Below are 72089 nucleotides of genomic sequence, written 5' to 3' on the forward strand. Positions count from 1 at the left end.
TGGCTCAGTGGGTTAAGCCTCTGCCTTCGGCTCAGGTCATGATCCCAGAGTCCTGGAATTGAGTCCTGCATCAGGCTCTCTGCTCAGCAGGGAGCCTGCTTCCCTCTCTCTCTTTCTCTGCCTGCCTCTACCTACTTGTGATCTCTCTCTGTCAAATAAATAAATAAAATATTAAAAAAAAAAAGTCTTAAAATCTTTAGTGAATAACTGTGTAATCTTGAGTGAAAAAAACTAGTTGCAGACCTTAGTTTCTAGGTCTGAAAAATGAAGTAAGTGGCTTTCTGCATGCCTCACAGGAAAGTTTGCAGTTAAATGAGAGAATACCTGTCAATTACTTTTGAACTTTTCTGGGGGAAATTGCTGCATATATTCAACTACAATGTAATTAATAAAAACCCATAGTATTAGTTTTCTTTTTTTCAGTAACTTCCTCAACTTTGAAATACTTTGTGATTGCTTGATTTGTAATTTCTTCACTGCCATTGTGAATATACATTTTGTTTGCCAGGAAGAGGAAGTGTAGGGTGGAAAATAATTTGTACTACAGTGGAGGGTAGCAGGTCAAAGACTGGCAGAGTTAAGAATTGTGAATCATCTCTTGTGTGTTCTCAACTACATAAAGGCAATCTGCCCAAGGGGGAGGGGACAAAAAATCTACAAACCACACACTCCATCCAATCATGTGAAGACAAATCAGCCTTCAGGCAAATCAAATGTCCTCATTTAAAGTTTACCTGGATTTGGCACTCTGCCCATCTTTTCCAAATCTCTTAACAATATACTTTCACAAACAATTAAAAACATGCCTACTGAAAAACATATCCTTTGCACTGTTATTTTTAAAAAACATGGAACTCTTTAGCCCAGGGAAGATCATCCCTGGGGAAAAGGAAAGTTCCTTTCTGGGTTTGCAACATGTAAATACGGGATCAGTGGGTGGGATTGAGGTGTGCTCTGCACATAAATAGGAGCACAAAGGGAGCCAGCACAGCAGGAGGCTTGGACAGCACAGAGGCGGCCGGCTCATACGGACAGGTGGGTGGGGAAACCAGGTAAGACTCCTGACAAGACTCTCCTACAGGGCACTCGCTCTGATGACCTCGTAAAGTTGCAGGAACCCAAGGAGAGAAAAGTTCAAAGTAGTTCCCAGGGACTTGGACCAGGAATAATGGACTTTCCATCCAAGGCTTACTGGGGCCTCTCTTTGGGCAGAGCTGGGAGAGGGCTGTTTCAAGGTAATGCTTTCTCCCTCTAGAAACAAGGGGTTTAGGGTCGGGTGAGCTCTAACAGCGGGCCCTGCGTCCTCTGCCACTGTGCACTGGTCACCATCTAATTCTCTGCTCTCACCCACGGCTGGAGCACAGACTCATGGGCTTGACCAACCTCAGCTCGGACTGCCCGCTGGGAACTGCATTTCACGATTATCACTGCACCTCAGGAAACACAGTTCTGTCTCTCCATCTGCCATGAAGATATTCTTGTTGCATTTGCAGTCTTGAAATTCACGGCATGGGCTCCAGGAGGAGAGATCTGGCTGCTTTCTGGAAGCATTTAGGAGCAGGGACACTGAAACCTTCTGCAGGTTCATTTCCTGCTAAAGATAAGAAGACAGACGTACGGTGACCAGAAAAAGGGCTAGTTCCATAGAGTGTGTGTGTGTGTGTGTGTGTGTGTACGCACACACACATACACGTGTGCATCCAAATTCTCTCTCTCCCAGTTAGCATTCTGTTGTGAGGTGGTTCAGGCAGGACCCTTGCAGAGCAGAGTCTACTTATTCTGCAGGGAGCAGAGAGCTCCCTGGTCAGGGAGCAGAGAGCTCTGCAATGAGAATCCAATAGAATGAATCTCAGAAAGTGAGGCCACAGCAGTGTGTTTATATAGCAGGAGCAACAATAGGCTTCAGTGAGTCATCCTGCCAGAAACTCAGGCATTAAGTGCATCTTCCAACCGCTGAGTTACAGGACTATGACAAGGGAGCATGCCGCAAGAACCCTCCATGAGCCGCACAGATCAAATGCTTCACCCCCACGAGTCACGGTTTTTTCCTAACATAAAGAGAGGCTATTGCTATATATAAAAGACAAAAGCAAATGTTTGTTGATAAATTCCAAGGAGTTATTTGCCAGTTAGAGGTTATAGGTCATAGGTTTCTGAATCAACTCATATTTTGAAAGTACAATTAGGCTCACATCAAAGTTCCTGGGATGTGTGTGTGTGTGTGTGTGTGTATGTTTCTCTTCTATATGAAAAAGAAGTCTTTGTACTAAGACGGCTGGGAATTGCTGACCTATAGTACACATTCTTATTCGAGTAGAAAATGAAGCAAGTGTACCTTTGCTTTTTGTTTAGGTCTTCTTTCGAGTAAGACATATTGTGGCCACATAGTATGATTTGGATAGATGATAATTGGTCAGGTAAAGCCAAGGCATCATCGGAATCTGGTAGCTTCAAACGCTTTTTATAAAAAAGAACAAACGCTCAGCAAAAATTCCCACTCAAACTATCAGAACGTGAGAAGCTTTCCCACCTTAAAAATACCAAGCACTGATAGTCCATCCTGCTTCCTTTGCAGTTTGCTGAGGCCTATACCCATGTTAGCGAGGTTTTTGTGAAAGGAGTTCAGTCTTTGTCTTTCCTGGAATCCCACCTCTAATCATGCATGTGATGGGTAACTGTAGTGATCTGCCAGTGCAACTCTCTTTACTAGTTAGCAACTCCCTCACTCACTCATCAACCTTAACGAACCGTTCTCTTTCCTGTTTATGGACATCTGCTTTGTAGTGGTGTAACTTTTCTGAAGAATTAACTGAAATACTGGAAGGGGGAAAAAATTTAACAAGGAGATACACAGGGGTTGGTTTCTCTACCTTATAAGCCCCGTAGAATATTTTTGTGCCCCAAAACCCATGCCCACCATCACCTACCGATACAGGCCCATGGAGAGAGTCAAAGAATTGTTTCAGTAGAATAAACCCGCGTGGACATATTTTTGTCACCTCAGAACTAATAAATGGAATTTGAGTGAAAGTTACACGAGGGAGAGTTAGTTGGGCCTAAGTTTTCAGTTATGTGACAGAGTTGGCAGCTTTGAGTTATATAAGGATTCTCTTTACTTAGATCTTATTCTTTAATGGCAACGGCCCCATTTTCACAGAAGGCTAAAGAAGTACGTATATTGAGGGTGATTGTTTCAGGATGGGGAAAACAGGAGCCAGTGCTGCAAAATAGCAAGATGCAGAGGACTTGGTTCTCTACCCATCTCAGGAGGCTTCCTCTCCCTGAATTTCAGACTCTTCATCTATAAAATGAGGCGTGGGGAGTGGGAATGGAGGAGGCAGCCCCAAGGTGCCTTCCAGTGGTAAAATTTTTAAAATCTAAAATTTAAATGTAAATTCCCTTAAATGTAAAAGTGTATACATCTATTTTCCTAAAATACATCTATATACCTATTTCTATAGTGTAGGTTTCTGTGGAGAGCTCCCTCACTATATTTATATCTACGTGGGTCTGTATCTGTTGATGGATCCAAAAGTAGATAGATACTCACACTAGCATTCTTAGGAAAGGTCTGTGGAAGGGAGTGTTTCACACCAGCTGCATGTTTTCCATCTCAGCTAAATGTCAGTTCCTTTGTATCCCAGGGTCATGATACAGTCTAAAGACTGAGAAGGCTCCTAATTCCCTTTTGTTTCACTGATATTTTCCTTGTTGTCCATATCAGATTTGCCATGGAGAAGATCTCGGTGTCAGCATTCCTGCTCCTTGTCGCCCTCTCTTACACTCTGGCCAAAGACATCACAGCCAAATCAGGAGCTAAGAAAGACACCAAGGACTCTGGACCCAAACTGCCCCAGACCCTCTCCAGAGGTAGGAGTCCGCTTCCAGTCAGCTTTCAGTGCCCTTTCATTGAGAACCTGAGGCTTGGGTGCCGAAAAATATTTTTGAACTAAATTTATCAAAGTTGATCATTGTTTTGACTTTCTTTAGAGGGTTTTGCATCTGATTGGTATTCAGTATATATTTATTCCAGACTTTACCACTGCTTTTCAACAGCTTTAGTCAGAAATTATAATAGTTTTAAATACACCCATTCGTTTTGCTCTAGGTTGGGGTGATCAGCTCATCTGGACTCAGACTTACGAAGAAGCTTTGTACAAATCCAAGACAAGGTAAAGATACAGGTTACAGAGTTCTCTCCGAGCTCACAAGAGCACCCTCTAGTGGCACGTTGCTATACAAGAAATCCTGCTCATTAAAAATGACCCAATCTCTCTTTGGTCTCTTACAGCAACAAACCCATAATGATTATTCATCACTTGGATGAATGCCCACACAGTCAAGGTAATTTACTATTCTAAATATAATTTCCTTTGTCGGCTTTTAGCTATAGGGACAAGGCTCACGTCACTCATCTTTTTATCCTTAGCGCCTGGCACAGTTAAATAAGACAGTATTTATATGTAAGAAAAATGTATTTTAAAGTAACTTCAAATATTTCCATACTTTGTGCTAACCAGTGGTGCACATTTTGAAGGGGGGAAAAAAGCAAACTCTAGGATTCATCCTGACTTCTTGCTTTCTCTTGTAACCCATATCTACTATGCTAGCAAACACCTCCCAAATATACTGCTTTACCTCCCAAATATACCCAGAAGCCAGCCCCAGCTTGAAGGATGTGCAAACTGTGTGTTCACACAAGGCGGGGGGCCTGGAAGGTTTTTGTGCTGGATTTAAATCTCTGGTTGTTGCTGTCTTAATACTTGTAGAATTTTTTAATAAGGGGCTCCATAATTGTGGGGTTTTTTTTTTTAAGATTTTATTTATTTATTTGACAGAGATCACAAGTAGGCAGAAAGGCGGGCAGAGAGAGAGAGAGAGAGGGAAGCTGACTTCCTGCTAAGCAGAAAGCCCCATGTAGGGCTTGATCCCAGGACCCTGGGAACATGACCTGAGCTGAAAGCAGAGGGTTTAACCCACTGAGCCACCCAGGTGCCCCATAATTGTGTTTTGTCCTGGGATCCGTGTATCGTGTAGGTCCAGCCCCGGATCCAGCCACTTCTTACTGACTCCTTTCTACTGCCCTGATCCAAGCCAAGATTCCATCTGGTCTAGAATACTGTATCAGCCACCTAACTAATCAGCCCACACTCAGCTCTCCACACTGAAGCCAGACTGAGGTGGTTAAACATAAATCAGACCCTTTCGCTCATGTGTTCAAGTGGCTTCTTATCACAAGTAAACGAAATCTGAATTCCTGATCATGGCCTGCAAGGCTGGACATAACCTGGCCCCTGGCTATCTTTGCTTTCCTTCCTATGCTGCCTTTGTGTTTTCTCTACTCCCTCTAGCCTGGCCTTTGTGCAGTTTCCTCCAAGCTCATTCCTGCCTCCTGGCCACTGCTCCTGCGGCCTCCTCTGCCCAGCACAACAGACCCCCAAAATCTTCTAATGGATCATTCTCTCCTTTGATGTCATTCTCTCCTTTGATGTCACCTCCTCCGAGAGCTCTGCCTGAAACAGTCTAGAGCTCTTAAACCTCTTGCCTTGCTTTATTTTTCTTCGAAATACATATCTCCAACTGAAGTTATTAGATATGTATTTGTTTATTTATTTTTGGTCTGTTTCCCACAGAAGCATTTGAGCTTTAGGAAGACAACAAATTATTTTCTTTTTTCTTCTTCTTTTTTTTTTTTTCCATAAAACAGTTTGTACCACATGACGAGCAATAAATATAGGTTGGGGGGAAAAAATGGATGAATGAATGAATGGATGAAAGAATGAATGAGTGAATGGCAAGCATCAAAGGTAGTGAATGGACTAGATATTACTTCACTAATTGATTGCTAAAAAGGCAAAGTTGGATATTATATTGAAAATACAGTTCAGCTTAAGATATAACAGAGAGCAACAGTTTCAACCAGCGACGAGATGGATATTTACTGATTCTTTGGTCTATTCTAGCTTTAAAGAAAGTGTTTGCTGAAAATAAAGAAATCCAGAAGTTGGCAGAGCAGTTTGTCCTCCTCAATCTAGTTGTAAGTTCAGTTTTCGTCATCACAGACATTTCTCCGCGGCTCATTATGTGAAATGGATGACTCAGGTTTCCTATGCATGTTAGTCATACTGCACTGACTGGGGGCTGTTCCGGAGAGCTCATTTCACAGATGACAGAGAAAAAAGAGATATTTTACTCATCATCTATCTTGTCTGGCTGTGCTTTTATTCAGTAATTAACAATTCCAGGCTGTCTGAAAAATATGCTCTTGTGGTCAGGATTTTCTCTGTTGCTGTAAAAATGCAAGGTCTCTTTGCAGATCTCTTCCTGTGCTCTCTTCCCTGCAGTCCTGATGCTCTGCCCCCCCCCCCCTTCTTAGTCCTCTGCTCTTCTCTCCTGGGGAGTGACAGGTCCCCTGCTGTCTAAAGCACCAGCTTTAGCCTCACTCATTCCCACCTTACTTTGCCATCAACACCCTTGCTGTTGGCCAAGCTTTCAGTCCGCAAGGTCTTTCTATTCACAAGCAAACGGTTCCACCTTCCTTCCAAAGGGAAACTAGTAACAATCAACAACTCACAAAACCACTCTCTCTAACCCTAGGTCCTCTCCTGCCCTTCCTCCCCCCTTCCACCCACTACTTTCACTCTCCCTCTCTCTCTCTCTCCCCCCCTCCCTCTTCGCAAGCTGACAAACTTGGCTTCTTCAAAGAACATTCACAGCAGTCGTTCTTCCTCACCTTCCACAGGCTTCTCCTCCTCTTTCTACCTTTTAATATTAGTGACTTGGTGAATCTCTGCCCGCTTCTCTTCCTAATATTTTATATTCTTTTTAATGTTTTATATTCTTTGTGGACAACTTCATCTACATCTGCCTTTAATCAATGCCCACGCACTGGTAATTGCCAAATCTTACCCAAACAGGCAACAAGTTCCAACTTGTGTGTGCAGTTGTGGTCCACATTTTGCATTATTAGCTTAAACTCAATGTGCTCAGTGCTGGATTTATCAGCTTGGTGCGGGATTTTCCAACAGCTCTTCTTTCATTAGTCCGTGTTTCACTGAAAGTTTCATTCGAGATTCCACTCTTACTCCCCCGCAGCAGTCAAGAAACCCTGTCGTTCTAACTTCTAAATATTTTTGCTGTAGGCCACTTCCCTATAAAGTGAGGACCACTGTTTAGTGTAAGAATTTCTCCCTCTGCCTAGGTCACTACAGTATTACTAAATGGCTCCCTGCCTACAAAATAAATCCTAGCTAATCCCACATAGCCTTCAGGGTAATGACTCTAAAAACCAAACTGGGATCATGGTACTTCTAAATCCCTCCAGGGGTTCTGATCTATTTATGAACACAGGCAAAAACTGGCATGGTGTGCAAGACCTCTCACGAGCCAACCCCAAAAGGAGCTTTCTAGCATCTTCTCTCACCACTGCCTCCTGTGTCCTCTGTATTTGAATCCCCCCAAAACACACAGTCCTACCAGAAAGTGCTGTGCCTCTCCTCTACCTTTGGACAAACTCTTCCCATTGCCTGGAGTAACCTTGTGTTCCATGTACCTGACTCCTACTCATTTATCTATTTTTAATTTTATTTATTTATTTGTTAGAGTGAGAGAGAGCACTGTCAGGCAGAGTGGCAGGCAGAGGCAGAGGGAGAGGCAGGCTCCCTGTGGAGCGAGGAGCCCAATGCAGGACTCAATCCCAGGACACTGGGATCATGACCTGAGCCAAAGGCAGCCGCTCAACCAACTGAGCCACCCAGATGTCCCGTCCTATTTATTTTTTTTAAGACTTCTCCCTCCCTAAGTCTTAGTCCAATTTATATAAAGGGTTAAATGCCCTGCTTTGGTCACCCATCGCACCTGCATGGCCTCCATAATACCACACCAAGTGGATCCTCGGTATTCATTTTCCTACCTGTGTCTCTCAGCTGACCCATGTTCCTTAAAGATGAGTGCCACAGACAAGCGTGTTTGTTTCTGTAATTTTCCAAAACTGACCTGTTTTTTTCACTACTCTATTTCCCCCATCTCTCTCATCCAAGATGTCTTCCCCACATAACTGGAACTCCCTCTTTATTCTCCCTTCTTGAATTTTTTTGCTCATGTTCCTTCAGCTCTCTACCTCAGGTGCCGCACTGCGTTTGGCTCTATCTTATTTATTATTTCATGTGTGTAACTCACCTCCTCATCTGTATTATCAACTCTCTGGGGAAGAGAGATGCCTTACAGTATTTCAAGATGTCTCCCCCAGTAGAAGACATATTTCTGTTTGACAGTACCTGAAGAACAGACAAGCTAAAACTGTCTTTTTTTAAAATCTTAGTATGAAACAACTGACAAACACCTTTCTCCGGATGGCCAGTATGTCCCCAGGATCATGTTTATTGGTAAGTAAAAATGACAATGAGATCAAGCACACTGATAATTGCCCAAGCACTTTGCTAACTCTTCCTCGGAGTCCCCCTCCCTCATCTGCCACTCCATCACGGCCAATGTCACTGCCCCACCGTAGCAAGGGGTGTAACATTCCCTTATGTGTCTCAACATTTCTTCATTACAAAGTTCAAGCTTCTACCTATTTCTTCCTTTGTTTCTCATCTGCACATGTAAACTTATCTTGTCCCATCACAAGTACATCGAAGAGGGAAGCACCCTGCTAACTTTTAAATGTATTGCCTGTTTTCCTGAGAACCTCAGGCCGGTAAATTCTTATTTTTCATCAGGCGAACTTCCAATTGGTATGCTGGATTTTTCTTTCTGACATTTTTTGGTAATTATTTCTGGGCAAGGTAGGAATATGGCTGCCAGGAAAGAAATCAGAGGAGCCATGCTCCTTCCAGCCGCTGGTACTTTTCACATCCTGTTCCCTCTGCTGGAAAGCTTTTCCTGCTTCCCCCATGCACCTTGTCATCACAGTTGCTCGCTGACCTGGCACAACTAACACCATGTGCCCATGTGGCACCATGTTCCTCTCAGCAGTCATTCTTCCCTCAGTTATAATTTTGCATTTATGGGGTCATGGTATTTGTTTGTTTGTTTAAGATTTTATTTATTTATTTGTCAGAGAGTGAGATCATGCAGAAGCAGGCAGAGTTGCAGGCAGAGGCAGAGAGAGAAGCAGGCTCCCCACTGAGCAAGGAGCCTGATGTGGGACTCGATTCCAGGACCCTAGGATCATGACCTTAGCTAAAGGCAATGGCTTAACCCACTGAGCCACTCGGGCATCCCGGGGGTGATTGTTCAGTATCTATTTTCCCCTGTAGGACTATAGCTCTTTGTGGCTGGGGTTGCGTGATTTTCTTCTGACCATGCATAAATAAATCCATCACACAGCAGAACTCACACTGATCAAGTGGTTCGGGGCTGGGGCTGGAATCCAGCCAAGTCCACACTAAATGCACAGGACAGGGGAGAGGAACACGTGAAGGAGTGAAAAGCAGGAGGGCTGAACTCAAGCTAATTTTATACACTCAGTTACGTGAGGATTTAGAAAATTGAGAACGTTTAAATTGGGACTTTATGGGTCATCTTGTGACACTTTGCGCTAGAGTTCTTTTTATAGCATTTATTCCTGTCTAAGGGCATTGTAACCCACATTCCATGCCTTCCAAAAGAACCAACTAGAGCTCAGGAGCGCGGACACCGGCTCCAGATTAGAATCACCTGGAAGATTTTAGAAAAACAAGCTGCTGGGCCACACCTCAAACCAATTAAATCAGAATCCTGCTGGGAATGGGAGGCAGGAGGTATTTCTTAAAGCTCTTCAGGTGGTTCAGGGGGGCAGCTTTGTGAGTCTAGGGTTGGGTGTTTCAAAAGCTTTTCTTATGTTAATTTATCGCAAAGAGTAGACCGTGTGTTTGTATCCTCTGCACTAGCAGAAGTATAATAGGTTTTAAGTCTTTGTTGAACAAATAAATGTCTGCTTCTTGTCATTAACATCAGTGGGGCCCATTTCAACATTCTGAAATGACAGATCATCCGCTTAAGTACCAGGGCCAGACTGTGCACACAGCCAACTGGGTCTCACGTGCCTCCACCATCTGATTTTCAGGACATGCTCTTTGGGCCTTTTCAAACCTCTCTGACAAGAGAAGGTTTCTAGGTCTGCATAGATCCTAGTACCTCCCTTATCGATATGCCTTATTTTAAAAATGCCTTCTTTTCCCATAAGTGGATAACTTCAAAATAAATATAAAACATGGAAAAATGGATTTAAAACACTAAGGACTATCATAGGTATGCATAAAGGAAGACTCCTAAATCTTTGTTTTTTAAATACAGCTAGATCACAAAAAAGTAAAAAACAGAGAGGGGCCCTATGTGCTTATTTGAACTTTGCTGCCATTAATGGTTTGCATTCTTTTATTCATTAAAAACAACCTTTTATTTCGAGAACTAGCATTGGAAGTCGGTTTCTAATTAGCTAGGTTGCTCCTGGTAACAGGCTGTGATTACAACATAAGCATTTCAAAAGTTCAAAATGCCTTAGTATAGAATGCCAGGGTTTTCACCAAAGCACCCAACATCCCCCTGCCAGTATGTCTTCTTCTGTTTTCAGGTTGCTATAGATAGGATAGCAGGGTTCATAACCTTGGCTACAAATAGCATTGTGCAGCTGTCGGGGGCTCTGGGCCCTGCTTTGGGGACTGGCAGCCACAGTCTGGGTTGCCAAGTAGATGGACTAGACCTTCATGAGGGGGATCACACGCTGTGTTCCTTTCATTGGCCATGGACAAGTACGTGGGCTTCCTCGCGCAACAGAGCTTCCTTGGAAACGTTGATTCCATTCCCATTTGCTTTTTCATTGTAGACCCATCCCTGACAGTTAGAGCTGACATCACTGGAAGATACTCAAATCGTCTCTACGCTTATGAGCCTTCAGATACAGCGCTATGTAAGTGTCGCCTCCCGTGAACGTGTCTTGCTGTTGCACTTACAGTCCACGATGAGGAGGAAGGAAGCTGGGCTCAGACATGCAGAGAATCAGTGTGACCCCAACTAGCCTTGTGCCCTCAGGCAAATCATTTTCACTTTGGTCTCATTTATTTAAGTGAATAATTTGTGAAAGAGTCTTTTGATTGGGTATCTTTTTCTCTGGGAGGATTCTATAACCATATTACCTGCTTCTCAAGGTTTCTTTTTCTCTGGGAGGATTCTATAACCGTATTACCTGATTCTCAAGGTTTCCTCAGGCACCCTGTCGTAAAGAGTCCTACGACAGAATAAAGTGCAATACAGTAACTGTCCTATTACACGAGTAATAGGAATCTTCAGGCCTTCAGTATTTTTTCCAAATAATGAAAGTAAAATGATATGGTCCATTTGGTGATGCTGAGTTTAAATTCAATTTTAAAGATCAGTAGGAAAGATGGTTCCCAGGAGCTGGCAAGATACTCACTATCCCCAGAGTTGCCAAAAAATGGAAAGGAAAAAAAGTTAAACTCAGAGCAGACAGAGCACCTCAATAGGAGACTGTACCTGTTGTGGTTAATAATGAGTCCTTCTGGGAAGACAATTGGGTTTGTCCTAAGAACCAATTCAGCTCAGTGACTAGGGGGCCTGGAACTGTACTGCCCAATATGTGAGCCATGAGCTCCATGTAGCTCTTTAACATCATGTTAATTAAAATTTAAAATTCAATTCAGCAGGCACACTAACCACTGTTTGTTCTCAATGCACAGGCACTGAATATTTTTGTTCATCACAAAAATACCTGTTGAGTGGCACGACCTCCAACAGTGTGCTGGGGAAGCCTAGAGGCTGCATCTGGGCAGCAGCAAAGATGCTCATGGTCCATTAGAAATGCCTCTGGTGGGTGCGGGGAGGACCAGGGAAGCACATTCCAAGTACTAGCCCTTCTCGAGATAATGGCCAGTCTTATAGAAATAAGACTTTGAGCTCTTTAAAAGCACATATCTGGCACGGGTAATATCACAGTGCTTTGGTAGAAAAGACGTGTGAGAAATATTGGGAGAAAACTGGATTGTAGTAAAAGCCATGTCACATACTTTCAGAAAAAAATGTTTAACAAAATTACCAACAATACACCCTATCATGAAATAGCGCCCCATTCAATAATTCAAGTTTAGGGGTTTACTAGAGCTATCGGTATAATTCTGGCGATATCTTGACCTTGGCAACTTTTTCCCTGTTAGTGCTCGACAACATGAAGAAAGCTCTCAAGCTGCTGAAGACTGAATTGTAGAGAAAAAACATCTGCAAGCTTTTCCCTCTGTGTCCGGCCCTGAGACTTGGATCAAGAGGAGATCCTAGAAGACTTTGGAGAATGCAGGCACACTGATGGACATGCTGATTAGATTATGGTTATTGTTACAACAGATATTTTTTAAAAATCTGGTCTCAAGTACACCTGTATGAAAATAATATTGCATACTAGCATAGTAAGCCATGCTTTTTAAAAAAAAAAAAAATTAAATCCTTTTGAGGTATTCAGACTGTTGTTGTCACCCCTAACTTAGTCCTTCGGAGAAAAGCTATTCAGTTCATTCACCCAACAGGACTTTTGTACACATGAAATGTTCAAAGAGGAGACAAAACAGACTTAACTGGAAGTAATGAAGACCAAAGTCAAAGTAATCACTTCACTATAGAGTTTCTCAGTGGGTGACGAGAAGTAGGCATGAGCTTAGTCAACAGAAGTATCAAAACAGAAGATGTGTTAGTGCAAAAGAATGTGTAGAAATGCACCCCAAGATCAGGTACCTCCTTGGAGACAGCCCTTCCTACCCTGACTGGAAACTCCTAGGTATACACTTCACTTCAAGAATTAATTTTAATTAGATTTTGTACAACTGAACCCTCTCAGGGTAAGTCTTTACAGATAGCTTTCTCTATCAGAGCCCTAATTTAGTGAAAAGGTCATTCAAAGAACATCTGTACCCATGAACGTAGCCTAAAGAAATCCTAAGAATTCATCTTACAGTACATTTGGTCTCTCAAGATTTTAGAGCACTGTCCTAGGATAAATTTAGCTGAGTTGTTCCCCTCTTCACCAAAATGTGACTAGCTGGAAGAAGAGCAAAGGGTAATGACATCATGTCTACAGAGCAGAGGTCAGAGGTCTTACCTTTGAAGTTGAGAGAGGTAGTGGCATCGAATAGGGGAGCAGCTTTTGCTACTTTCAACTCTTGATTCTGAATGACAAAAATTAGAACTGTGTGTTAATTTCTTCACTACATATTTAATATCACATTCATTGTTACATGGAATTGCTTTTTTACCCAGCCCTGCTGACTTCTTTGGTCCACAAATGGCTGTGGTGGGCTGCACGATGCTTTGAGTATTGAGGTATTGAATAGCTACTTCTTGTCTTGACAAACTTTTCTTTGGCATCATTATCTTTTCCAGGGCAGAATATACATTTTAAATTCTTTTCTCTTTCACAGTACTATCAAAAATCTATGTACTAACTAATAGTTCTGTGCACATATGGCTGATGTAATGACATACAAATCCTCAGTAAAAATATCGGCAGAGGGATTGGGCTCTCTTCTTACAAGTGGGTACATATGTTTAGAAAAAGTTAAATATCCTATTCAGAAAGTTCTCAGAGTTAATGAAGGGGAAAAAAGCATTTTCACTTATATACATTTTTTTAAAGATTTTATTTATTTATTTGACACACAGAGAGACAGAGATCACAAGTAGGCAGAGAGGCAGGCAGAGAAATAGGAGGAAGCACGCTCCCTGCTGAGCAGAGAGCCTGATGTGGGGCTCGATCAGAGGACCCTGTGATCATGACTTGAGCCAAAGGCAGAGAGGCTTAACCCACTGAGCCACCGAAGTGTCCCAATATATACAAATATTTTGAATGACAGATTCTAAGATGTTCAGGTTTCCTCTATAGTACAGCAAAATAAAAATTTAAAAATTGGCTTTTTTATTGGGCTGATAATAAGATTAAGTCCTTAAAATTTGTTGAATGACAAAATGTTATTTTAACAACATATATAATTTTTAAGATATAAATACATCTCTGGGAAGTCAAATGTTAAGGTCTCAAGGAAGATGAATCTCCCTTAGAAAAGTGTTAAACAGAGTCATGGTCTCCTCTACTTCTGAGAATTTGTCCTAATGCAAATCAGGAAATCATTCACGAGAAACAAAGTTCTGTGAAGATGTCAATGGCAACATTATTTAAACATACTTAAAAGAAATGGCAACTATCAAATATAGTGGTTACATAGTGTTTTCACACAAAGCGCAGTCTGTTCTCATCTATAAACATAAACATTGTGAAGAAACAAAGAGTAAGTGAGCCAGAATGTAGGTATTTCTGTGCTGTAACTGTAGCTCCGGGAACTGTGTGCACACACCGGTCAGAATGAGAAATGAAGGTGCAAAGGGAGGAAATTCTGCTTGAAGCTTGCGGAGTTATTAGCAAAGCCCGTTTGTTCTTGTCATCTCACAATCTTTCCTTTGTATTCAAATAAACTGAAGGGAAAGCATACCTTGACTATTTCTCCAACCACACAGAACTCGAAGAAAGCTGTAGGTCTAGAGAGCATTATTCCAAACCACTGAAGAAAAATGTTGGTAACACATTGGGAATACAAAATGGTACAGCCACTGTGGAAAACAATATGACGGTTGCTCAAGAACTTTAGCAACGAATAACCATACAATCCAGGAATTCCACTTCTGAGCATGTACCCAAAACCCCTGAAAGCAGGAAAGCTCTATCCGTGCATTCACTTTCAGAGCAGCATGAATCACAATAGCCAGGAGGTGAAAGCAACCCAAACTCCATCGCTTGCTGAGTGCATCAACAAAATATGGCGAACGCCAACGACAGGACAGTATTCAGCCCTTAAAAGAAAGGACATTCTGACACCTGTTATAATATGGATGAACCTTGAAAACACTATGCTAAGTGAAAAAAGAAAGCAGTCACATAAGGACAAACGCTTTGTTTCCACTTACCTGGGGGATCTGGAAGAGTCAGATTCACAGACACAAAGGAGAACAGTAGTTGTCAGGGGCTAATGGAAGAGGGGGAGGGGAGGGGGAGGGGAGGAAATGGAGGTGGGGGGATTATTTGCCAGGTGCATACTGTCAGCTTGGGAAGATGAAAAAGCTCCTGGGGGATAATGGTTGGGCCACAAAGTGAATGTACTTAATGACACTGTATTACACATTTAAAAAATAGTCAAAATGATACATTTTATACTATGTGTATTTTACCACACGAAGAAAAGAATGTTTTATCATTCTTTTTTTCTGTGGGTCCTACTGGAGCCCCACACCTGAGGAGGGGAAAGGGTAATTTAGAAAAAGTTGGTAACATAAATCATCTGTGAGTCATTTACATGGTGAGCAAAATGGTTAAACTATTTTCACCTGCTTGAGGACTGCTGTCCTCAATCATCTACAGTGTTTAGCTCTGCTCTGGGTTTTGTGTGTTTCAGGCATTCAATAATCCCAAGTAGCTTCTTTTATCTCCCAAGGTCCTTATATTTAGCAGTCACTGGTGAGCACAGGAGTCGGGGGAAAATAATGTAAAAAAAAAAAAAAAAAAAAAAAAAAAAAACTCTTAGGCAAGAACAGAGCTTCCTTCAGTTACTCACAAAGGAAGCGGACTTCAAAATCCAAGTAAAATGAGCCTCGCTTTTTTTTTTTAAAGATTTTATTTATTTATTTGACAGAGAGAAATTACAAGTACACTGAGAGGTAGGCAGAGAGAGAGAGAGAAGGAGGCAGGCTCCCCGCTGAGCAGAGAGCCCGACGCGGGACTTGATCCCAGGACCCTGAGATCATGACCTGAGCCGAAGGCAGCGGCTTAACCCACTGAGCCACCCAGGCGCCCTGAGCCTCGATTTTTTAAAAGGTTTTTATTTATTTATTTATTTTACAGAGATCACAAGTAGTCAGAGAGGCAGGCAAAGAGAGAGGAGGAAGCAGGCTCCCTGCTGAGCAGAGAGCCCGATGTGGGGCTCAATCCCAGGACCCTGAGATCATGACCTGAGCCGGAGGCAGAGGCTTAACCACTGAGCCACCAAGTTGCCCCAAATGAGCCTCGCTTTTTAAAAAGGCATTTGTCAAGTTGTGACCCCATAAAACCAGATCCTGAAAGTAAGCAACGGTGGTTTCACCTTCCAAGTGATATCACCGTCCACTGTTTGCCATATACTCTAACTCAGGCAACTCCCTCCCACCCTCATTTGAGAATGAATTCCCAACTCTGATTTTCCTGTGGAGAGTGGATGAGAAGTAGCCTGGCCTATGGCAGAAGGTCTGATTTTCCTCCTTGCCCACTGTCTCAGGGGTATGTTGATGACTACAGTTACCCAGTCAAGATGGTGACAAACAAGAAGACCTCTCTTCTCTTTTCCCTCTCTCTCTCTCTCTCCCTCTCCCTGGGGGTTCAGTGGAGAAATGGGGTAAAGGGCATGATTGGGTTGTTCCCTTAAAATTGTTTAGAAAACACTGACCAATAACACATACCATAACTGCATCTGGCATGAGTAGCCAGGTGTAAAAATTAACCACCAGCCCCCAACATAACGAGTGCATAGCAACTTTACACAAATCCCTTCAACATTTCCACAAACCCGAAAAACTTGGTCTTTAATTTTACTGTCAACTCTAATAAAACTGACCTGTGAAAGATCATATTTGTACAATCACGATGCCTGAAAGTGTCCTTTCCTCCTATGAAATACTATGAAAAAAAATTCTGTTCTAATTTCTTCAATACCAGCTATACAATGAAATTGTTTCGTAAATTTACTTGGTGCCTTTTCAAAAGGATGAATAAACTTAAACAGAGTTAAACAAATATTTAGAAAAATTGCAGGAGGTTTTTCGCTTAAGGAAACTAAGAACTTGACACCCCACTTCTGGATGCTTTTCTCTCTCTGAAACGTTGTACACAGCAGCAGAGGACCTAGGTTGAACACGCAGAACTGGTTTTCAGACCAAACTGGCTGTTTTGATCACACGGTGTCTGAGATGAATTTATGCCCCATGAACTCTGGTTTTAGAAATTTCAGCTTAACATTTTTCCCTTGTATTTGCACTTTATTAACTCAAGTTTCACCCTTCACATCAAGGCTATGTTCTAAGAACTATTCCCCTAAATGGGATACATAAGTAGGGAATAAGAGAAATGTTAAAAACAAGTAGAGCTTCTTTCTTAAATAAATACTAGGTGGGGAGATGCAGAGAGAGCTCTTGAGTATGCATTATGGACGCTTGTTGTAATTCAAGGACAGACCACTCTGAAACACCTTCCTCTGATCTTATGTGTTTACGGGCAACATTTCTATGCACACAGGCAGCGGTGTTCCTGGAATCGTGGGATCAGCCCGACTTCCGCAGCCTCATTCACAGCCACTGAGGAATCAGGATAGACCTAGTCAGAGGCCTTTCCAGCAGGTTTATAATACACTGCAATGTGAGCTGTAACGTCAGCACGCAGACACAAACCAAGATCGCAGGAGACCTCCCAGGACAGTCTATAACCTTCAGATCTGCCTGCGGGAACAGAAAGCCCAAATTCATCTAACAAGGCTGCTCTTGGTACTTGAAAATGGATTATTTCTTGAGTGGTTGGTCATTAGTTACAATCCACTCTTATAATCCTATAGTTCAATAGCCCTAAAGATTCATGCTTCCCAGGCTCTGATTTGTAATTGGGTTGGCCCAAATAAGGCAACTGCAATCAGAGCACAGACCAAGGCTACGGAAGAGCTCTTCCCAATATAGTCACTTGGACCAAGAGAAGTATTACATGAAGAGACACCAGACTCTCACGGGAACTTCAAAATCTGACTAAGCAAACAAGGCAAATACAGAATGCCTTAAAGTGAAGACAGTATCCAAAAAGCTCACTTGTTCCGTGTGTCATTTACAGTCTCATCTGTGTAAGTGGGAACATCGTTAGTGTTGCCCAGAGCTCAAGATGGCGTTGAAGGATAGCAGACTATGGCACTCTTTGACATCAAGATTATTTTGAGCTCATTATTTCTGAAAACATGCAGACACAGGAATAGCTCTGTAAACAGAGAAGTTAACCCTTCATTAAGAAAAATTTACACTTAAAAAGGAAACCTCTGTACTTAGGAGCATCTCCTCTCTGCAGCATGAGAAGGATTCTGAATCACGAGGAACTTAGCACTGCAGAAGTCACTGACTTAAATCTCACAAGTCTTATCTTTATTTGGGGTCCTTTTCCTGGTGCTTTTACCCTCGTAACTGTCCTTCCCTCCAATTCCCACACCCAACACACACATCTTTATTTCATCTTTGGCTAAAGATAGCATCTAATACGGTGTCTTGGGCCATCTAGGGGAATGATTCCATTTTGGACAACATGTATACATGCTAGTAGATATGCATGCATGTTCATAAACCTGTTTTCCTCTTGTTAATCTCACCTGTACTGGACAGGGCCTAAGACAAGAACTCAGAAGAGTAGAGGGAAAATTATTTTTCCTCCCTTACTTTATCATGAGAATTGCATAATCGGGTTCTCTTGCAAGATCAGCTGGTCTTCTAGAGTCATGGACATGAAATTACCCCATAATACTCTAAAATTCTAAAGATCAACCACTTGCCCTCTTTCTTGACCTAAAACCCGCCATCATGCCAATTACCAATAAAATACTATATTCTACACAGAATGCAAGACAAGAACTTAATAACTGTCAGTAACATGAAAGAACTTACATATTTTCCCCAAATAAATACAAATGACCTCTCTTCTGAAAAACAGTTCTCGGGCACCTGGGTGGCTCAGTGGGTTAAAAGCCTCTGCCTTCGGCTTGGGTCATGGTCTCAGGGTCCTGGGATCGAGCCCCTCATTGGGTTCTCTGCTCAGCAGGGAGCCTGCTTTCTCCTCTCTCTCTCTGCCTGCCTCTCTGCCTACTTGTGATCTCTGTCTGTCAAATAAATAAATAAATAAAATCTTTTTAAAATAAATAAATAAACAACAGTTCTCACTGTGGAGAAAATATTAAACACTGAATCATTTCAAGAAAGAATTTAGGGAGGACTACCAGTAGACATTAGTGCTGGAAGTTCATTTTCGTGGCTGGATTATACACGGAGATAGCAGCACTCAGTTCTCGGTCAAAGGAAACAAAGCAATAAAGGAAAGAATTCCACTTAATCCATTTAGCAATTCTTCCATTACTTTCTTTTAATTGAAACATTCATACACGAGGAGAGGTTTCCATTCTTTAATTTTTTAACATAATATACAGAACCACAATACTATTTCCATTTCAAATTATGGGCGCTTACATTCAAATACGCTTGGATTTGACAAGCTGCTGTTACAATACTGAGAAAATTCATGAAAAAGGTATTTAACAATTTGTAAGATAATCAAGTATCTTTTTGCTACATGGGCCAATGCATTAATAGTAACTTGTTTAAAAATGCAGTCTTTTGGACCTCAAATTATTAAAAAAGAATATGAAGATTATATAGTCATACTTTCTGAATTTCTCAGACCCATTCCATTTCAAAAGCTGAAGGCAAATGTTACACATCAGAACATTCATGAGATCATATCTGCTCTGTACCTACTTATTAAAATAAAAACCAGACCATACTTTCCTAAAGACACAGCTATTTCTAGGCTACATTAGTGTAATCATAAAAGACTACTAGAACTAAATTATCACTTTTATGTTAACAATTTTCACCACAATACATCTTTCCTAAAAAGATTTTTTAAAAAATGCAGGATTTTGGATTTCCCTTACTGAATTTAACATAATAGACTCTCATACTTTCTGGCTTTAATAAACTTCAACTCTTTTTTCCAACAGGAACTATCTACACAGCACAGTGCGACATACAATTAATTATTCCAGTGAGATGTATACTTAGATTTACAATATGATCAACACAATAGTGCCATACAAAGTTTTTCTGCAGGTAAAAATGCTAAGAAAGGCCACAGTGGACAGTGCCAGACACTGTGAATACAGTAGATTACAGGTACCACTGAGGGTCAGAGGAGACCACAAGTTTCTAATTTTTTTTCAGCAATGGGAAAAGAAAAACATTTAGAGAAACATAAGAATAAAAATATATAATTCCACTGTCAATAATAATGTAACTTTTCAGATACTGCTTTCTTAAACAGGCAAATTAGATGAACTTTAAGTTAGAGAAAGTGAACAAGATCCAAATACGAAAGATGTTTCTTGTTTTCTCATCAAAGGAATGCACTAGGATTAGCACGAGGATCTTTCTGGTTCCTGTATCTGTAGGTCAGCCAAACACCCAGGATCTGGAATGGAAGAAAGAAGAAAAGAAGAAAGAGAAAGTATCATGGTATCTGTTTCTTCAGTTTATCAGTACACAATCCGGTCCCTCTGAAGCACTTGGTTTTCTTTGTTCAAAGAGGAAGAGATTTCTTTTTCCCTTGAAAGTGCTAAAAGTAGCCCAAATTGAAGCCCTAAAAACAAGTAATATGAATACTAGCTCTCCAGAGATGTCTGTATCATAATCCCCAGCACCTGGGAATAGGTTACCTCACATGGTAACAAGAACCAGGCAGATGTGGCTTGGTTAAAGCTATTGAGACAGGGAGATCATATGGGTGGGTTCACTGATGTAGACACAAGGGTTCTTATAAAAGAGGGCAAGACAAAACAAAATCAGAGACATTGAGAAAAGATAAAATGATGTCAGAAGCAATAGGAAGCAGAGTCAGAGAGAAGATGTGGCATGGCTTCCTTGAAGATGGAGGACAAAGCCGTGAGCCACTGAGTACAGGCAGCCTCCAGAAGCTGCAAAAGTCAAGGACACAGCTTCTCGCAGAAAGCCTCCCAGAGAAGCCTGCCTTTCAGGCTTCTGACCCCAGCAGTAGAAGATAATAAATTTGTGCTGCTTTAAGCAATTCCATTTGTGACTATTTGCTAGAGCTGCAAGAGGAACTTTTACTGCTGAACTGTCTGCTGAAACACTGAATAGTCTGGATAGCTAAAATATCACATTATTTTGATAACTGAGAAACAAACTGGGTTCAGGAAAAATTTAGCACTAATGAAAACTCCACAATAACAAATTTTGCTAAAGCAGATCTTTAAAAAATATTCTAATTCCTATCTTTCTCAAGGCCTGGGGATCTCTCATTTTAGAAAAATACTGAGTTGTTACTGTTACTGTTTAATACTTAGTACTTTAGTACTTTAGTATTTAGTACTAAATACTGTTAGTATTTAGAAAAATACTGAGTTGTTACTGTTACTGAGTCGTTACTGTTACTGTGTTGTTTCCCACACTAGGTTCACCAAAGCGTTAACCAATATAATTTTTTTAAATTAAGAATGTGTTCATTCTGTTTCCACTACCTCAAAGTTGATTTACTTAACATAATCAAAAATTCTTTGAAAAAGACAGAAAATTTTAATGTAACAAAATGAACTTCAAATTACACCTTCCACTTTAGATCTGTGCCAACTTTTCATCTAAATTTTGTTTGACTTCATAACTACTCATTAGCCCTTTAAGCTACTTCTAGAGAATTGTGATCAATCCAAAATTTCCTCACTACCAGAGTAATAATCCCTGTGTTATACTAAAACTCACGACTGGCACTGATTATATTTATAACATGTAAGAGCCGATGGAACTATAGTTTGTGAGCTGAATCAAGGAAAGATAAGTCTAATTTAAGGAAGTGGGAAGTTTGGGGTGGAGTATATATAATGGGGGGGGGGTTTACTTAATAAACACATAAGGAGTACTTTGTGACAGGCTCTGTCGTTCACACTTTCCAATTCAAACAGTCCTCCCAAACACCCTGGATGATGGGAACAGTATCCTTTTACCAGCAAGGGAACTGAGGCAAAGAGGTTAAATAAGAGTCACACAGGTCATGAGGCCTAGAACCATGGTTCAAACCTACAATCTATGCTCTCAGTCATATTTGGGGATGTATGTGTAATCAATCTGACATACTAAAGGTCAATCTGGGGGAACATTCTACCCACCATGGCAACCAGGCTGGTTTTTACAACACTGAAACCCTTGCACACCTGTTGTGGACAGCAACTCCTCAGGCACCCCTGCCCCCCTCCCAATCTGCACAAGTATCATTTCCTTCTCCCACCTCAGAAACACAGGCACACAGGGAGAGAGTTTGGGTGAGAATTTTTTGAGCTTTTAAATAGTTTGATTACCAGCCCTGGATATAGGCCAGTAGTGTAAGTTACAGGGAAAACAAAGCAAGTGGGTAAATTAAATTAGACACTCATAACCTGAAGCCTCATTTTACCAAAACTTCATTCCTCCATTTCAGCTGTAAGTGACAAAATCGGACTTTGTCCCATTGTTGAACCATGATCTCATCCCTCCCTCCCCAGGAGAGACTGGAGGGGATGCCACACCCAAAATACAAAAAGATCAAAGTTAGATAACTAATGGATTTTAAGCTTACAAAGCTGGTTAAAATGATCTAAAGAGTCTCTAGAGTAACTTTGATTAGAACTGATCATGAACTCCAGTGATCCCAGAACCTAGGCCTAATATGCAGCCCACTAAGCATACAGTATATTACACAGAAATATGTGCAGTGAGCCTATACATTATTTTTATACTTATTTATTAAATTGTATGCTTATTTATTACATATAGAAAGGCAGAAAGTAATATGCCAAAATATAAACATTGGTTATTTTTCATTCACATTAGTAAATCCATCCAAATTTTCATGTTCAAAATTTTCTGTATTTTCTAAAGTTTCTACAAAGAATATGTACTAACTTCAACTTGTTAAAAGTTATTACATCTCAGCTATTTTTCAGATTCTAAATCAAAGCTTCTTTTATGGTTTAAATTTATTTTCAGCTATTATAAATAGTTCAAAATCAATCTGTTTCACCAAGGAAAGGAAGTCATTGGTTAGCTTCATCTCTCAGATTCAGTGAACTACTGAATAAAACAAAAAATTAAAAAGTTGGTATACCTATAATATATTCACTACCCAGAAAATAGCAGGTTGGATAAATTATTATTAAAATCTCTAGCCACATATGTAAAATATTAAAATATAGAGCAGGATTCCATGAAAGAACACCAAGTCTTCTTAGCTCTTAAGACACCTAAGACTCATGAGTTTATACTTTTTGTTTTTAAAGATTTTATTTATTTGAGAGAGAGAGAGCATAGGTGCATGGTGGGGGGGCAGAGGCAGGGAGAGAGAGTAAGAGGGAGTGCAGGGCCAGACATGGGGCTTGATCCCACCACCCATGAGATCATGACCTGAGCCTCAATCAGAACAGGTGTTGTTCAACTGACTGAAACACCCAGGCATGCCCCCATGAGTTTATATTCTTAAAAGAATTAATATTTTTTAAAAACAGTAGGGGGAAGGATGAATAGGCAGAACAGAGAAGATTTTTAGGGCAGTGAAAAATACTCTGTATTATATTCTAATGATGGATACAAGTCATTATATGTATGTTGAAATCCATAAAATGTACAAAAGTAAACCCTAATGTAAACTATGGACCTTGAGTGATTATGATGTGTCAATGCAGGTTCATCAGTTGCAACAAAAACACATTCTGTTGAGTAGTGGCGATAATGGGGGAGACCATGCCTATGTAAGGACAAAGGATATATGGGAAATTTCTGTAACCTTCTCTCAATTTTGCGAAGGACTTAAAAGTGCTCTTTAAAAAAAAAAAAAAGGGACAACTGAAGGTAATGTAACCTGATGAGAAAGAAAGAAAAGAAAATGGAGCTGCTCAAAAGAATTAAATTCTCAAAATAAATTCCAAATATAAAAAGGAAGCCATGTGGCAAAATCTGGCTCATGGGCTATATGGAGATTGCTCATTCCGGTTTTTCTCCTATCTGTATTTTTAAGTTTTCATGAAAAAAAAAATCGTACTTTTAAAAAGGAAATGAAGGAATAATGCACAGAATTGTTTTTAAACAGTACATCAATTTTCTTGATTCAATGTCACAACCAACCCACAAGTAAGACAGCTCTTTCATGAGAAAAAGTGAAATGAAAAAAAAAAAAAAAACAAGCTCAGGATAAGAAGAGATGTCAGTGGAGACTTCCTGTAAGAAATGAATATTAACTGTGGTCTTCATCTCTACTTTGTTAATAACAACCAAATGTGAATTTTTCATTCTCCAGAGAAGAAAAGAAAACTGAAGAGAATAAAATATACATATATACAGATATATGTATCTATAATGTGCTGTATTTTGACCCAACATCATATCTATGTAGAGTGTATGCATTATCTACACAAATGCAGTATACGCATTATATATACCCCATTAAATTTTATTTTCTCCTGTTAATCAATCTCATGCCATTCTGACTCTGCCCAGCTAGAAGGAACTTAAAGGGCAGAAAAAAGTATTCCTTTCCCACCCACTCTAATTTAACCAGCTCATTACTGAAGAACACAAACTGGCCCAAGGGTTTGCAGTTATAAACAACGAACATTCCTTTCTAGTCCATTTAAATAGCCATATGATTATCTCCATGAAATAAAGTGCTATAAATAGAATGTATAAATTTAAAAAATCTTAATTTTCATACATATTGTTAAGTCAGCTATCGCAAAAAACATCTGTAGATTATTTAGAGTTTAATAAAGACACTGCAAAAGGAATTAGCGTTCCTCCAAAATTATCAAATAACGAGTGTGGTTTTGCTTACAGACACCTATATTATACATAAATGTATTAATCAATATGATAGATATTTTAACATAGTATAAATATATGTAAGATAAATAAGAAATTAATAATAGTGTTTACCTGTAGTTTTTGGAAAGCTAGAGATAATGGGAGACGGGCTTGAAAGGCCATTTTTCAAAGCATATCTTTCTAAGTACGTATGTGAGTGTGTCCTAGACTATATATATTAAATAGCGTGAATGTCTCACCTATTCCAAAATTAAATTTAGAATTATAATTTATCATACAACTCTAATAGGAGAGACTCTAGAAATAACCCAGCCTAAACCATTTCATGTGTTCATTAAATTTTACATAATTTAATAATCAAGCCTCCACCCTATATAAAATTAATGCTAGATCTGTGGGGTCTTCTGTTTTCAAGCCAGGGCTCCTCTGATTATAATACTAGTTCTCAATAAAGATATTTATCAATACATCCCCAAAATTAGGGGCCATGCTAAGGCAAAATGCCATGCCCTCTTGCCGTATAAAACAGAAAACCCCCTGACGAAAATGGAAAGATAAGGAGTTACTTGCACATACCTCTGTAAAGCTGAAGAAGAGACCAATGCCCCCGACAAACCTCAAAACCTCTCCGGCGTATTTTCCTATTATTGGAGCACAAGGTGAGCATGGGTGGCTGCTTTTGACACAGCTCTGTATCAATTTGGGGAAAAAAAAAGAACTTTTATATCAAAGTGCAATTATGAAAAGCAGATAAACACTGAACCCACCTAAAAATGAGTGGCTGGAATATTATATCCAATCTGGGCCTGGGCTGTTTCATAGCATCCTAAATTCTAAAATGGTTCCCACTGGGCACCTGGGTGGCTCACTGGGTTAAGCCTCTGCCTTGGGCTCAGGTTATGATCTCAGGGTCCTGGGATCGAGTCCCGCATTGGGCTCTCTGCTCAGCAGGGAGCCTGCTTCCTCCTCTCTCTCTCTCTGCCTGCCTCTCTGCCTGCTTGTGATCTGTCTGTCAAATAAATAAAATCTTAAAAAATATACAAAATAAATAAAATGGTTCCTAAGTTTCCCAAGCCCAGTATACACACCTTGAATACCCCCCCACAGCCCCCAGCTTTGAGCACGGATGGGATTTGTGAATACGACAGTCACTCCCATCTTTATCATGCAGTTACACAAAGACACCATCTATGTTAACAGAATGGGGTGATTCTCATGCTGACTTGGAGGCCGCCATGTTGTGAGATGGCTGTACAGTTAGAACCTGAGAGCAGCCTCCAGGAACTGAGGAAAACCCAGCAAGAAAAATGGGACTTCAGCACTACAACTACCAGAAGCTGAATTCGGCCAACATCGGCTGAGCTTGGCAGACCACCCCAGGCCTCGGATGAGATTATCCCTGGCCAACACCTTGATTTCACCCAGGTGAGATCTTAAGTGGAGAACCCAACGAAGCCATTCTCACGCTCCTGATCCATGGAAACTGAGAGAACACCTGGGTAGAATTCATGTGTCACATAGCAGTAGAAAAATAATAATCCCATAAAAGAGGCCATGTTGAAAGGAAATCCAGCTCACAGCTCAGAGAGACGGTAATAGGAGTTTCCTGGAAATTTAAACACGTGTACTTCCTAGGACAGTCAAGCTCCAAATCTAGCCTCATATTGGGGTCGGTCCTGGGACAATAGTACAGCTCTAATTTGTCCATCCCTAACTCAGCTCCCCTGCAAACAACATGAAGTTGTAATGGGGATAAGGGGAAGGAGGAAAGGGGTTAGTTTCATGTATCCTCCCCGCTGGGGATGTTTAACTGGTTAAAAAGCCCCCAAATCCAGGAAAGACCATTCCTCCTACTGCCCTGAGATGCTTCAAAACCAAGATATTTCTACAGCTCTTCTGCGCCTCTAAGACTGATGTAGTCTTATTTTTCTTCCACAACTTGTTCTAGGAGGAATTGCATGGGAAGGAATTAGGGGCAAAGAACTGTGAGCATCTGTGTCTGGCAGGGCTCTGGGATACTTAGTACTCTCAGGAGTGGATATGAGAACAGACAAATGACACACCAGTGTACATGGAATATAATATAGGTTCATGTAAAACATTTTAAAAAAACAACTCAGCATAAGGAATTCCATTTTCTTCATGTTAATCATTATTCCTCTGTATATAATACGTCTCCAGAAAATATCTTATACTTTGTACTTACAGCCAGACAGGTGTCATTTGGGTTAAAACTTCGAAACCCACAGCAGTTTAAATTTCTCTGGATGTCATTTCGAGCACTTGCTGTATTGTTCCAACCCACTTCCAGAAGCTGACCCTGGAAAATGCATGTAATACATACACTGACATGAGTTATCCCTGCACAAAATGTATAGAGCTAAAGCTTGTGATTTTTAATACTGAGTGTACCTAAAATAAATGCTCTTCCTAAGATGATTAAAAGTTTTCAAAGGGTAATACCTAAATCTACAACAAAAATTAAAGCACATTGGGGACACATGGGTGGCTCAGTGGGTTAAAGCCTCTGCCTATGGCTCAGGTCATGATCCCAGGGTCCTGGCATAGAGCCCCTCTTCGGGCTCTGCTCAGCAGGGAGCCAGCTTCCCTTCCTCTCTCTCTGCCCACCTCTCTGCCTACTTGTGATCTCTGTCAAATAAATAAATAAAATCTTAAAAAAAAAAAAATTAAAGCACTGCTTCTATTCCAAGAGTGAAAAGTCTTCATTTTTACATGCTCTTTAAAAGAAGCACTTAGGTCATGATCTCAGGGTCCTGAGATCGAGCCCCGCATCAGGCTCCCTGCTCCGCAGGAAGCCTGCTTCCCTCTCTCTCTCTCTCTCTCTCTCTGCCTGCCTCTCTGCCTACTTGTGATCTCTGTCTGTCAAATAAATAAATAAAATCTTTAAAAAATAAAATAAAATAAAATAAAATAAAATTTAAAAAAAAATAAAAGAAGCACTTAGTTCAAAAGATTCTCAGACTGAAACAAATTTTCCACTGCCCTAAACAGAACTGCATATTGTTTCACAAATTAAGAGTTTGAAAAGTGTAATTGCTAGAAAGGTATCACAAATGTTTCACTGCATAATGGTTGGAAAAGGCAGGGTGAACATCTTTCAGCAGTGGTGCTTTTTACCCAGGGAAGAGAAAAATCTCACTTCAAGGATGCCAAAAAGTAGCAACACCTTATGGCATTTCAGGGTTCCAATCAGCCCCACTAATACAATCAGGAACAGCAGATTCTAACTGTCTCCAGTGAAATGCCATTCTGAGGGAAGAGGAGTTATCATATATTCCAATCATTCTCCCTCTTTTTTCCTACACATACTGTGAGGTGTAATAAAATAAGAGAAAAAAAGTCTTTGCTTACCTGTTGCTCCTGGTTCAGGGCTAAGCAAGCACACGATACAGAAAACTGAACAATAAATACAAGTAAGAGAATAATCATGTACTGAGAATTCAAGTTAAGGTATTTCTCAACACTCTTAAAATAACAAAATAGAGGTACTGACAACTTCGGAATGTACTAGAAGGCATTCAACCAGGAAACAGAACAAATGGCGCCTAGAAAGTTTACAAAGAATTTACACAATTATTATTTTCATTAATACACTGTAGATAGTTCATAATAAAAATACTAATATTTAAAGGATAAAATATTAGAATTTCTTTTAAATTGAAATAAAAATCCTCACATGTATAAAATAAGAAATACGTATGGATAAATGTACTTAGGTTTTCTTAGAATTAAAATCTTAAAAAACAATCACTGAAATTCGCAACCACATACTAACCTTTTGGAAAGGGTCTAGAGGTCACTGAATCAGTTCAACTTACCTCTGAATTTGCAAGGTATAAAAAGGACTATAATTTGCAGAATACATTCTTCATGATGTGAAAAGGAGAAAGTGGGAACATATAAACATACAGTAGTCTTACCCTAAGAAATATTCCTAATGTTGGTGGAACAAACACACGTAGGGCATGCTAAGAGTTGCTCTCTGGCAATGACTTTCCTAATGAGAATTCTAAATCAGTGGCAGTTATCAGAAGAATAAGCAATAAAAATAAGGACAAACTCAACTGGGTTAAAAATTCTGCTTTTAAAAAAGGATACAAAAAAAAGCAACACCTGATGGTGCTTTACAGCTCCAATCAGCCCCACCAACGCAATCAGGAACAGGAAGATGCCCACGGCGATGACCACGCCGACCACCCGGAGGCTGGAAATCAGCCCAAAACCAATGCCCCACGCCGCGATTCCAATGAGCAACAGACTGACCAACTACAAAGACAACCAGAAGGGTCAGGGATTGGATGGGGGCAGGAGGAAGAGAAGGACAGGAGGAAAACATCAATTTCTATAATAATACAAAGAACATTTTTCAGTGTCTTACAAATGACTGCTCATACTCAACACCAGAATACACACTAGATCTTAATAGATAGTATTGTTTCAACAAATTAATTTAATCCTCAGGCATGCTTTAAAATAAGTAATAATGAGCTATGAAATTGTTATGAAGCCTCAGAGGTCATCTGGCTTACTAAGCATAACTGATTTCTGCCTAAGCTTTTGCCATCATGGCGTATGTGAGACTCCCAGATGCCAACACAGCTCAGTCCAAAGTATTCATTTCTTCACATGGACATTACTTATGCTTCCTTCAAAGCCAGTTGTGACCTTCTCTATGATGCTTTCCTCGTTTTCCATAAACTGTTCTTTGAAGTTGGTTCTATTGTTCCCCTCCCCACACTCTCATTCTGTTGCCAAGCCTGTCTCTCCTAGAAGACTAAGAGTGCCTTGCGAGGGGGGCACCATCTTCTCATCTGTCTCTATTCCCAGAACCTATCACAGAACCCGGGCCTTGCAAACAATCAAAAATTTCTCAAAGAATTGTTGGAAAAAAATTGCTTTAGGTATCATCGTGTATCCTATGAGAATTTAGAGAGAGAGAGAGAAAGAGGTCATTAAAACTCTTCAGACAATGTAAGAGACTAGCTCTTTTGAGTAAAGTGGTATACTGAGCAAGATGAAATTATTTTATACTCCATTTATTTATATACTTATAAAACAAAACTAAGTGAAGAAGTAGAACACGTGCCTGAAAATCAGCCATTACCTGTAATAGACAAAGTTACAATCACTTCTTTAAAATAGCAAATGAAGAACACACCATGTAAATATGATGTTGAACTGATAGAAGATGAAGGTGAAACAGGTATGTGGGGGGGATGGGGATTGGGGTTTGGGGCAGGAAAAAGGCCATATCCTCTGAAGGTCAGCCGTTTCCTGGAGCAAGGTGACAGCGTCATACACAGTAGAGAGGAATCAAAATACGTAAAATATACTTCCTGGCATCAAGACCCAATAAACTTTGTTTTGAAAGATAAAATAAATCACCACTCACTCAAAAGGATTTTTACTCAAATATTTAATTTTTTATATATGAAATCATAGCTTAGAAACACAAATTCTAAATATCTTCATATCTAAAATGCCCTCCATGTGTACAGATACAAGTAAAACTGCTTAATATTGACAAAGAACACGTATTTGTATTTTTAAAAGCTTTTATTTATTTGAGAGAGAGAGAGAGAGAGAGCCCAAGAGAGCACAAGCAGGGGGAGTGGGAGGCAGAGGGAGAGGGAGAAACAGATTCCCCACTGAGCAGGAAGCCTGATGTGGGGCTCAATATGGGGCTTGATCCCTGGACTCTAGGATCATGACCAGAGCCGAAGGCAGACACTTAACCCACTGAGCCACCAGGCGTCCCCACCTGTTTCTTTTCACTTATGACAAAGCAGATCTAGAGAAGAAAGACACTGTCTGTAGCATGCTAGAACCAAGTCACGGAGTTACATGGAGTTGCTGTTCTCCGCGGTACTTAGTACACCTAGAAGGCTTTTGTTTTCAAAGGGAAGAAATTCTCAGAACGTTTGTAACCCAAAAATTGCCTGGTCCCTCTTGTTGTCTCAAATGCTCCTCATCAACAGGTCCGTTTGCTTCTGGCTTGTTCTTCTCTTCTCACTCACCATCTTCTCATGGCTTCCCACTATACTGGACTGAGAAAAAGTCCTCTGCTCCATCACAAGCGAGCTTACTTCCAACTCCATGGCATCCAAATATAGCAGGTTTCCTTCCACAAGGGGTGAAAGAAGAGGTGAGAGATGCGGGCACCGGCCTCCACACTGCACCGTGGTACCAAACAGGGAAGGTGCTCTGCGGGCGCAGCACATCAGAGCAACGCGCTCTATCCATCAGGGTTCTCCTGAGAAGGAGATCTAACAGATATATATTTAGAAATAGAGATTTATTTTAAGGAATTGGCTCATGCATTTGTGGGGCCAGCATGTCCAAAATGTGTGGGAGGACAGCAGCTTGACAATTCAGGCAGGTTTTCTCTGATACAGTCTGGAGGAAGAATTCTGTCTTCCTTAAGAAACCTCAGTCCTGGGATGCCTGGGTGGCTCAGTGGTTTAGGCCTCTGCCTTCCGCTCAGGCCCTGATCTCAGGGTCTTGGGATCGAGTCCCACATCAGGCTCTCTGCTCAGCGGAGAGCCTGCTTCCCCCTCTCTCTCTGCCTGCCTCTCTGCTTACTTGTGATCTCTCTCTCTCTCTCTCTATCAGATAAATAAATAAAATCTTTTTAAAAAAGAAAAGAAACCTCAGTCTTGGGGTGCCTGGGTGACTCAGCTGGTTGGGCGTCTGCTTTCAGCTCCGGTCATGATACAGGGTCCTGGAATTAAGCCCCTCAAAGGGCTCCCTGCTCAGTGGGGAGTCTGCTTCTCCTTCTCCCTCTGCCCCTCCTTCCTGCTCCTGCCCTCGCTCACACGCTCTCTTTCCAATAAATAAAATCTTCTTAAAAAAAAAAAAAAAAGGGAGAAGAAGAAGAAGAAAGAACCTGTCTTTGTTCTTAAGTTTTTCCACAGACTGGATAAGGCAGACCACAATGGGAGTAATCTGCTAAACTTAAAGTTAATTGAGTGTAAAGGTTAAGTCTAAAACAATGCCTTCAAATCAGTAGCTACAGTAGCATTCAACCAAACAAACATTTGGCACCACTGCCTGGTCGAATTGACAGATAAAATTAACCAGCACATATGCAAACTTCAATTCTTGGGCTTGATGCCTATTGCCCAATTCAATTAAATTTGGGAGCAGGATTGTCACTCTCTATTTCTTTATTTGAGTCTTAGAGTCAAAAAGATCAAAGGCATGAATAATATGATAGTTATAATTCTTTTAACCCCATAGTTTCAAAGAATCCTTTTGGAAGTCTACCAAATCCTTCCTATATTAATGAAATTCTTACAAGTCTAAATAGCCAACAATAAGTAACTACTGCCCACTGTACACCCAAAGCCAGAGACAAGATATCCCAACTAGAACAAAGGTTGGCAAATTTTCTCTATATAAGCCTAGATATTGATCATCCGTCCTCATGGATCACACGGTCTCTGCCACAACTAGTTGATTCTGCAACTCTAACACAAAAACAGCAGTAAACCAATGAGCAGAGCCGTGTTCCAATAACATTTCATTCACAGATACTGAAATTGAAATTCACGTAATTTTCATGTGCACCAAATATTATTCTTCCTATGATTTTTTTAATCATTTAAAACTATAAAGCCCTTCTTTGTTGGCAGGCTATCCAATAACAAGCAGTGGGATGGATGTGACCCAAGAGCCATAGCTTGATGACCTTTGCTCTAGGAGGCAGGGTAGCAGAGACTAAAACGTTAAAACAGGATGAATAATTGCCTTACCGGATATTTTTACAAGATGAGTCAGAGGATGGAACAATAATCCAAAAAAATCTAGATAAATAGAATAGGTCAGAGACTGTAAAGAAATAGTAAAGGAGCAGGTAATGGGCTGAAAAAAATGACTATACTGTAAATACTACATTATATAACAAAAGAATAGGATATAAATATTCTATTATTTGTAATAAACATATAATAATATTTATTAAACATTTTATAAATATTATTTTATGTGGCAAGAGATGTGACTAAATTAAAAAATCTTAAAAAGAGGAGCTTATCCTGGCTTATCAGGTAGACCTTAGATGTCATCACAAGTATCCTTATAAGAGAGGCAGAAGGAGACACACAGAGAGGAGATGGCCACGTAACGACAGAGGCAGAGGGTGGCATGGCTCAAAGTCAAGGAATGCCCTCAGCTACCTGAAGATAGAAGAGGCAAAGAACAGATTCTCCCCCGGGGCTCTCAGAGAGAGTGCAACCCTGATGATGCCTTCGTTTTGGACTTCTGGTCTCCCAAACTGTGGGAATAAATTTCTATTGAGTTTAAGCTGCCATGTTTGTGGTAACTCATCCAAGAAACCCTACGAAACTAACACAGAACAATTCACACAGTAGGCACTGGACAAGTCAGGAATCTCCATTACAGAAAGCTGCCTGCTATTTTACCACTAGTGGAATCCTACCATGCGGCTGGAGTGAAGTATTCAGGTATCCTTGTCAGCACCCTCCTAGAAGACCAAATGCTTTATTTACAGCAGCAGCATCTCAACAAAATGTGAAAAATGTCTTCTGCTCTGTCAGTTACCAACTTACAGGGTCATTAATAATAAGAATATTTTCCCTTTTGAAAAACAACATCTACAACTAAAAGAGAGAAATACTCTTCCAGGTCACAGACTAGGCATTATGCTTTTATTGAGAACAGTATCTAGAACATTCACAAATATCTCTGCTCAGATTTTTCTTTTCTAAGTAGGGGAAGAAAGGGGCTACTCCCATCAGTAGACCTCTCTGTCAAAAGTATTTTTCACCAAATTCACTCTGCTGTGTCTCTCACATAGGCATCAGACTATCCCTATCGCTAATACAAAGTGCTCCTTCTTGAAAAACACTGAAGAGAGTTTATCAGCATGTCACTTTAACACATCATCACCAGTTTCATGGCTTAAAAGAACAGATTTATTCTGCTGCAATTTTGGAGGTCAGAAGTCCAACATGGGTTGTTAAATCACATGTCAATAAGACTGCATTCCTTCTGGAAGCTCTGGGGGCAAATCCCTGTCCTTGCCTTTTCCACCTTCTAGAAGACACTTGCATTCCATTGCCTGTGACCACTTCCACCATCTTCAAAGCCGACATCGTAGCATATTCAAATCTCTTAGTCTACAACCTGTTTCCCCAAGCACATCTCCTTCTTTGAGGATAGCTCTCCTGCATCCCTCTTATAATGACCTTTGTGATTACATAGGGCTTTCCCAGATAATCCAGAATAATTGCCCCATCTCAAAATGCTTTACTTAATCACACTGCGAAGTCCCTATTGCTGTGGAAGGTCACATAACAATCCGTAGCCAAAGATTAGGATGTGTACCTTTGGGGGCAGAGGGATATTATTGAGCCTACTTTAGAGGGTTCTGAGGTCATTGACAACTGAGCAACCATAGAATCATTCCTATTCCAAATACTTGAAGATATTGTAAAAGATTGTAATATTTTATTTAAATATATACCTGAGCACCAAGAAACAATGGTTAAGTCCTATAGGCCAGAAAGGAAGTGGAACTGCAAGGTCAAAAATACAATCATAGAGCTGGTGGGGGTGGGGCAGGAGTTCTGGATGGGAAGGATAGGAAGGAGTTCCTAGATCAGAACAGTCCCTAAAAAGGAAGGACTTGGGTTTCAAACCAGGCAGGACTGGGATAGAGAGCTAAGACTACTTACGAGCATTTCTAGAAAGCTATACTTTCAGTGTAAGGTGTTATAGAAAAACTATACTACCACACCCAGGGTGATAGCAAAGATATTTGAGTCCCTTCAGAAAGTGTTTTGCCAGAAAGAGAAGCTCTAGGCCTAGAGTCTGGGTCTAAATGTCACGACCCAGGCATGTAGGAAATGGATTCTGATCAATCAACCAAGCAATTCAGATAAAAGCTGATCACAGGCAGTGATGGGATCTAGGGAAGGAAAACTCTCAGAAGGAAATCCAGAATAATTCAGGAGGGACATCTGCAAATTAGAGTCCTCACACCAGTCCCAAAGACAAAAGAAAAAACTTTTCTGTCAATCAAAAATCACAAAACACATAAGTGAAAAAAAAAAAAAAAAAAAAAGAACTACACTAGAGAGAGAAGACAGACACAGCAAAAGAAGAATTAGAGCCCCCAAGAAGTTGAGGTAATAAAACTAACCAAAATTATGAACTAACTAAAATTATGATGTTTAAACGGACTAAAAAGATAAAAGGATAAAAACAATATGGACAAAAAAAAAATTTTTAAAGAGAGACTTGGAAAAAGAGCCAATAGAGGAAAGCCAAAGTAGAAAGAAGAGAAACGTGTTAGAGGAAAGATGAATAACGCTTCCTTAAAAAAGAAAAGAATGACAGGCCTTCAGAAAAATTATTTTTTAAGAAAAAGAATAAGGCTAAATTCCCCCAAAATGTCATTAGCTGATTAAGAATAGCTATCGAAAACTCAAAACAAAAATCATATTCAATAATAAAACCTGAGAAACATTTCCTTCAAAATTGAGGATTAAGACCAGGGTGTTGTCACCCCTTCTATTCAGCATTATAGTGGAGATCTTAGACAACTGAGTAAGAGTGAAGCTTCAGAGGAAACACAGCTGTCATTATTCATATTAACAGCAGTAGCCACATGAGAAATAAAACAAGAGACTGCAAATATTAAAACTGGTAAGATAGAGAAAAGTTACTATGACCAGAAACAATACACAAACATCAACAGCATCCTGATGCACACCCTCCAAAATTTGTTATGCATTTTTTTAGGATGTGATTTTTAATGGGCCCCACAAATATCAGGTATATATAAGTAAATCTAAGAAAGGTATTATAAGACCTTCAAGGTGAAAATTGTGAAATTAATTGAAGCAAACAAAAAACTGCATTAATGAAGAGATATAACATGTTCATGGGGGGAACACTTATTTATAATAAGCCATCGATTTGCCTCCAATTTAGCCTACAAATTCAATCTATTTCTTTTTTTTTTTTTTAAGATCTTATTTATTTGACACAGAGAGATCAAAAGTAGATATAGAGGCAGGCAGAGAGAGAAAAGGGAGTAAGCAGGCTCCCTGCTGAGCAGATAGCCTGATGCAGGACTTGATTCCAGGACCCTGAGATCATGACCTGAGCTGAAGGCAGAGGCTTAACCCACTGAGCCACCCAGGTGCCCAAATTCAATCTGTTTCTAATTAAAGTCTCAATAACTTTTTTTAGGGTGGAACTTGATACAACAATCCATTAATTTCCATGGAAGAATAAATGTCACTTGTTGCCCAAGGACTAGGAACATCTTTTAAGATTAAAGAGAAAAGCTGTATCTGCTCCACTCCTTCTCAGCCCAGAGGCACCTTTGCCAGCACCATGCTTAAGAAATGCTCTTAGCAGCAAATCAGCCTTCAACTAACCATTCCAGACTCTCTATTTGTTGTTGTTTTCACCAAGCTCTGAAAAACCTGGGCCTGACTCAACATCTTTGGGGCAGGTTTTATTTATGTTTTTAATCAGTAAAATTAAACAAATAAAACTAAAAAACTAAGTTAAAAATTCAAACAAATATAACAACTTGTTGTAATGGTTCGATAATTAAAACCAAGTAGTTGACACAGATCTAAATAAACCAACAGTGTAGGCTTGGAGGGAGATGAAACTCCAAATCAGTAGGGAGAGAGGAGGCTTTCAATAATAGCACTGTGATAATTACCTGCACATTCTGAAAAAGAATAGTAGTCACTGTCTCACACCACAGATTTAAATCCTAAATATGAAATAAAACCAAACTTTTAGGAAAAAAAAATAAAGAAAAATGTTTTGACTTTGTAGTTAAAGAAAAACTTCTTAAACAACCCCCCCCAATCAAGTATCATACTAATGTAGTGTCTACTATGTGCAAGGAAGTATTCTGAATGCTTTACATTCACTAACTAATTTCATCTTCACAATAACCCTCAGAGGTAGGTAGTACTACTGCCTCCATTTTCCAGATGGGGAAAGTCAGACACAAAGATGTTAAGTAACTTGCCTAAGATTACACAGCAAGGAAAGGACAGAACTGGGATATGAACACAAGCTGTATGGCAGCAGATTCTGTGTTCTTACCTATCACTCTATATACCACATTAAAATTTTAAGATTCTACACAATAAAAATCATCAGACAGGGGCACCTGGGTGGCTCAGTGTGTTAAAGCCTCTGCCTTTAGCTCAGGACATGATCCCAGGGTACTGGGATTGAGCTCTGCATTGGGCTCTATGCTCAGCGGGGAGCCTGCTTCCTCCTCTCTCTCTGCCTGCTTCTCTGCCTACCTGTGATCTCAATCTCTCTCTCTCTCTCTGTTAAATAAATAAAATTTTTTTAAAAAATCATCAGAAAATGTAGGATAAGCTCAAAACTATAAGATATTTTGAGCTCATATATATCAAAAAATGCCCACAAATCAATTCAAAAGAACAAAAAGCACAGAGTAAAGCAGACAAAGATAATAAGAGGCAATCTGCCAAGGAAGAATCCAAAAGGCAATCAATACCTGAAAGATGTTAAATCTCATTATACAATCAAGAAAACAAAAATCACAGCAATGGAAAATCATCTCACATGCACCAGATTGGGCAGAATTAAGCCTGATGATACTGAGAGGATCTATAATTCATTCAAGTCAAAGTGTAATTTTTGAAGCCACTTCATAGAACAATCCGGAAGCACCTAAGAAAACTAAAAATACATATCCCTTATTAACTAGCAATTCTGCTTCTAGATTAAAACCCAAAAGAAATACCCATGTCCCCAACTAGACATGATACATCAGGATTTTGCTGCAGCCTTGTCACAGTAAAAAACTGAAAACCACTTCAGAAACCATGACTATGGCATTCATAAACCCTGATGTGACCACACAGTAGAATACAAAAGATTTTGATCTATTTCTATTAAATCAATAAATTTCAAATAAATTACATAAATATAGAAGGCATACCACTTAATAAATTTTCAAGCACACAAAAAGTTACTCTATTAATGTTTTGTTGTTTTGTTTTTTTTTAAGTGGGGGGAGAGAAAGAAAGAGAAAATCTCAAGCAAGCTCCACACCCAGCACTGAGCCTGACACAGGGCTCCCTCTCCCAAATCTGAGCTGAAAGCAAGAGTCAGACGCTTAACTGACTCAGCCACCCAGGTGCCCCACAAAAAGTCATCTTTGTGGTTGACTAATATCTCAAACTGTCATAAGTACATAAACGTGCATGGAAATGACAGGTGTTGATTTTAGAACAGTGATGACTTTTTTTTTTTTAAAGATTTTATTTATTTATTTGACAGAGAGAGATCACAAGTAGATGGAGAGGCAGGCAGAGAGAGAGAGAGAGAGAGAGGGAAGCAGGCTCCCCGCTGAGCACAGAGCCCGATGCGGGACTCGATCCCAGGATCCCGAGATCATGACTTGAGCCGAAGGCAGCGGCTTAACCCACTGAGCCACCCAGGCGCCCCCAGTGATGACTTTTGAGGGGAAAAATGGGAAAGGAGATGGAGGCGGCCTTTAGCAGTGTAACACTTAACTTCTAAAAAACAGGGAGACATGGCAAAACACTGGCATCTGTGGAATCAGCCTGTTGGGTTCCCAAGAGTCTACCATTATATCTTCTCTGCACATGAAATATTTCCTAACTAAAACCAGCCTTGAAAATGTAACAGCTTCTTTCTTACCATGGCACCAATTTTAAATTATGCTATTTTGCTTTCCTCCGTCAATTGGTCCAACTTTCCTCATTGAGCCTTTGTTTCCACTGTTCCCCAAACACAGGCCCATAAATCAAGATATTCTCAATCATCTCTCAAATATTTCATATTAATTTTAATCTGTGCATCTTCAAGGACTGTCCATATTCTCTCCTATGATGGGCTCCCAGTTAGGAAAAAGGAAGGCTTTCAAATGACGGTAGTATACACCTGAAGGCAGGAGGCAATGATCTGTTATATCTTCACTTGTTTACAACAGAAAGCAAAGGTTTGGACTGGTCACACTTGGATGGTCGCATGTGTGAAAAAGACACCACCCTTTTTCTCCTTCTTGTGCCTAAGTCTCAGGCATAGGCATGTGGACACACACACAAATACACATTCTCATCTGTAAGCTGGAATAGAACATTGAGCTAACCGTCCAATCCGAAACAAATTCTGCAGTTATAACTACAACAGTATGACTGTCCGAACATAAACCTATTTGGGCTAGTCAATTCTGTGATAAACCCCCAAAATATCTTTTAATAAAATAATTGAAAACAACATAAATATTACATTCTGTGTAGCTAATGTTTCTAACACATTGCAAAACAGAGCCCACAAGTATTCATAATTAATTTTTAAAATTAGAAATCCCACCCAAAGGTTCATGTTATGTCTTTAATTAAATTCAATTAATTAAATTTGCCTATCAGAGTTTTTTTAACTTTTACTGTAAAGAAACCCTTTAAAGATAGTAATGAAACTATTTATTTCTGAGTAGTGGTAATTATATGTTTTGGTTGGCTTGTAATTTTGAAGAGAATGGGGCTATATGAAGTCTTCCAAACTAGTGATCTAAAAATTATTGATTCTGATAAAATTAATTCTAACTATATAATTAAAAAGCCTAAGTTTGTCCCTAGAACTTGGTAGACAAAGGAACTGCAAGAATCCTTTGTTCGATAATAACAACAGTTTCCTATGAGACCAATTGTAATAGAAAGTAAATTTAGACCTATGACAAATAGTTTCCTTCCTTTGGGATACAGAATACTGATAAAAACAGATTATGGATCTGTTAACTCGTTGATAGCAATGTTTTTATGAGCAGGAAGCACCAACCTTTCCTGTTTTCTCTTTAAAACAAAGAGAAGTGTATCGCATGAAAAGAGCTTCTAAAAAGAGAGATTAGAAGAGCTATCATGGAAAAGACACACAAAGCAGGATTAGAAAAGTTAACTACAACTCGCATTACTTCCCCAGCCAAGCCCTGAAAGGAGGAGGTGGGGGCAGACACAACAGTTCACAGAGGGTGGACTGTGAGGAAGGTGCTAGTGGAAGAGACAAGGCAATCCTAACCAGGGCTCACAAGATAGCAGAAATTCGCAGAACACCAAAGCCCAAGGCTACCTGGCCAGTCATCGATTCCCTTCCATTTTATAGTTGATAAGAGTAACAAAAGTCCATGCCCAGTGACACGGAGGCAGAACTGTGGCAAACTTTCTGCTTGGTGTGTTTTGTTTTTTTTTTTCTCCCTGTGGGAACATATCATAGTGTGTGTAGCATTATATTTATGCAATTTTTAACACCGAGATATAATACTAACAACAATGTTATAGTGCTTAAGATACAGTTCTTGCTTTGTAGCCAGATCCTTGTGGGTTTACATAGCATCTCTTCAACTTACTCCCCAGGAGACCTGGTTGCATAGCCACATAAAAACAGAAGAGTGAAGTCTTCTACTTATATGACTTTTCCATTTGTTAACTACCAAATTCATTTTACTTCCCCTTTATCCACCCCAGAAATGTTGGCACATACACTGACATTCACACAAAAGTCTATAGTGCACTGTCCAGAGTAAGGGAGCAAGAAGGAAAGTGTTTATCTTCGACATCACTCTAGCACATAAAATTATTCAAAATAAGCATGCATGTACTTGTAAACTTGTGGATACATGCAACACCATTACAGAACAAAGAAAAAAATACGTTGTGCATAATGATCTTTATAATCTAGCTTAAAAGTATGTGTTGAAATATTAAACCACCACACTAAACTTTTCAAATGATGAAGTTGCTAGCATATTCTAGAAGGAGGAACAGAAGAACAAAAGTACCACCCAGAAGAGGAATGACCTCTGTAATAGACATATTTTGCCTAGCACATCCATCTCCTATAAGCCTCTTAATCATGGTGTTTTACAGCCCCATCTGACCACCACCAGCACAGAGACACACAACATAGGTCTCTCAATCCTGGTTGCCCAGCCTCCTATCCACAGTGATTGATCCATGGAATGGGTCCATAAACGATGGGTCAATCAGCTGCTCCTTTCCATAATGAAAGGATATTGAAAGGAAAATAAATGGGTTCCTCTGGCATACCAAGCTATAAGAACAATTAAAATTGATGCTGCCAGTGGCCACTTTGGCACATGGAAAAAATCTATCTTCAAAAAGAATGTAAGCAGTGTCAAGCTGAGCTGAGAAAAAAGGAGCAAGAGAGTTCTGACCCTTTCTGAGCCCCTTGATCCAGCCATACTTGACAATCCACCTCTTTGGATGTCCCAATTCCATGTATGCTTACAAGGGTTTGTGCTCTCTCAAAAACATATTCTTTAAAGCTCATGTAAAACCCATAAGGAATTCTGGTTAATATAAGCTTCATCTCCCAAGTGTTGATCATAAATTTTTTAATACCTTCCAACTTTCAGAGCTTTTGTCTACCTTCACAATTAGAACCACATTCCCCACCTAGACTAACACAAAGTACTTCACCTTGAATGTAGGCTTTTAAAAAACATAAGCACCCCCTATTTTGGCTGAAAAGACCTCCTGGAAACTTGAAGGACAAAACAAGAAGGGAAATCAGTGATCCAGAGAAATGCCCTATACCATCTTCTGTCTGCAAACAGCCTGTCTAGACTTACCAAACTTAACTCCAGCCTGAACTCTACCGCAGAGCAGGTCAGTGGTTGCTTGCAGATTGGGAGCAGGGGTTGTGCAGCAGGAGGGAGGAATTACAAGGGAGGATAAGCAAACGGTGGGGGACAAGGTCTTGAATGTGGCCACTGGGTTCAGAGGTTAATGTATATACCAAAATTTACTAAATTTCTACTGTAAATACATGCAGCTTATGGTATATAAATAATACCTCAATAAAACTTTTAACAAAAGACACAGCTTTCCAAGCAAAAGCATTTTCCAAAAAAAAAAAAAAAAAAAGCATTTTACAGTATCATCCTTCTTCGGGAATGGAGCAAATCATAATGCCTAGAGTTGCCAATGCAACTTAGTGAAAAGGAAGAAAGTTACAAGCCAAGAAGGGTAGAGAAGGAACACAATGATGACTGGGACATTGATAAGACCCTTGAATCATGTCCCTGCTCTAGACTACCTGCTTCTGGACACATGAAAATAATAAAGCTTACTATTTTAAGCAGCAGTAGCTGGGTTTGTATTACCAAGGGCTGGACTCTATTCCAGATACAGTGGTCTTTGGTCTTTTTCTAAAGCCAGTAAGATCTGGTCCTTTCCAGGGGGGCAACCAGTTGTTTCTCATCTTGGAATAAAGTCCAAATCCCAGGCTAACAAATTCAAGGACGTGAAGAGCCTGGATGACTGCTGGAGGTAATTCATTAGCCATTATTCCCCACTTCCAGCCAGACTTCAAATTCTTTCAAAGAGCCTTCTATACTTTAAGTGCCACATAAGCGAGGCACATGTTTTTCTGATATTCCTAGCTCCTGGCAAAGTGCCTGGTACAGAAGAGGTACTCAAAATACACTGCTGAATCAAAGAGCTCATGAAATTGCTCACTATGCTTTAAGGACAGGTAAATGCTTCTTCCCTAAACAGTAATATTTGGGGGAAAGAAACTCAGCCTAATGATGTCTCAGATTATTCTTTCTCTATATAACTTGTAAAAATTGGGGCACCTGGGTGGCTTAGCGGGTTAAGCCTCTGCCTTCAGCTCAGGTCATGATTTCAGGGTCCTGGGATCAAGCCCCACATCGGGCTCTCTGCTCAGTGGGGAACCTGTCCCCCACCCCCCACCACCCACTTGTGATCTATTTCTCTGTGTCAAATAAAATTTAAAAAATAATTTTAAAAAATTTCTTTCTTTCTTTCAGATACCCACCCCATTTCAAAACAAGAGGCAAAAAGCAACTTGAACTATTCTTAAAATATTTCTCATTACTTCTGCATGGTTTTTTTTAGCCTCTGAATTCTACCAGGGTAAGTGAATTGCTTTGAGGATGAAAGAGGAATAGAGAACATTGGGCAAAACTGGATTTGATTTTGTATTAAGTTCTTCAAAAATATTTTATCAGCACTAAAGAGAGAGAAGTGACGATAAGTGTGAAGGATAAGAAATCTAAAACAGGAGCAAGATTCAGAGGGACTATACCACCAAAATGTAGCCCAGCATCCACAGACACATGAGGAAAGCAAAGACCACAGACAGCCTTCCCTGTTCCTGCTTCAACATTCCTCACCAGCAATTACACTTGATCACTGAACTCTCCCTCTGAACTTCTGCCTAATGTGGAAAAAAAAAAAAAAACAAAAACAAAAACTGAAGAACAGCTCAGCGATGACCAAGCATGCGTTTCTAGTATGACGCCAAACATCTGGATAGAAACTTGAAAATTCTATAAATAATCTAGATCCTGTTAAATACCCACACGTTTAGTGTTGAAGCCAGAAACGGAGATCCTGGACCTCCGTTCCTGGTTTCGTTTTTATTCTTCAAATGACACAAAGACACCCCACGTGCCTTTGTCACATATTTTCCTTCCTTATGTTCTCCATGGTGCCAAGCAGATTTTCTATTCACAAAACACATATACATGTTACATAATACCTGCTAAGAAGAAGTTATATAAAAGGATTCAAAAATATGGGATCCTGACTAATGTTCCAAGGGGAAGAGTTCAAGGCGGCCCTCACAGCTGTCAACCAAGTGCCAACTTCCCCCCTACTCCTGCCCGCCATGGGGCAGTTCTGGTAGACAAGAAGTGGGGTTACAGGCACAACAGCCCTGCACTGATTCTCTCATTCAATTAACTAAATGTCAACCATATGCCAGGGCTGTGCTGAGCCGTCAGGAGAGGAAAAGTGATGAAGACCCTGTCCATACTGTCGAGGGGCAGAGTTTGCCCTATAAAAAGCAGGATAATTGCTCTTTCCAACAACCTCATGGGTCAATTCCAGAACTGAGTCTTAGCCCCCCATCTTACTTAACAGCATTTGAGACAGATGTTCAATTTTGCTTCCTTAAAATAACTTGCATTTGGCTTCAAGGAAACCAACCTCTACCTCTTACCTTCTTGGGCTCCTTTCCTGGTTCCTACTTGTCTTCTGAGCTCTTATTTAAAAGGCCCCTTGGTTCACACCACAGATGACGGCATTTCTCCATCTATCCTCACTAACTTGTGGATCTCATCCAGCATCAACCTTAAAGCCCATTCTCTATGTTGGTGGTCACCAGGATTTTAACTTCCAGCTACTCCTCTCCCCTGAACTCCACTGTTGTCAGCCTCCCTACTGGGTGACATCTCTGTTTGGGTATCTGATTGGAATCACATCTAATACTGAACCCCTTATCTTCCTCCCAAAGCCTCCTCCTCCACCCAGTCTCCCCATTCCTATTAATAGAAGATCCATCCTGCCAGTTGCTTAGGCCATAAATCATGAGTAATCCATGGCTCCTCTGTTTTTCTCACACCCCGTTCCAATCCACCAGAAAGCTATGTTGGCTCAACTTTCAAAATACACCCCAAATTGGACTATCTCCCTTACACTGACATCACACCAGTCCAAGCCCTCCACATCTCTTCCCTAAATGACTGCAGTAGCCTTCCATATAATCTCACTACTTCCACTGCGGTGGTCTATAATCCATTCTCAATTCGGTGGCCAGACAACATTTTAAAGGAAAAATCAGGCCCAAAGCTACCAAGGGCTACCCGTTTCACTCTATAGAAAAGCTCTTATCCTTCCAGGGGACTCAAGGCTTTCATACCTGCATCTCACACCTTCTCTGACTCACATCCTACACCCCTCCACGCCCTGCTCACTCTGTCCCAGTCACAATGGACTCATCTCTGTCCCTTGCATAAACCAGGCATTCTCCGCTTCCTCAATCTTCTCAAAATTCCATCTATCTGAAATGCGGTTCCCAGATATCTGTCCTACATCTCCTTCAAATCTTTGTCCCAGTGTTTGTCTTCCCAAGCAGGCGAATCCTGGCCATATATTAAATATGGATTTCTCCTCCCCTACCCACCCAGGCCTCACCATACTTCATTCTTCTTGTGCCATTTCTCTCCACAGCACTTTCTTACCTTTTCATATGATGTATAATTTATTTACTTACTCGCTCACCATCTACTTCATACCATAAACTTAAGACCCATGAAAGCAGCACATTTTGGTTTGCTTTGCTTATTTCTCTTAATGCTCAGTTAATCTTTATTTTTGGAATGAATAAAATGAAACATTATTTGGGAACATCTTATATTTATATAAGATTAAAAATAATGTATTAGACTAATAATATAAAAAATCCTAGCCAACTATGATTTAGAGTACAATTTTATAGGAAGTGGATTTGTTCTTCAAACATTTTAGGAAAACCCGGGAAGTGTATGAAAGGTTGGCCAACAACAGAGGATAAAAGAGTATTTTAAGAAACATATTAGATCCGGGGCACCTGGGTGGTTCAGTGGGTTAAAGCCTCTGCCCTCAGCTCAGGTCATGATCCCAGAGTCCTGGGATCAAGCCCCGCATCGGGCTCTCTGCATAGCGGGGAGACTGCTTCCTCCTCTCTCTCTCTCTTTGCCTGCCTCTCTGCCTACCTGTGATCTCTATCTGTCAAATAAATAAATAAAATCGTAAAAAGGAAAAAGAAAAGAAACATATTAGATCCTAACAGGGATATATAAAAGTAATGTCTACTTATTATTATTTTTTAACCCAATGTTAACTTTAATGTTTTAATATATTTGCCTGCCTCCTAGATTTGACTTTGAATAATTTTTTTTAAAGATTTTATTTATTTATTTAGAGAGACAGAGAGCATGAGGGCAGGGGGAGAAGAAGAGGGAGAGGAGAGAGAATCTCAAGCAGACTCTGTACTGAACCTGGAGCCCAACATAGGGCCTGACCTCCCGACCCTGAGATAACAGCCTGAGCCAAAACCAAAGGTCAGATGCTCAACTGACTGAGCCACCCAGGCACCCCTAATATTTAATCATTTCTGATTAAATATTATAATAATTTTTATCATTTTTATGAAGTTTTCATTAGGAATGTTTTCCAGTGGTGGAAAGGGAACAACCATTTCTGTAAAATCAATTCGAGGAGTATTTAGAGTGTATAGCTTTTACTATACACTCTACAGTTGTTTTTGTTTTTCTTTTTAAAGAAAATGCTACACCCTGAAGGATCTAGCAAAGAGAAAGCTAAGATCCCCGCCAACAATGACAAAAAAAAAAAAAGGTTAATGATCTAGCTGGGGTAAAAAGCAAACACAAAGCTATCTACGATATGGAAAGTTGGGATGGTCAGTGGCAAAGACAAAGTAAAACAAAATCTTACAATACTGACTCTCAGTTCTCACTGTAATTTAGAATTAGCTAGGAAAAAAATAACCACATGCCTTCACTTTCTCCACAGATCTGAATTAATCTGGAGTGGCACTCAAGTAGTAAGATTCCCAAGTAAAAATGTGAGGAAACAATGCCTTCTGACTGAGGAAATAAGAGGCTTTATTTGAGTAACTTTACAAAGACAGAGCAAGGTATTCTAGGCTGAGGGCAGAGGATCAGCAAAAACAGGCAACAAAGGGCATTTTGTGTGGGGAATTCTCTGTGGTGAAAAGATGTCCAGGGCTGCAGATGGGAGTGGCAGATGGTGAAAGATCTCGAAAGACACGTATGGAAGTTGGGTTGATTCTCTAAGAATTTTCACCTATTATCACAAACGGGTTTGGATCACTTGTTTTACAGCGGTAACATAATCTGGAGCATAAATTCAGATGAAAGGGAACACGAACAAAGAGGATCTAAACCTCACCTGCCATCACCAGTGGGGTATGTGTGTGTGTGTGTGTGTGTGTGTGTGTTTGAAGTGATAATGGCCCATTTTTAAACCCCTTAAAACTGTATGCAAATCAAGCCACCAAAATATTCAAACCTCACTTTTCAAATATGGGCTGAAATACAATTTTCCCAGAATGAATTGTTTCTTTCTTTGTAATGCCTCTTACATCATTAAACTTTATGAAAGTCAATAACCTTACTCTAAGTAGAGAAATGGCATAAATAGCACATTTTTGTTACCGTTTTTAAATCAAAAGGCTGGAAATTTTACAAACATACTCGGCAAAAAGGCAGACTATAAATATCAGCACAGCAACATCACATGAAAAGCTCAGGTTTTATAAACAGGGAATCATTTTTAAATAAAAAGTGCAAGAAAATAACCAGGCACCACTTAAACATTTTAAATTCATTCAGTAGTTTGAGCGAGAACACGGAGAGAAATAACACAAACCTAAGCACACGTGAAAGTATTAAACAGGAATAATTTGAAAAACGATGATCAGAATTTTGAAAAATAACAGTGTAATCATTTGAAAGAAACAGCAATGAATAGATTTTTCTTTGGCTGAAATACTAGTGTTTCTCATTTATTTTGGAGTTAAGACTGAACAAAATTATAGTTTTCCAGCACTCTAATAACCAGAATGAGACTCAAAAAAATGTATAGGTAAATCATTCCATATTTTACTTACTATACCGCTGTCACTTTTTTTCTTATAACTAAAAGATTAATATTACAACTTTGCTGCCTCCACAGAGCCTGCTTGAGTCAACACCAGCTCTCATGAAGTGCTAGAATTCCAATAACTTAAAAAATCTTCATTATCACAAGCAGGTTTGTAATTCAGAAATTTAAAATAAACTTTTTCCTCTTGAAGCCGTAACAACTTAATTTTTTCTTTCTGTGGCACATCCAAAGCATTTATCCACATTTTCCCATTTTATCCTAAAAACTCATGAGGGAAGGATGAAAAATATCATCACCAGTTTATAAATGGAAAAACTGAAGCTTGAATAAAGGAAGCTGTTTGGCCAAGATTAAATTCCAAGCAAGTTGTAGAGTTGATATTCAAACTTAAGTTTTCTTCCTGAACCCAATTCTTTCTCTTCCCATAGACTGCAGAGACTTTTTTTTTTTACCTTTATGTATAGTATGTTTTATCTACTTTAAGACAATTCAGTTTCAGGGATATCAAAATGTAAATTCTTGTAAATCAGGGTCTATGAAAGGATATAAATCAGTATAATTTTTGATGCTGTATGGGAATTTTTCCCAAAGCAAGCAAAGTTATGGGGAAAAAAATTGGAAAAAAAAATCAAGGGGCATCTGGGTGGCTCAGTGGGTCAAAGCCTCTGCTTTCCACTCAGGTCATGATCCCAGGGTCCTGGGAGCGCGTCAGGCTCTCGAGAGCCTGCTTCTCTTCCTCTCTCTCTGCCTGTCTCTCTGCCTACTTGTGATCTCTGTCAAATAAATAAATAAAATCTCAAAAAAAAAAAAATCAAGAAAACAAACTTGGAAAAAATTTAGAAGAATGAATATGGAAAAAGAAACCTCTGAAATGACCCTTCTCATTTTAAGATCAGGTACTTATGTTCTTTACATTCCCAATTAAAACTATTCATATAGGGACGCCTGGGTGGCTCATTGGATTAAAGCCTCTGTCTTCTGAGGGTCCTGGGAGGGTCCTGGGATTGAGTCCCGCATCAGGCTCTCTGCTCAGCAGGAAGCCTGCTTCCTCCTCTCTCTCTGCCTGCTTCTCTGCCTACTTGTGATCTCTGTCAAATAAATAAATAAAATCTTTTAAAAAAATCCCTATTCATATATATGAATATATATTATATATATAATATTTAATACATATACTAAAAATCAGCAGTGCAACTCCTAAAAGTCTCTTCTTCTCTGCTAAGGAAGCACAAGGACATAAATTATAAATCTTCTAAATGTTCACATATTTTAGAATAATACTTATTTCATATCTTAAATTTCCCCACAAATCATAAGTACAATTTTAAAAAGTTGTTTGTCACTCTTTGTCAGAGAATTTTCAATCAGAAGTATTCTAAAACAAATTACTAAACATAAAATAGGCCATTTCCCAAAGTACTTTTCATTTGCATTTATGTCGTAAGCAGTATGAAAAAGATTCATGCTATTTCTACATTTTCTCCCATTTCTTTATAACTTCTTCACTACCCCGACTTCTCTAACCCACAAAGATGTCCCCTCATCCTAAATTTTAAGGTACCTCGAGTAAGTCATTCCCTCCTATCACACTTAATTTTCCCATTCCATGAATCCTAACTAGATGCTGTTTTCACACAGTGGGGAGGTTTTTGTCTTTGTATGCGTTTATTACTTCCCACAGTTCTCAGCAGAGTATACACGGTAGGCAAATGTTTATTGACTGAATAAAGCTCCTGAGTTCATACAAAGAAAAGAGTAATTTAAAAAAAAAAAAAAAAAAAAAGGGTTTCACAAAGCCATATTGATTTTAAGGCCCAGTTTGTTTCACTGGTGTCTTCCCAAACTGAGAACAGTGCCTGTCATAAACAAATAAATATTTATTGAGTAAACAAACATTCAGTTTCTTGAAATACACTAAAGTTCTGAAGCCAGTTTTCTTCTTTCTGCTAACACCATGAAGGTGCAAGGAAAGGAATTCTGCTTCTCCTCTTCGTCCGTATCTATAAATAGTTTATGTTCACTACACGAACTTACACAGTACTAGGAATCCTATGGATTAAAATGACCAAACCCAGGGAGCATGGCTGGCTCAGTCGTTAAGCGTCATCTCAGGTCATGATCCCAGGGTCCTGGGACCAAGCCCCACACTGGGCTCCCTGCTGGGTGGGAAGCCTGCTTCTCCCTCTCCCAGTGTTCCCTCTCTTGCTATGTTTCTCTCTGTCAAATAAATAAAATATTTAAAATTAAATTAAATTAAATTACCAGGGGTGCCTGGGTGGTTCAGTGGGTTAAGCTTCTGCCTTCAGCTCAGGTCATGAACTCAGAGCCCCGCATCGGGCTCTCCGCTCAACAGGAAGCCTAAGATCTGCCTCTGCCTATTTGTGATCTCACTCTCTCTGTCAAATAAATAAATAAATGAATAAATAAAATAAAATGACCAAACCATAAATAACAAGAATCAACTGCACCTTTGGCTAGTGATCAGAAGACCATGACAAGTTTGAGGGATGTTCCTTCAAGCTATTTTAGTGACATGCTTTCTGGTCCAACCATGAATTCGCTCTCATCTGAGGCTCATCTGCAGGCCACCTGAGCATGTGGACAGTCTGGCTCACAGAGTCCTAAGTTCCTCAAGAAAATACTTCAACACAAAAGCAGGCCGTGGCCTTTACACCCGCCACTCCCATATGCAATCCTGGCTTTACTAACACTTTTAGAAATGACCTCAGACTCAATTCTTCAACTCTGTGCAATTTTAGAGGTAGTTATCCTGGTGAGATTGGAACCTATGAAAGGTCTACCTATTTGTACCTTAGAAGTATCTCCCAAGTCTTCAACTTCAGCCCTGCCCCCAATCACTTCACAATTCTCATCTTCAATTATGGAGGGAGAGAGGAGGGAAGATACATAATCTCAGTAAGAGTAGTGGCTCATTTTCGCCATCCGTTTAAGACCTGTTCCAACTTTTTTACCTTTCATTCACCCCCAATCTAAACTGCTCACCTTATTTAAGCTTGCTCACAATATATAAGAAATACACATTAATTCATCTTAAGAAATATCCTTTTTATCTAAAAAGTCTAGGATTTAAAAGGATGCTAACCATTTTACAGCCTTATAAATTTCTAATTAAGGTTTACTGCAACAGCTATTCAAATCAATAGAATACACTTTGAAGATCAGTAAGTTGAATTATCTATGTAAGTCTTAAAATGTTCTTTTAGAATCACCTTTGTCCTTGCTTTCCTAATATACAGTGAATACAACTAGAAGGGACATATCTTGAAAACAACTAGACTTAAAAATAACTTGCCTTTTAATATATACTGCACATTAATCTATATAAATCAACTGTATTATGTACATGTATATATATTGCACCTTAATTTCTATAGACGTTTCAGTCAGGTAAGCATGCAAAGCAGATCTTCCACTGTAAGCACACATTATAAGGCTAAGTGTCTGGTGAGCAGATGACTAAATCATGGGGTGGGAGCAAAAGTCAGGGCACAAAATGGTGAATTTGAAGTTCTAAGTAGGCCCTCCATGCTAATAAAAGAAAATACCTGGAGAAGTGGTCAGCGCTTACTTAATAAACAATCAATATGATCAACATGCTTCAGGTGAGACAAAAGTGGATTTTGCTCGGAAACTTGACACACTCTCCAATTACAAGGAGATGAATCACCAGGTGTTTTTCAATTCCCCTCCCCCATGCCTACTATCAGTGACCCTGCTGATTAGATTCCTACCAACTAGCCAGAAAAGCAGACTTTATTCCACTGTCTCGCCTTCAAAGCTTAACAAACATGTTCATATACAAAGGAACAGTAATGGTAAAATGATCCAGGCTTGCTCTTCTGTTGATGACCACAAGGCCTCTCCATTCCAAGGATGTAACCTAAGCTTGCACAGATGGCCTAGCTCTCTGCTAATGCAGGGGAGCTGGGTTTGTTTTCAGGGTGGGTGCTGCAAACCGCCAGGTGTATTTATAGAAGGGAGCAAGACTAGGATGGAGGGATGATGACAGAATAGGAAGTTTCTTTCACCTGGGAGAGAAGCCCGTGGAAAGATCTGGATCCCACAGTCTAGGTTCTAGTCCTGACTTGCCAACTATGTAAACTTAGTGGGGGCGGGGGGGGCACCATTTTGGTCTATTATCTTAAGTATAAAATGTAGACAATGCCCCTTGCCTTGGATGGCTTTCAGAACAAGGAACGAAATCCTGGGATGTAGTAAGCAATGGATAAGCGTCAACCTGCTCCCCCATTCTTCTGTTCGCCCAGAATTGCGCCTCAAAAATCATAGAGATAGACTGCCCCTTTAAACTAAAAGGCCCAAGCTTGTTAGGAGAAAAGAAAGAAAGAAAGAAATGACAGGTGGAGGCTTGCTTATTTACTGGAGGATCTCGCTTAAAATGGAGTTAGGATATTAATAAGATGGGAGACCACATGGAAAAAGCATCCAGTATGAGCAAACTAACAAGAAAAAAAAAAAAAAAAAAAGAAGAAGAAAAAGAGGAAAAAGAAAAGAAAAGAGAGTCCTTTATGTAAGCACGAAACAAACTTCGGAAGCTGCGGATATCCTGTAAACCTACTCGGTGACCTCAATTCAAATCACAAGACCACGCAGAGCTAACCAAAATGCTCACTATCCATATGCCGCCTTGTCAGTTTCAGACCACGCTATTTTTGCAAAACTGTCCTCAAACCTGAGGCGGCTCTCCCGCCTCCAAATCCGCCCCAGATGGGTCTGGAAGCTAGGAGGGAGTATCAGAAGGAACAGCGATGGGAAAGTGGGAAGGTCTGGTCAAATGACTGAAAAACAAGGCGGTGGGTGAGGGGGCGGGGTAGAGCAATGTGGCAGCGCCGTGGCCAGTGAGCCAGAAAGACGACGGCTTCACAATGAAGGAAAGGAAGAGACTGCGACAAGCGCCGGCTCCCGGTCTCCGGCGGGCACTGATGGGGAGGCCAGGGGCGCGCAGAGCGTGGGAAGACGGGAACCGGGAGCGGAATGAAGTCAGAGTCGCTGGTCAGGCAGGAAAACCAAGGAGGAACCGAGCAGGTGCAAAGCCCGCGGGAGGGGAGGACCGGGCTCAGGGTACTCACTGTGTAGAGCAGGTTCAGCGCACACAGGCAGTTCTTGGAACACGCGAAGCCCCCGCAAACCATCTTGGAGCCTGTGGTTCCCGCAACGGCAGGTAGACGTGGCTCGGGCGGAGCCTCCGGGACAGCCTCTTTGTCCTTGCCTTTGGGGCCTGGCCGAGGCCGGGGTGGGGGGCCCTGGGCTGGGGTTGCAGTGCGCTGCGCGCCCGCCGCGGCTCGAACCCGCTCTGGAACCTGCGGCCGCCGCAGCTGGAGCCGGAGCCCGAGCCCCGCCCAGCCCCCCCGCCTCGCCCCGCGCGCTGATTGGCCGCCGGCAGGGAACAAAGGTAGAAATATGCAAATAAATGCGCTCCGCCAGCCGGCAGCGGGGAGGGGCGGGGCGGCCCGGGGGCGAGGGGGAGGGGGCGGAGGCCGTAAGGGACCTAGCTCCCGGCCAGAGCTTGTGACCGCCGCCTCGCTGTCGTTTCCTGGGGAGCAGGTGAGAAGAAGAGGGCGGGGCCCGACGGAGATCCACGCTGGCAGGGCAGAATATGACAGCACCTCTCGGTTCTTGGCCCTGGTGGATGACGTGGCACCATTTTGAATGAGATTTGAAAATTAAGCACCTAGCCTTGTTTGAATGAATAGGTGGAGAAATAAATTAATGAATGTGAAAGATTTAAAAGAGACAACACAGTGAGGGAAAATGAAAAGAAGAAAATAAGTGAAAAAATAAAAGGAGAGAATGAAATCTCTGCTACTCTTAGGAAATAGGTAAAGTACATGGCCTATAAATGTGAGGACTCCTGTCAGGTCAAAATTTTTTCTACAAGGATTTGCAAAATACTAGTAACTATGAATATGTGCATGCCAGAGAAAATCAGGAGATTTTTTGTCTTTCAATCTTGAATTTCAATAAGCTTTTTTTTTTTTTTTTTTTTTTTTCACAAATAAGGATTGTGCAAATTTTTTTTAAATGATAGAGTCTTCACGTCAGTCTTTGCATTGGCACTATTGAGTGTCTACTCTGGAAATCTTGTATTCTCAGATCCCTCACCTATAGATTGAGTTATTATGTTAAGCACTTTTTGCACAGTGCCTGGCACAAAGTAAGTGCTCAATGCATGTCAGCTAGTATTTGTAGATCTAACAGTTTTTTAATACCTGCTGTGTTCCAGGCAGTAACTAAGCCAATAAAGGCTTGGTTGTTTCCTAGTACCTTCTCCCAAAAAAGGTTCCTTTTATATAAAGAAATGTTCAGATACTTATGTGGAGCCTAAGGGTTCATGTTGAGTAAATTATGTGAAAGCAAATGCTAAATATATGTTAAATAGAACATTGCAGCTGATCAAAATAGTGTTCATGTAGTTTTCTGCTCCCTCTTCTAAGCTCTCTTTACCTCTCCAAACCCTACCACACCAAGAAGGTTTCATTGATTCTTTAGCTTTTGTATTCCACATTAACCTTTTGTAGACACTCAGAACTATTCCAAAAATTACTCTGGAAAATGACCTTCCAACTCAAACAATACAGTGCTGCCCAGCTTTCCTTTCTAAAAGCCAGAGACTTATTAAAGAGGAATTAGCAGGAAGATCTATTTTTCCTCTTCTCATTGCTGGATGCTGCCAATACGCTACCACTTCATTGCTCCCCCAACCATGGCAACTCTTCTTTGACTTCTTCGTAATACCCTCTCCTATCTCTGTGTGGGTTGAGTCTTTAATTTATCTCAGAGAAATGCTACCAATATGTTGGTCAGGGTCCAGTGGAAGGATAGAGCTCATTCAAATGTCATAATTAAAAAGTTTAATAAAGAAGCTATTTTTAAAAGTGTGGACAAGTTTAAAGGAAGCCAATAAAGAATAGTGGAACAGTTTAGATCTAGCAAGAATGCGTAATTGCCACTTCCCTTAAGTCTGACCAGCAATTTAGGAAACAGTTACAAAAGTCAAGCAAGAGCTGTAGCTGTAGAAGCATTGTCAGATAAGAGTTATGGGCTTTAATAGAGAAAACCAAGGAACTACTGCAAATTAGAAAAAAAATGAATACAATGGGTTTCTTTTTAGGATTTATAAAAGACCATTTAATCCCATCCTAACAACAATGAGCCAAAAACACTACAAATTCAGTTTACAAAAAAAAAAAAAAAAAGCTATCAGAAAACTGAAGATCCAAAGACACCTAAAAGAACTAAAATCCAGGAGGAAATAAGACATTTTTAGGAAGAAGAGTTCACAGCTGCTTTTATCTCGTGTGAATTGGTTGCAGAAAGAACACTACATCAAATGAGAGACCAAGAATGACTAGCTGATCATTTAACCATCTTTTAATCTCCCCACGTCAACTATGACAGTTCCAGGAGGCCCCAGCCACAGAGTGAGTCTACAACTACTTGCTTTAACTTATAAGCTTTAACTTATAAACCTTCACTTAGTACAAGGGTTACATGTTTCAAAGTCTGTGGTCAGAGAAGAGTGCTCTTTCCCCAGCTATCTCAAGGTTAACATATCTCCCTCCCCCAACCCAAAAAAGTGATTAACAACTGGGGTAAGGATGGGAAAGATGAGAAAGACCCCTACAGAACAATATGGGTCTTTAATCCAAGGCATTGGCTGCTGATGACTAAGGGAGCAGCAGAAGAGAAAAATCCCTCTATAGTACATTGTTACAGCCCTCCAGACATGAGCTAGAACAGTAGGATAAGGAGAGACCTCACAAGGACATGAATGAAAACCAAGAACATGACTGGAGAACAAAGACCACTCCCCAGCAAACAAAATGGTAACAGCTAGGTTGTAAAGCACAGAGACCTTCCAGGGGTCAGAAAGCTGGTGACTGGGTATAAAGTAAAAAAGCTCTCTACACAGACCTCCTTTCTGTAGGAAAAAAGTCTTGATCATTCCCTCAAAAATATTTGAAGCCAATGCTGATTGAATCTAATTAAACCTCTAACAAATTCTGACCCCTCCCAACTATAGTTTAGACCGAGTTAAGCACCCAGTATAGCAACCTGATAGAATAAGGCATGTACCATTTTCTGGGACTAAATATTACTTAATTTATTCTCAATAGTTCTTTTATACATACTATCTGACACATAATAAAAATTATGAAGGTTGTGGATGATTAAAAACTTGGGGCTTAAGGTCAAAAGAAGAAATGGCGAATAGAACCAGACCCAGAGATGATCCTGATGTTAGAATTATCAGACAGGTACCGAAAACTCAATATGACAAATGTGTTAAAGAATTCCATGAAAAACAAGTAGGAAAATATGGGAAATTTTGAAAATCAAGATTGTTGGAAAAAATTTTAAATGAAATGAGAGATACACTCCAAAAAATTTTTAAATGTGATTTAAGCAAACTGAATAAAACAGACAGAAAAAACAAGTTGAAAGTAGGTCAACAGAAATTGCTCAAACTAAAACACAAAGATAAAAAGAGTCCTCCCTCCCCCCCAAAAAATGCACCAGGGCCTCTGATATTTGTGGGACAAGATCGAATAGTGTGTGTGTGCAGAAGACAAAAAAAAAAAAAAAAAAAAAAAATCAGAGAGAAGACATATATAAAGAGAATAATGGTTAGGAATCTTCCAAACTTAGAACTATTTACCCATGATCCAAAAATGGTCATTTCCACCATCCCCTACTGAGCAGAGGAACATAAGCCTGCCCAGATTCAACAAGAGGGAAACACAGACTCCACCTATTATGGGAGGGTTGCAAGGTCACATTATAGAGGAGCACATATATAGGGAAAACTTCAGTGTATCTTTGGAAAATAAAATCTGCCACAAGTAATGTCCTTTTTCCATATTATGCCTCCAAACTGCCCCTTTGTTGACAAATTGCCCCCTCTTTTTAGAGAGAGAGAGTGAGAGAGTGCAAAAGCAGATGATGGGGGAGGGGCAGAGAGAGAATCTAGCAGGCTCCATGTCCAGCATGGATTCCAACATGGGACTCAACCTCAAGACCCTAACATCATGACTGGAGCCAAAACCAAGAGTCAGATGATTAACCAGCTGAGCCACCCTACAAATTACCTTTGTTTATATGAGGAAAAAGAACAGGAAATTAGACTGTAGTTCTCAGAGAGTTTCAATGGAGACGAAGCTAAGAGACTATATTTTATTCAATGGAAGAGGAAGTTTTATGTTTATATAATAAATTTATCTTTGGCCATAAAATCAATAGAATGGATAACTGAAATTTCTTTTCGTTTTTATTTCTTAAGATTTTATTTATTTATTTGTAAAAGAGAGAGAAAGAGAGAACAAGAAAATGAGCACAAGCACAGAAAACAACAGGCAGAGGCAGAACCAGGCCTCCTGCTAAGCAAGGAACCAGATTCAGGACTCCATCCCAGGACCCTGGGATCATGACCTGAGCCGAAGGCAGAAGCTTAAAAGACTGAGCCACCCAGGTGTCTCTGAAATTTATTTCCTTTAAAAATTGGGTCTCCTAAAGGGGAACCCTCCTACACTGTTGGTGGGAATGCAAGCTGGGGCAGCCACTGTGGAAAACAGCATGGAGGTTCCTCAAAAAGTTGAAAATAGAGCTAACCTATGACCCAGCAATTGCACTACTGGGTATTTACCCTAAAGATAGAAACATAGTGATCTGAAGGGGCATGTGCACCCAAATGTTTATAGCAGCAATGTCCACAATAGCCAAACTATGGAAAGAACCTAGATGTCCATCAACAGATGAATGGATAAAAAAGATGTGGTATATATATACAATGGAATACTATGCAGCTGTCAAAAGAAATGAAATCTTGCCATTTGCAACAACGTGGATGGAACTAGAGGGTATTATGCTTAGTGAAATAAGTCAATCAGAGAAAGACAATTCTCATATAATCTCCCTGATATGAGGAAGCTGAGAGGCAATTTGGGGGATTTGGGGAGTAGGAAAGGAATAAATGAAACAAGATGGGATCAGGAGGGAGACAAACCATAAGAGACTCTTAATCTCACAAAACAAACTGATGGTTGCTGGGGAGAGGGGGGTAGGAAGAGGGTGGTTTGATTATGGACACTGGGGAAGGTATGCGCTACGGTGAATGCTGTGAAGTGCGTAAACCTGGCAATTCACAGACCTGTACCCCTGGGGCTAATAATATATTATATGTTAATAAAAAAATTAAAAATTTAAAAACTTGGGTCTCCTAAGCAAACCATTTTTAATAATGTTTAAGTGGGAATAAGTGGGATGCCTGGGTGACTTAGTCAGCTGGGCATCTGCCTTCAAACTCAGGTCATGATCCCAGGATCCTGGGATCAAGTCCCATATCGGGGCTCCTTGCTCAGCAAGGAGCTTGCTTCTCCCTCTGTCTGCTCTGCCTGCTACTTCCCCTGCTTGTGCTGTTTCTCTCTCTCTCTCTCTCTCTGACAAATAAATTTTTAAAAATCTTTAAAAAAATATAAAATAAATGGGAGTAAGAAAGATAAACTAAATTTAATCTAATCAGTTTTACATGTAATTTATTGGTTCTTAAATAAGTCTTTAATATGAAATGAATTGTTAACAATTGAGGAGATTGGTACCCTCTTCTTCTCCTACTCCTTTGTTTTATTTTTATTATTTTGTTTATTTATTTATTTATTTTGAGCCAGGGAAATAGCATTCTTATGTTCTTGTGCATTGGTCCAGATCCTAGGAGAGGCAGACACCAAGGCTGGACTCTTCCAGTGCAAGAGATTTATTGGAAGACACATCTGTGAGCTTTCCTAGGAGCTACAGGAAGTTGGGAGCACTAGAAGAACATAATGGAGGTCTGACCTCTGTGAAGTAGAGAAGGAAGGAAGGAGAGAGAAGGAGGGAGAAAGGGAGGCAGAGGGGGAAGAAGAAAAAAGAAGAAGGAGGAAGAAAAGGAGATACAAACATCAGGGCAGTTTTAAGATTTGGCAAGGCCAGAAGAGAGCCAAAGTCAGGTGTCCAAAAAATCTAGCATACTCCCCTGGAATGCAGTTGCCTCAGTATCCCTACCACACTTATTGGCTGGAAACATCAGCACAAATGCAAGGATGGATATCAGAATATAAAATTGAGACTAGCTTCAATTATGCTCTTCACAACAGATCCGAGAGGTGCTTTTTCTTGAAAAATAATTCTAACTATATTTTGCCCTTATGTCCTAAAAATATTTCTGTGGTCACATTTCAAACCATCTTTTAATTTTTTAGTCCTCATCATTTTATCAGGGAAGGAAATTCTCTAAGTTCTTCTGGGTAATCCATTTCAGGTTTTAACAAACATTTAAAAACTCTTCATGGGGGTGTCTGGCTGGCTCTATCAGTAGATCATGTGACTCTTGATCTTGGGGTCATGAGTTGGAGCCCCGCACTGAACATAGAATTTACCTAAAAAAAAAAGCTGTTAAAAATTTTTTTAATAAAAATTCTTCATGCTTTAGATTGAGCTTGACATTGTCTTGAAATTGTTATTGTTTTTTTGCCATTCAAGTTTAAGGTCAACATTTTTAAAAATAATTCAATACAAGGACTTCATTGTGTTCAATAATTTTTTTTTTAAGATTTATTTATTTGACAGAGAGAGAGAGTGAGCACAAGCAAGGGGAACTGCAGGCAGAGGGAAAGGGAAGAAGCAGGCTTCCCGTGGAGCAGAGAGTCTGATGTGAGGCTTGATCCCAGAACTCTGGGATCATGACCTGAGCTGAAGGCAGCCGCTTAACTGACTGAGCCACCCAGGCACCCCATGCTTAATAAATCGTGTGTGTGTGTGTGTGTGTGTGTGTGTGTGTTTTCAATAAATCTTAAGCAAAATAATTCCTAAGCTTTGGTACAGCATTGTTAACTGCTCTACCAAAAGACTTCCTGGACTTCTCAGAAATATGAACATGAAATTAGATAAACATGAAATTGTTCATACGCATTTTATAGTCACAAAAATTATCTGTGATACAGATCATTTTAAATCACTTCAACTGCAGTACACTTTGCTATGCTAAACCTGAAATCATTATTAAATAAATCAAATGCCAATTGTTAAAATATCTGTCAATGATTTTAACTAAAATTGATCCAGCTAAATGATTTCTAATGCCCAATAGGTTTTTTTTCTATTACACATTTTTTTTTTTTGTCCATTATTCCTCTGATATTCTACTATCTCCAGGACAAAAAAGAAAGAACTGTAGAATCTTTCCTTTGAAATGATTTGTAATCTTTTGGTTTCAGTGAAGCATAAGAAATGAGTTTCTTGGCCAAAAAAAAGACAAAGAAACTGATCAGTAGCTGCTTCTCTCCTTCCGACTCTATCTCTTCCACTGTTTTCTCTGTGTTATCCTTTTTGATGTTATGCCAGACTTCAGCGATTGAAAGCGACATATTCTTCCTACAATAATATTGTCTCCCTTTTGCTATGCAGGATGTTTCATTATTGATGCCAAAGGATTTTAAATAATAGTTCATTTACAGGAAACTTTTTCTTCCAACCACAAATTAAACTTGAAGGTTTTTTGTTTTTGTTTTATTCTGTTTTTGCTTTTACCAACTTCTTTTCTTTTCCCTCCCCTGTGTTGTCAACGGGACTAAAAATATGCACCTATAGGACCATTTTGTCATATGCTATGGCACTAAAATCTCAATTTTGAATTTTTGCAACTATTTTTAGTAGTAGATTCAGCTATGATAGCACTGCATGCAATTCCAGGCACTAATGGGCAAATCTAGCTTGATGGCCAGACAAATCCAACCAGACCACTGATCAGCTGCCTCAAATGAGGGGAGACAATCAGCTTTCAGGAGGAGATAATCTGCTCACTCCTTGCCTCTGTTTTCTCCACATCCTCCCTTCCAAATTTTTTTTCATATGCTGCATTAATGAAGTACCAATGAGAGTACAATTTGAAATGAATTGATATTTTTAAGGTTCCAATCATATCCGAAAGAACTTTCTGGAAATCTACCCTACTGATTCTAAGGCCTGATCTGTTTCCATGCTGAGTATTGTAAATCCACTTATGTTGTATTTATTAAGTCCAATAGTTACTGCAGTAAAAATATAATTTTTATATTGAAAGCTAATAATAGTGCCTTAGTGAATACATATGTATCAGAGAACAACAGGTAAAATTGAATAGGAAAAGGTGCAATTAAAGGGGTCAACTGAATTTTTTTAAATAAGCTGACATTATGTTTGAGAAAATGGAAGGAAACCCGACATTTATAAGGAGGACCAGATGTTAAATTTTTTTAAAAACTATCTTTCTGCTTCTTATCTATGAACAGCTTATGAGTTCTAAAAGCAAGATTGATGGAGCATAATGTAGCTCCTGGCACAATGGAAATCATTCAAGCTGGAAATCACTCAGATGTCCATCAATACTGGAAATGCATAATGAAATCATGCTACAGTCACATGATGGAAACCTATGTCCAAACTGAAAGTGAACAAAATACAGCTACCTCAACAATATAGATGCATCTTACAAACACGGAGTTAGAAGAAACCAGAAATATAAGAATGTATATTGTATAATTCCATTTATATAAAGCTCAAAAACACCAATTCTAATGCAATATTTAGAGATGAGTACTAGAGGGTCAAACTAGAAATAAAAGCAAGGGATTGATAAACATGACAGGAGAATCAAGCATTTGAGGAGCTATGTGAGGAAACTGTAATTGGAAAAAGGCACAGGGGGACTCCTGGGGGGTCAGTCATGGTCCTGGAGGATCCCTTTGTGATTAGATTGTGAAAGAGTGGAGGAGGGGAGAAAAATTTATAGCCTGAAGTAATCTCAGATTTTAGACTATTTAAACAATATTCTTGTTATTCTAGAAAAAAATAGTAAAACCATCTGTGTATTTTTCAAAACTGGTTACTTGCACAGATTTTTTGTTTGAATGGTAACTGTTTTTTAGGGAATGAAGCTGATAAATTGACCTTTGTCATTTCACATCAGAGGGTTTTGGATATTAGCCTTATTGCCATAAAGTGCCAATTGTGTCTTCATGATATTTTTGGCAAAGTCTACCACGTACAATTTAGGGCAGCAAGACCTAGTTTTAGGAATTAAAAGTGTGCCAGAGTTAGGTCATATCCTGTTTACACAGGCTTAAATATACTAGTGCACATTGTTTAAAACTTTCCTGAAATAGGGGGCATGGTAAATTTTCTGAGATCGCACAGTGGTCAGAAAATATTTTCATTCTTCTTTGTCATTTTATTAATATCTCGTAGTATATTGAAATCCAGGTTGGATACGGTTTCTCCTTCTAAGTTTGAAGGGCTTTCTCTAATAAATTTTATCTTGCGGTGCTTTTGAAAATTCCACAGTCTTTTTGATTCTGATACTTTGAAGATTTTTTTTTTTAAATACATACTTGAGAGAGAGTGAAAGCATGGGGAGGAGCAGAGGGGGAGAATCTCCAGCAGACTCCACGCAGAGCCTGAAGCCTGAGCCGGGGCTCGATCCCACAATCCTGAGATCATGACCTGTGCCAAAATCAACCAAGAGTTGTACACTCACGTGCCCCTCCTGATACTCTGGTTACGACAATTTGTATTTTTTTCTCTTTGGAAGCTTGTAAAATCTCCCCTTTGCCCTCAGTTTTCTAAAAATTTGGAGGATCTTTTTAAGAAAAAGAATACCAAAGTACAAAAACAAATGAACTTAAGTACCAAAAATAATTGTTTAAAATGGAAAAAGAAAACAATGAATTCTAAATTTTTAAAAGAAGCGGTAAGTACTACAAACCTCTCGAAATGCCAAAAAAATCATATTGTTTTTATTAATTAGTCGTTTGATATAATCCTATAATACACGTTAACTATATTTTGTCTTCTTACTCTCGGATTTCTTCTTTATATGAAAACCATTTTATAGTGTTTTCTACAAAAAAGATAGAAGCGTAATTCAATCTTTCCTCTAGCACAGTTGATTGAAGTTTAGTTTTTATTATCAGTAATTTAAACGAACATTTTCTGCTTTACAACTTACAGTCACAATTCATTATTGGTAATTCTATATACATTTGGGGAAAACCCCTCATCATTATCGATTTCTACAGAACACATTACCCCCATATTTAGTAGCTCAAGACAATAACCGTTATATTATATCTCATAATGTTAGAGGTCAAGTATTTGAACAGGACTTGACTGGCCAATTCTGTTCCACATGGTATTGCCAGAGCCACTGGTGATATTCAGGCAGCAGCCAGGTGGTCTGGAGGATCCGTCCTCACAGGCTGGGGCTCACCTGGGACGTCCTTTCTCCATGTCATTTCAGGGCCTCTCCATGCGATCTCTGTGAATTTACCACATGTGGCTCAGTGCTCTAAGAACAAGGTGGACACTAACAATCCTCTTAAAAAGTGGGACTCGGAACAGGCACAGTATCTCCACTGGACTTATCAGGCAGAGCTGCCAGAGGCTAGGCCAAATTCAAGGGGAGAGGAAAAGAGACCAGAACTCTTGATAGGAGTATGGTGAAGATTTTTTGTGGCTGTTTTTAATTATACTACAGTGATCCTATTTCAGTTATCTCTCAGCTACCTAACAAACCACCCCTAAAACACAGAAGCTTAAAAAAATAATTTGTTATCAGCCCTTATGGTTCTGTGTGTTTTGGGTACTCAGCTTGTCATCTCTCACTTGAGAGTTCTCATTCTGTTGCTAGCAGTTGGAGGCTAACATTAGAGTGATCTGGAGGCTCAGATTGGCCAGACATACAAGATGGCTTCCTTATTGCACGTCAGGAGCTGGGATGGCTGAGCAGGTGAGGAATGCAGGCTCCTCACATGACTAGCATAAGCTTTCTCACATGGTAATCTCAGGGAAAGTGGACTTCTCCCGTAATCTATTGCTGTTCCTGGAGCGTATGTTTCAAGAAATCTAGACAGAAGCTGCAAGACCTCTTAGAACGTAGCTTCAGAAGTCACCTCTATCAGCTCCACCCTACTTTATTGGTCAAAACCCTGATATGGCCAACCCAGATTTCAGGGGAGGAGACTTAGCCCTTATAGAAGGGCATAGCCCCCAGGAGGCACTGGGGTCTATCTTTGATGCTAGCTGCTACCCTATAATACATTTCTTTAATTTCAAGGCATTTCATAATCTTAAATACTCTTGAATTGACAACACTCAAGAAGTTTGCATTGATGTCCATGTGTAGTGAAATATTAGGAGTTTTATGTAATTCTGATAGGAGAAAACTTCCATTTTGGTGAAGTGTGGTTGAGACAAAATCTCCCATTTACAATTTTACATATCCAACGATTGAAAAAACTTTCTACAGACTTCTGGCCCTATACCTCACAAACCTTATTTTTTAATATTCTTTTTGTGCTTGGTTCCATAGGATAAAGCCATAACACATTATGACTTCTAGCACTGCACCTTCATGTTTCATGGGGTGAGGTGACCCAGTGTAGGTATGAATTTTCCTGGAAGCCAATCCTACAAGGGACTGGCTAAACTATATATGAAATATATGTGGGATAACTAATGACATATGGCAGAGACTGCAGGCTACACAACTATTCACAGTGAACCTAAATGAAATACATCCCCAACTCAACTTCCCCTAATTCAACCCAAATATGTTGACAGGCTCTACAAAGCCATTCAACAAAAGGAAGCAGATTAACAGGGGGAAGTTGGCATAGGGTGAGTCAGGTGTTGAGGGTGAAAATATCTTGTGTTCGCAAATTTTACAAAAACACTGAACTAGGGCGCCTGGGTGGCTCAGTGGGTTGAGCTTCTGCCTTAGGCTCGGGTCATGATCTCGGGGTCCTGGGATCAAGGCCTGCATTGGGCTCTCTGCTCAGCAGGGAGCCTGCTTCCCCCCCTCTCTCTGCCTGCCTCTCTTCCTACTTGTGATCTCTGTCTCTCAAATAAATAAATAAAATCTTAAAAAAAAAAAAAAAGACACTGAACTATTTGAATACATTGCTAGAATCCATCCCAAAGCCAGAAAAATGTCTTACTCATAGTCTTCTCCATCCCACACCCACCTTCCTTCCTAGACTCTCCATCAGTTCAGGACAGCTTTCCTGGGGCTTGCTGTGCTAGCCTCTATAACTAGCCTCCTCACCTAGGATTTTAGCCTGCTTCAATCTATTCTCTGTCCTGCAACTAGAGTAATCATTCTAAAGCACAGAAAAGATATGACCTGATTATCAGGCTAGCTTAAAATTTTACTGGCTCTTTGCCATTTGTCCAATGCCTTAACATGGCTTACAAGGCTCTTATCTTTTCTTTTTAAAAAGATTTTATTTATTTATTTGAAATAAATAGAAAGATTGCACAAGCAGGGCAGAGGGGCAGAAGGGCAGAGGGAGAGGGAGAGGGAGAAGCAGGCTTCCTGCTGAGCGGGGAGCCTGATGCAGGGCTCCATCTCAGGACCCTGGGATCATGACCTGAGCAGAAGGCAGATGCTTAACTGACTGAGCCAGCGAGGTGCCCCTTCAAGGCTTTTTCAAAGCTTGGACCATACCCATCTCTCATCCTAATACTTCTCACTGCCTTCAAGCACTCCTTAATTCAATCACTCCGTATTATTTTAATTCCCTGATATTCTTTCTCTCTAGGTCTTCTTAACTCCTAGGTCTGTGTTGGGTTCCTTAATAGTTAAGTATGGTAGACTAAGCTACAACAGAAGTTTGACCATTGACTTTCATAATCCTAACAATATAGACCTTTATTCCTCACACATGCAAAATTCAAAGTTCGAACATCTGTCTTCTGTGCAATGACCCAAGAGCCTGGAGAACACACACCTGCCATTAAAGCCTCCAGTCAGAAGGGATCCATGCACCTTCTATGCACTCTCCCTTGACTAGAATGAATTGAATAATTGGAACAATTGGTGAACACCACTAACTTGGTCACATTATTCATCAAAGCAACCCTCATCCCAGCTTCTACCAGCCCCGCTGCCATCTTCATCCTAACATTCATAGGTCTTTTGCTTAACTCCCTTTGTTTTATTGATATATGATAAATTTCATGAGAGAAGGAAGCATATTAGTATAGCTTAACATTTTGTTCTCCCCTAGTCTCAGCAAATTCTAGACACTCAATTCATGTCTATTGAATGAACAAACAAATGCACAAAATATTGACACTATTATGTGTTTATTAAAATATTTCTAGTCCCTACTTTCCATAATGCCCTGAATAAAATATAAATTATAACACTTGTTTTTATCTATTCCTTCACTTATTTTTGTACTATACTCCAATGAGATCACTGTAATTTTAAATGTTATTTACTCTATTTTAAGGACCACAAAGTTGAGGTTTTAGGGATCATAAGGAATTCATTACTGGTCACATAGTAGAGCAGCTTGGTTCTAATTCTAGGTCCCAGTCTACATCTAGGTACAAAAGGGCTCATTATTTTGTGCAGGTCTGAGTCACTCAAACCCTGCATTCTAAAGAAAAGCCAGTCTTGAGGACTGCCCTGGACCAGTTCCTCCAAGATGGCCTGAGCCCTTTGAATAGCTTACTTACATGTGTTTGCATGCCTGAGGTCATGGGCTATGTGTTTTTATAGTAAAAGTCTGTTTTGTTCTGGCAGGGCATGTGGGCAGGGAAGAGCCTGGAGTCTGAGTGGCGGTCAGTCATACTGGACTGCTCATCTACGGGACTGACCCCCAATAAAAGCCCTGGACGTGGAGGCGTAGGTGAACTTCCATGGTTGGCAACCCTTGACATGTGTTGTCACACCAGTATTGTTGGGAGAATTAAGTGTGTCCTCCCTGTGAGACCCCCAAGAGAAGGAACTCCTGAATACCTACACCTGATTACCCCTAGGCCTCTCCCCATGCACCTTGTTCCTTGGCTGATTGGTCTGTATCCTTTCACTGTAGTAAAGTGCAACCGTGCATATAACAGCCTTTCTGTATCCTTCTAGTGACTCCTGGAGCCCAAGGGTGGGCTTGGGGACCCCCACCACAGTTCCTAATACACTATGCTAACTACCCTACTGGGTCCTGAAGTATGTTCATTGTAAACTTAGGTTTTCCGTTGGAAAATAAATGCTTTTTATAAGTAACATTTGTATCATAAAACATTCCAATGCTAATTTTTAGAGATACATAGTTTTAAATTTGGTGTTTACTTACAAAATAACACCAATAAGAGATTTTTCAATCACTCCTGTGTTTCTTGGCAAGCACAAAGTAAACTTCCAGTTTTAACCAATTAGCTAAAGCAAAATGAAGTGAATTAGTTTATGCTGCTAAAAGGAAGTTTAACTATTGCCTCATTTTTAAAGAAAATCATAGGAAATATGACTATTATATTTATTTAGAGAAGTGGTTTTTGACATGTGGCATGATACAAATACCACTGATTTGGGAGTCTATAAATCTTGTTTTAGCCACAGATTAGACCTTGGTTAAGCATGACCCTCATTTTACTCATCTAGAACCTACAATTATACTCTACTTGTAATACCTTATTAAATCATAGTGAAGAGAAAAAGAGATAAAACATACAGAAAAAAATCTAAAAACATGAAAATAGTATGAGAATATGAGACTTTGATATATATTCTCAACTCAGTGGCAAAAAAGCAGTATTTTCAGTGCAGCTCATTTGTGCTCTTAAGTGGACTCTTCTATAGTAGTTACTTGAATCCTTTACCCTGAAACTCATATTTAAAAGCTTGGGAATTTTAGTCATAAAAATAACATATACTTTTGGGCACCTGGGTGGCTTAGTTGTTAAGTGTCTGCCTTTGGCTCAGGTCATTATCCCAGGGTCCTGGGATCGAGTCCTGTATCAGGCTCCCTGCAGAGCAGGAAGTCTTCTTCTCCCTCTGCCCCTTTCCCCTGCTCATGCTTTCTCTCTCTCTCTCTCTCTCTCTCTCTCTCTCTCTCTCAAAAATAAATAAATAAATAAAGTCTTAAAAAAAAAAACCTTCTGGAATCTAGTACAGCAAACTCCTGGGTTCCTTGCTAGATTGTACATTGCACAATTTTATGTAACAGACATGGGTTGGCCTATACTATGCCTTATGGGTTGGGCACCTCCCCAGTATCCATTTACTCCAACTACCTTCTCCCTTGATAAACATATACACTAATTTCCCAAGCAGTACATGTAATACAGGGGAAGGTCATCTCACTCTATCTACAAGGATGAGTCTTCGATGGTTTAATAGCCTTCCCTTGGCCAGCAGCTCTAATTCAGATGTAGGCATGTGAAAAAAGTGGTCTGATTAAGGAGACTCTCAGCAGTCTTGCTTGAAATAGTTGGGCAAAAGTTTCCTTTCATAGTGGGCAGATGTAAAGCATGGAATGTGCTGTGGTAAGCATGAGGATGAGGGTAACACAAAGAAATCACAACCAATAGAATAAAAAAGAAATGGAGTCTGAGTCACTGGATTGAGTCAATCATGAAGCCCTGTCCTTCTTCTAAACTTGCAGACAGAGGACACCCGCATAAGTCTTCATAAGGCCATTGAGTCAAGTATTCCCTGGGCAACCAAAGATATTTTAATAGATTGAACACCTAAATTCTGAAAATACCTACAGGTACATGTACAATAAGTTCAAATATATGCAGTGAGGTTGTCGGAGGCAGGCCCCTGGCCAGGGCGGCCTCCGCCATTAAAAGATGGCGCCTGGCTAGTTGCCAGGTTAGGATTGCCTCGTGAGACTAAGCAGAGCACCCAAAGAGGAAGTAAACAGCATTGGTTGCTAGCGAAGTTGTTCATTTAGATGCACAGCCTGATTTGCTCGCTCCTGTACCCTGCTCGCTGATTGGTCATGTAAGCGTATATAAGTGTGTAGACTTGCGGAAATAAGGAGAGAGAAGAGAGAGAAGATGCATCCGAACCAGGGCGTCTTGTCGTCCTTGCGGGGCGAGGGCGATATGAGGTGACCAACAAAGCTTCATTCAAAGGCCTGGATAAAACTGAGTTTACATGACAGCGTGTAAGTTAACTGAATTAAAATTGGTAACTCTATGGGAACATTGTAATGAGGCTCATTTTATGTCAGAGTTGTCCAGAAAAAAACAGAACCCAACAGCACAGAGAGGGAGGAAGGAGATTTATTTATAGGAACCCACTTATACAATTATGGAGGCCGAAAAGTCCCATGATTTGCTGTCTGAAAGCTGGAAAAGCCCTTGCATAATTCAGTTTGAGTCACAAGGCCTGAGAACCAAGGGAGCCTATGGTATGTCTGAGTCCAAAGCCTCCCAAATCAGAGAGGGGTCAATGATTTAAGTCTAGGTCCAAGGCTGAAAACTGGAGAACCAGAAGTGCTGATGTTCAAGGGCCAGAGAAGATGGATGTCCCGCCTCCAGCAAAAGGAGGGAATTTGACCTTCCTCTGCCTTTTGGATCTATTTAGGTGCTCAAACAATTGGGTGACCCCTACCCATCTTGGTGAAGTAGATCTTCCTTACTTTGTTTACCAATTCAAATGCTAGTCTCTTAAAACACACTTGGGGACACACCAGGAAATAGGATTTTGACAGCTCTCTGGGCCCCCCATAGTCCAGTCAAGTTGACTTGACTAAAATTAACCGTCACACTCATTAAATAACCTCTCAGATGAACTCAGCCCTGATCTTTTCCTTTTTTTTCTTTACCTTTTGTATTGACTTTGGAAAATTTCTTTATATTTTCTTTCATTTTACTCAAATATCATCCCTACCTGCTCCACCCCAGCAGTCTCTGACTTATGCAGCAATATTTAAGAGATACACGTATTACTGATACAAGTGGCAGGTATTTTATGCAAAGAGTTACTTTACCATTAATTGAAATCTATTACTAGCAGGCAAAAAGTTTGGTAGGAAAGAGTTAAAATTGGCTGAATATTCTTTTTATTTTATTTTATTTTTTTAAGTAGACTCCATATCCAGCATTGGAGCCCAGTACAAGGCTTGAACTCATAACCTTGAGATCAAGACCAGAGTTGGCATCAAGAATCAGAAGCTTTACCAACTGAGCCACCCAGATGGCCCTGAACATGATATTTAAAATGTGGCTACTATATCATGGTATAAATTGTTGGGGAAATAGAATTAAAAACAACATCTTCTTTCAACCCAGAAATCCTCTCCACAAAGTAATAGAGAAACGTGTGTGTGTGTGTGTGTGCTACTGAATAAACATTAAACCAGCATGTGAAACAGGTCATAGGCAACCCTCTAAGTGACTGTAAGAACAGAAAGGACTCACATACCTTCCTGTAGCTAAGCAGATACAACCCATCATATACATATTTGCAAGAAAAATAATAACTACTCCTCAACTAAGAGGATGTGACCACACCATCTGTCACACAGAGATCATCCTAACTTTACCTGGCAAATGAGTGACCATCTATGTTAGCTAATTGGCTTTATCAAGAAGAAAAACATTTATCTTTATGATGGAAGGTAGTTTTGCAACCTGGAGCAGGTGCCCACCTAAGTTAGGCTATCATCATCCCAGGGAAACTGGGAGAGAGGGGTCCCATCTCTCTTGATGCTCACGTCGCAAAGACATGGCTCCCAGGTCCTTGAAAAACATATTCTCCATCATACCACTGGCCAAGTGCCAATCTAGTCTGCAAAAGAATTTATATACATTTCAAAGAGAGGAGAAGTACTGCTAATTACAACTTTTCTGGAAAAAAAGGGGGGGAGGAAAAGCTCTTGTTTTCAACAGAGAGAATCAAGCCTCTTATTTTAATTTATATTTATCCTTACATGATGCACATATTTTATTTTAGTGTCCAAGAAAATAAAATGGATAAGATTTCATTCAACACGTATTTCTAGGAATGTCTACTGTGGGCAGGCGTGTGCTGGACAAATCCAAAGTCCTTTATTCTTATTTTAATATTTAAGAGGCTCTGAGCATTAGAAAGTTGTTAAAAATCCGGTGCAGAGATTCTTTCTGTAGCAAAACTTAACCTAAAATGACATGAGACAAAGTGCAGGCTTTTATTTATTCCACTTAGCATGAATAATTTTAAAACATTTTACTGAGAATTATTAATGTGCTTGAATACCAGACAATATCCTACACTCTGCTCAATTAGGTTTAGTGATTGTTTTATTTTAATTTTGGAGGGGGAAAAAAGCATTAAAACATGGCACAGTGAAAGGGAGGAGATTAGATTCAATACACATAAATTGCATCTAACGAATTTAATGCCATGTTATAACCAGTTAATGTAGATATAAGAAGTGAAATGATGAAAGTTCAACTGAGTAAATTTTAAAGATCTAGGTAGCTTTATTAATTGATTCATGAATCAGGCAGCATCCTTTTTAGTAAGTAGAGGGCAGTTCCAAGGACTACAGAAAAGGAAAGGTTTTTGAAGATAAAAGGGGCGTGGAAAAAAGGAAATTATTAGCAAAGATTCCATTGTTTGAGGCAAGGTTGCCCTCCTAAGGGAAACAGAAGGGAACTATCAGTACAATTCCTAGTGCTGACCAGGAAATTCCCACATTTGCTAGTTAAAGTTTACAAATCTGGGGGGCTGGAGCAGCAGTGAAGTTGGGTATTAGGTCTCAGTTTACTGAGTTGGGGACTTAACCTAAGTAATGCCATTTTGAGCCTGTGGTTTTCTTTTTAACAAGGTAGAAAGAGAAAGTAGACAGACTGAAGGAAAAGGAAGATGCCAACATGATGTCTACATACATGGGCAAGGCTCATATTTATTTTTGGTTAAATATCCAGAATTTAGCACAGAGCCTAAAACAAAGTAGACACTCGGGGCGCCCATTTGGCTCAGTTGTTAAAGCTTCTGCCTCTGGCTCAGGTCATGAGGTCCTGGGATCAATCTCCCTGCTCAGCGGGAGGTCTGCTTCTCCCTCTCCCACTCCCCCGGCTTGTGTTCCCTCTCTCGCTGTGTCTCTCTCTGTCTAAATAATATTTTTAAAACAGACTCTTTAAAACAAAGTAGACGATAAATATTTGTCATGAAAGGTACAGGACGAAGGACAGCTGGAAAAGAACAGAAGACAGAAAAAGACATTCATAGCAAAACCACAGAGGGAAAAGGAACAACCAGCCCATTCCTTAAACGGGGGTGGTGGGGTGGGGCGGGGGGTGGGGTGGGTGGCGCGCACTCTGAGCCACAGGACCGCTATGAAGAGACAGGAAGGAAGGGGACGGGGTGACTAAACTATTACTCTGGTGACAGCTGTAGAGAGTGGAGAGATACTTCAAGGTCTATTATCTTTGATCTTTGAAATGCTAATTCGCTGATTAAAGACTTTCTGACACTTGTTATTTATACTTAAATTTTCAAGGCACAGCACCTCCCCAGACAGGAAATTATTCTTTCAGTTGCACTGACAGTGACTGAGGAGCTGAGGTGATGGGGTGAAGTCCTGACACGGTCTGAGGCTGTCCACCTTTTCTTTAGAATGAGTAAAAGAGACCCCAGCATCCGAGATGTTTGCACTTGAAAAGAGATGTTACACGGTAGGCAAGAGCATTGTTCTCCCCCCACTCCCCGATTCTTTGTGTTTGGAAATATCATTCTTGGGCATTCATTCTCTAAGGAGACCTCTGAATAGGCATGATTCAGGAGATCCTTAAACCTTCAAATTGTTCCATGGATGATGTCTCCGATTTTGATTTTTTCCATTGTAAAATGTGGTTGTTCTTGTTAGATCCCAGATTTAATCCAGGTGTGAGGGACGAACAAGAACCCAGGGACAGGGAGAACGAAGATAAAAGAAACCTGTCTGTGAGGAAATGTTTATCAGTTATTATCAGTTAGGTGATGTTAGCACTAAGTTCCACAAGATTATGAGAAAATTTGAACTTAAGGTGAAAACAGCCTAATTTTAGCTTTTTCTCATCTTAGAG

The 72089-nt window shown here is 40.0% G+C and overlaps 2 protein-coding genes across 3 annotated transcripts; one reads left to right on the plus strand and one right to left on the minus strand.

Moving 5' to 3' along the window:
• The first annotated feature begins 977 nt into the window (after positions 1 to 977).
• AGR2 (anterior gradient 2, protein disulphide isomerase family member) lies at positions 978 to 12450 on the plus strand. 2 transcript variants are annotated; one of them, XM_059395713.1, is made up of 8 exons: positions 978 to 1035; positions 3725 to 3870; positions 4109 to 4172; positions 4292 to 4344; positions 5964 to 6037; positions 8321 to 8384; positions 10808 to 10891; positions 12153 to 12450. In XM_059395713.1, exons 2-8 carry the CDS (start codon positions 3732 to 3734, stop codon positions 12200 to 12202), a joined length of 528 nt encoding a protein of 175 aa, XP_059251696.1. In that variant the 5' UTR covers positions 978 to 1035; positions 3725 to 3731; the 3' UTR covers positions 12203 to 12450. The 2 variants fall into 2 exon arrangements, with proteins under 2 accessions (XP_059251696.1, XP_059251695.1); XM_059395712.1 differs by having other exon boundaries at positions 988 to 1052.
• Positions 12451 to 19185: 6735 nt separating this feature from the next.
• TSPAN13 (tetraspanin 13) lies at positions 19186 to 52545 on the minus strand. The gene is made up of 6 exons (XM_059396753.1): positions 52304 to 52545; positions 28774 to 28941; positions 28027 to 28107; positions 26861 to 26974; positions 25231 to 25344; positions 19186 to 20263 (listed from the first exon to the last, which is right to left on the minus strand). The coding sequence occupies exons 1-6, from the start codon at positions 52364 to 52366 to the stop codon at positions 20189 to 20191; spliced, it is 615 nt and encodes a 204-aa protein (XP_059252736.1). The 5' UTR covers positions 52367 to 52545; the 3' UTR covers positions 19186 to 20188.
• Positions 52546 to 72089: the final 19544 nt, after the last annotated feature.

The sequence above is a fragment of the Mustela nigripes genome, chromosome 4 (assembly GCF_022355385.1).
Source record: "Mustela nigripes isolate SB6536 chromosome 4, MUSNIG.SB6536, whole genome shotgun sequence".
In the NCBI taxonomy this organism is placed as follows: Eukaryota; Metazoa; Chordata; class Mammalia; order Carnivora; family Mustelidae; genus Mustela; species Mustela nigripes.

Coding starts and splice junctions, on each gene's coding strand:
- TSPAN13 (XM_059396753.1), bottom strand. CDS start 52,366: ATGGTTTGCGGGGGCTTCGCGTGTTCCAAGAACTGCCTGTGTGCGCTG. Junction 28,942..52,303: donor CGCTGAACCTGCTCTACACA/GTGAGTACCCTG, acceptor TTGTCTTTGTAG/TTGGTCAGTCTGTTGCTCAT. Junction 28,108..28,773: donor ATCAGGTGTTGCTTTTTTTT/GTATCCTTTTTT, acceptor TTGAATTCTCAG/TACATGATTATTCTCTTACT.
- AGR2 (XM_059395713.1), top strand. CDS start 3,732: ATGGAGAAGATCTCGGTGTCAGCATTCCTGCTCCTTGTCGCCCTCTCT. Junction 6,038..8,320: donor TTGTCCTCCTCAATCTAGTT/GTAAGTTCAGTT, acceptor TTAAAATCTTAG/TATGAAACAACTGACAAACA. Junction 10,892..12,152: donor GCCTTCAGATACAGCGCTAT/GTAAGTGTCGCC, acceptor TTTCCCTGTTAG/TGCTCGACAACATGAAGAAA.